This window comes from Crinia signifera, chromosome 2, assembly GCF_055691185.1.
Source record: "Crinia signifera chromosome 2, ASM5569118v1, whole genome shotgun sequence".
NCBI lineage: Eukaryota > Metazoa > Chordata > Amphibia > Anura > Myobatrachidae > Crinia > Crinia signifera.
The window spans coordinates 175,738,862-175,810,950 of NC_139218.1; the positions used below are offsets into that span (position 1 = coordinate 175,738,862).

The 72,089-nt window shown below is 41.2% G+C and overlaps 1 protein-coding gene across 1 annotated transcript; it reads left to right on the forward strand.

Annotated features, from left to right (window-relative positions):
• Positions 1-20,917: 20,917 nt before the first annotated feature.
• LOC146058461 (uncharacterized) lies at positions 20,918-30,147 on the forward strand. The gene is made up of 3 exons (XM_083170747.1): positions 20,918-22,283; positions 23,190-24,425; positions 30,086-30,147. The coding sequence occupies exons 1-3, from the start codon at positions 20,918-20,920 to the stop codon at positions 30,145-30,147; spliced, it is 2,664 nt and encodes an 887-aa protein (XP_083026873.1).
• Positions 30,148-72,089: the final 41,942 nt, after the last annotated feature.

A 72,089-nucleotide genomic window follows, 5' to 3' on the forward strand; every position in this document is an offset into this window, starting at 1 on the left:
TACATTTGTTGTATATGAGCTTCCAGTAGGTTAGAGAGGGAGAAGCACGGCGGAGACAGAGGAGGGAGATGCGCGGTACAGGATGTAGTGGTGGTGGATGAAGGAGGTGGTGGACGGGGGATGAGGATGGAAGCACTGCCCAGTATCCCCCGGTGCAGGACGTCACACCCCCTGGATGGGACAGGACAGGCGGTGGCATAAGTGATGGCCCCGCCATTTTTACTCAACCACTTCCCGATGATCCACTGGTCCAAGCAGGACCCCCGGCTGCATCACCAGGCTGCGCTACCCAGCTGAAAACAATGAGGGATCTCTGGCCTGCGGGCCATGGCTGCTGTCCTCCAGCAGACTGAGCATGCCTGCCCCCACCCGATGGTCCAGCTCTGGGCAAACCCAGCGGCGGTGGCCCCCATGGGAGCAGGTACTGCTACTGTATCGGCCCTGAGAGGGCCCAACTCTGGGCCCCAGGCCACACAGAATCTCCGCCAGCCTCATTGACTCTTCCCCCACCACCACCCACACTGGCACTCCCTCCAGTCAGGGCAACTGGCACGCTCCCCAGCCCCATCCAAGCTGACTCCTGTGGATGCTGAAGGGGAGATGGCCTGTTGATCCCCTCCACTGCTGCCTGCAAGTAGCAATGTAAAAATTATGCCACTGAATGGCTTCCTAGGATCTTTGCCACTAGCCAAAATACAGTATGTACCCCTTTTCTCCCCTGTAGTGTTCCATATTTGTACTGTTTTCTACTTCCTACCAATCTGGCTGGTGCAATCACCAAATGGAGCCCCTGAATGGCAGCCTGGGTGCTGTACAGCCCAATATTTATATGTCCCCCATGTCCATGTCTCTCATCAAAACACATTTAGTGCATACCTGTACGTGTCCTATATCTGTACTGTTTTACTTGTCTACCTATCTGGCTGGTGAAGTCACCAAGTGACACCGCTGAATGGCTGCCTGGGTGCTGCACAGCTCAGTAAATATGTTCCCAATGTCCGTGTCCCTCATCAGGATATGTTTAGTGCACATCTGTATGTGTGATATATATATGAACCGTCAGTGTTTTACTTGTCCCCACCCTGGCACAGCAATTCAAAGCGAATTCCTAGTGTACGCAAGTATACTGGCCAATAAAACTGATTCTGATTAGCAGAGTAAATCAGACTTCCATGACTGCCAGCAACCACAGGAATAAGCACTGAGGAAATAGTTAGATTAAGACACTAATGGAGACCTAAGCAAGGTACTGGATGGGGTCCCTCCATTATCTATTCATGGCAAAATGTATTCCCCATGCTTTTCCTGTTATCTTTCAACTCTACAGAATTGTACATTCCTTCAATGTTATTCATCTTGTCTACTCCTTGTATCTAGTAGTATGAAGCACATTCAGTTACAGGAATATTATCGAGCTAACTATGGGCCTTATTCTGGTTCATTCTCAGAGGCAAATTCCTTCTCAGATGGACAAAACCATGTACACTGCAGGTGGGGCAGATGTAACATGTGCATAAATAATTAGATTTGGGTGAGTTATTTTGTTTCTGTGCAGGGAAAATACAGACTGCTTTATTTCTATACTGCAATAGAGATCTCACTTTGAAGTAAAACCCCACCCAAATCTAATTCTCTCTGCACAAATTACATCTGCCCTACCTGCAGTGCACATGGTTTTGTCCATTTGAGAAAGAATTTGCCAAAAGGCGTGAACCAGAATAATCCCCTATGTATCAGCATATTAGCATATATACTGTAGCATCTGTATGGGCTGCTGTATCAGTAATTGCATCCCTTGCGCCAATTTTTGATAGCTAAAACAAATAATAAATAGCTATAATATATAAATAGATCTATTATCACATTAATAGAGCTATTTATATATTCAAAAGCTTACTAGTATTTGTATATATATTTGCTATACCTTTTATATGCTGTAACAATTCTGGCTCTGTTCATACAGTACATACCACACTGATGTAAGGTGGCTTTCCAAGCACATGTGCTAAGCAGTGATTTTGAAACATGTGAGCAAATTATTTGATATCTTATTCAACAATGGAGTAATTTAGTTGATAACTTAGGAAGAAGATATTTCGTTCTATGATTAGCCTACATAACAGAAAAAATTGCTTACCTGAATGAATTATACAAATCAGTGCAAAGATTTTGTAAGAACATGATAATAGCCAGAGAAGAGTTGTCTGCTTTAAAAAAAAAAAAAAAAATTGTATATGTAATGTTGAAAACAAGTTGGCATATATTCTATTTGCTGATAACATTGTTTGAAAAATGAGATTATAATTTCAATTAATGTTGCACTGCATTTTTAACAACTGAGTGGTTAATCTCATGGATATTTTTGTATGGAAGATATCTGTGAAGATCAGAGATAGTTACTGTATCCATTTCTTATTTTGCTTAGTATTAGAAATGTTAGTAAATTAATAAAAGATTATTGAGTGCTTCCGAGTTAGTACTATGTCTAGATAAAGTCAAAGTTAGCACTCTAGAGATTGACACCATTTGTCATCATCACTTATCTATGTGAGATTGTCATCATTTCTGCATATAAACACAGGTCAGAAACAACCTAAATGTAAGTAACTATGCACAATGGCTATATCTAAAAGCTTTCATTTGAGGATATTATTATTGCTAATCAAATTAGTTATTGAAAATATAATGTATCTTATGCGTTAAGTTCATTTTTAATATATATGTAGGTAAAAGCATTTTTATGTAGATTCATGCATTCCTGAAATAAAAACCTGAAAATACTTGCAAGGACTACAACATACAGTATGAATGGGGTACCCAAAAGAAACCAGAACCATGTTCTAGAGTGAGGGGTGCTTATAATACTAGCTTCCTGATGCTAGGTGAATGTTTTTGGAACCCTTCTAAATCAGTATTCCCCTAACATTTTTGGGAAAGGTAGCGTTTAACTCCAGTGAATTTTTCTCAGCAAAATATTTTTTTTTAAAAATTGTGGATTTTTGTGATGGCTGATTTACATGGACAACATGCTTCTTTTGATCTTTTTTCCTTTTTGGTGAAAATGCTACAGAAATAGTTGTTATACTGTACCACAAATATCTTACAAGAAAACTGCCATGAATAAAACACAAGTTTATGAATGGTTCTCCCTTTTCATACAAGGTAAAATGTCAATTGACGATCAACATCATGCTGCACATCCGACCAAACTGATGAAAATTTGACAGAAATTTGTCAAGCCATTCTGAAAGATCACTCCGAATTTGTACCCCAGGTCAAATAGTCAACCAAAGTTTTTATTTGGGCATTTTGAAAAGGTATCTTTACGATTTAAAGGAAAAAACAAACTGATTTGTGACCATCAGGTGCCTGGATCTTCCGTCATGACAATGCACCTGCCCACACAGTGCTGTGTGTTAAGCATTTTTAACCAAAAAATGACATACCTTTTCTTCACCAACCGTATTCACCTGATCTCGCCTGTGAGATTTAAAAAAACAAAAATTCTGATAAAAAAATACATTAACAGAAAATGTTTTGCTTATATTGAAGAGGTGAAATAAAAAAATAAAAATAAAATAAAAGGCAGCAATGGAAAAAACATTTTCGAAAAATGTTTTAATTGTAGATGAATTTGATAAAGACTCCCTTGTGGTGCTTCCCATAGGTTCAGCTCTAGTGACAACCAAAGGTAAACCTTTCACCAAAGATTGAAATTACATATAAAAGACAGATTTGAGTCACACTAAGCGATCCCACCAAAAACAATGAAAAGTAATAGAGATCTCTTCTTACATTAAGTACTTCTTTTAACAGAAAGAATCCAATAGATCATATATGGGTTCTAAAACAAAACTCTAAAAGAAAAGTACATGGCACAGAATGTATAAAACTTTTGACAGTTTATTGATGTACAGTATTAAACTCACATATTGGCCTTTATTCAGATCTGATCGCAGTTTGGAAAATTAGGAAAACCATGTGCACTGCAGGTGGGGCAGAGGTAACATGTGCAGAGAGAGTTAGATTTGTGTGAGTTATTTTGTTTTTGTGCAGGGTAACTAATGGCTGCATTATTTTTACACTGCAATTTAGATTTCAGTTTCAACACACCCCACCCAAATGTAACTCTCTTTGCACATGTTACATCTGCCCCACCTGCAGTGCACATGGTTTTGCCCATTTTCCAAACAAATTTGTACTGCAATCAGATCTGTATAAAGGCCATTATGTGGAGTAATTCAAGCGAAAAAATTGACACACTGGTCCTGCATGGATCGTCAAAGCAAGCACTTGGTGATAGCAGCAGAATGGTCCTAAAACTTAAAAAGTATATGATAGTGCAACAAGGTTATAAAAAACACAATTTTATTACAGGTCTGCACTCACATGAAAAGAATAAAAATAAGCATATAACACCACAGCGGGTGTAGTGATGGAATCCTGGAAGATATGAAAAACAGCCCAGAGTAATACTTGCTTTCAGCTTATAATGGGTGCCGGCTCCTCCAAAAAAGCAAAGAGATCATGGGACAGCAAACAGTATCCCAGGTTTCTCCACAGGGTCCAGTGAGGTGGTGTACTTCAAGCTTATTCTGGGCTGTTTTCCATATGTTCCAGTTCTCCATCACTACACCCACTGTGGTGTTATATGCTTATTTTTATTCTATTTATGTGAGTGCATACCAGTAATAAAAATGTGTTTTTTATAACCTTACAGTGTTGCACTATCATATACTTTTTGAGTTTTAGTACAATTCTGCTGCTATCCCCAAGTGCTTGCTTTGACGATCCATGCAGGACCAGGGTGTCCAATTTTTCGCTTCAATTACTCCACATAATGGCCTTTATTCAGATCTGATTGCAGTACAAATTTGTTTGGATAATGGGCAAAACCATATGCACTGCAGGTGGGGCAGATTTCCATTACTCTTCACAGTTTTTGGTGGGATCGCTTAGTGTGACTCTAACCTGTCTTCTGAAAGTTTTGATTGTATTGGACAATCCTTTTGAAAGTGACTCAAGTTTCAATATGTACAAATAAATATGCGTTTTTTTTTATAAATTATTTCCAATTGTTTTGGGTACCCCCTTGTATTTTGACAATAATAGGGATGATGTTCACCAGAAAGCTTAATAACCATAGGCGAATCTAGAATTATGGTAATCGGCGGTCCCAGATCTAGACATAATAGCAGGGGGACCTTTGCGCGGCATAGCTGCGCGTAAAAAATGGGGCGTGGCCTCATGGGAAGGAGGTGTGGTATTATACTTTAGACCATACACAGTAATGCCCATTACACATTTTAGCAAACTCCGTAATACCCATTACACATAAAGCCACACGCCGTAATGCCAATTACACATAAGGCCACACACCATAATGCCCATTACACATTGTGCAACACATCATGATGCCCATTACATACTATATAACAAACCATAATGCCACATAAGTGCTGCTTACCTACGTGCTCATTGCTAGGGGGTTCTTGCTTGATGGCACCATAGTACCCATTACACATGACGCCAAACACCATAGTACCCATTACACATGATGCAGAACACCATAGTACCCATTACACATGATGCCGCACACCATAGTACCCATTACACATGATGCCGCACACCATAGTACCTATTACACATGATGCCGCGCACCATAGTACCCATTACACATGGTGCTGCACACATAATGTCCCTTACACATGATGCTGCACACATAATGTCCCTTACACATGATGCTGCACACCAAAATGCCCCTTCTACATTAAGCCACACATTATGCGTAATGCCCCCACATACCACCACTTGCAGCATCCCTTAATCAATGCCCCCAAAATTGCCACTTACTGTAAATTTTTATATGAGCCTTCACTGCTGCTGCAGGGAGAGATAGAGAGCGGTGCAGCTGCTTCTATGGGGAGAGGAGCAGAGCGCAGCGCAGAGCATGCTTCCACTCCCCTCCTGGTGTCCCCTCTAGCAGAGTGAACATTTGAAATATTGTGCGCGCTGTTGTTTTGCGTGACGTCGGGGGAGCACGCCGGGCGTCGGCACCAAATGATTAAAGGGGGAGTGGGCTGAGGTGAAAGCGAGCAGAAGAATTGGAGCGGAAGCTGCAGGGGTGACAGTCATTGAGAGCTGGGCAGAGAGCAGAGCACTGCAGGTCACGGCTTTTTGAAATAATACCCCTTTCACAACAGAAAATGCAGGGATTTACCCGGGAATATGGTCCCAGGATCATGCAGGGACATTCCCAGGCTGACCCCTTATACACCAGCCTAGCCTGCATTTTCTGGTTTAAGGGGGAGAGACAACCACTCCCCTCTCCCTACCCCCTTTAACCAACCAGATATATCTTCCGAACCAACTGAACATGAGACCAGTATCATATTGAGGAACTTTTGAGTTGCCTTCGAATGATTTTGGTCCCGTGAAACTATGATCTTTGAGGGCAGATTTCTCTGGAACTAAAAAGCCCAAACAGTCATGAAATTACATTTAAGAAATGAAAAAAAAAAAAACGGTTTAACCTCAATATCCCTGGAACCAATTAACCGATATGGATCCAGCCTGGTATCAGATTGAAGGCCCAGCGATTTGGGTTCGACTGAGATCAACCTCGAGTTTCAGTGATGCCAAAGGGGTAACTGGCAGCAGTTGAACTAGGTGGGGGTCGGAATTAGCAGGTCCCATGTTATCCTATAGGGAAAACGTTTCAGGTTTCCAGGGGGCTAGAGACACAGGACTGGGCTCATTGAAAAGCCCAATCCCTCAGCTACAAAATGGGCGGCCCAGTGCACCCCCAGACCACCACCTAGATTTACCTATGCATCTGTGGCTGGTTCTGTAAGTTTTCAATTAGACTAGGGCGAGGAAGGACCTCAGCAAGTTATGGAGAGCAAATAAAGCCCTTATGCAAATTAATTTAGAATTTAGACCATCTGATTGGTTGATGCAATTGCCATTCAAAATAAGCCATTATGATTGTTTTATGTACTATCAGTTAGCAGTTTTCTATTTTAGAACCTTTGCTGGGACCATCATGCAATAGTCTTTAACCAGCAAGACAATTGGTCAAGAATGTTGTTGTTATCAACCATCTGTGGCTGGTTCTGTAGGTATTCAATTGGACTATGGTGAGGAAGGACCTCAATCAGTTATGAAAAGCAAAAATATCTCTTATGCTAATTAGTTTAGAATTGAGACCATCTGATTGGTTGATGCAATTGTCATTTAAAATAAGCCATTCTGATTGGTTTATGTACTGTCAGTCAACAGTTTTCTATTTTACAACTTTTGCTGGGACCATCATGCAATAGTATTCAACCAGCAAGACAATTGGTTAAAGATGTTCCTTTTATCAACTAGCTGTGACTGGTTCTGTAACTTTTCAATTATACTAGGGAGAAGAAGGACCTCTGAAAGTTATGGAGAGCAAATAAAGGCCTTATGCAAATTAGTTTAGAATTGAGACCATCTGATTGGTTGATGCAATTGTCATTTAAAATAAGCCATTCTGATTAGTTCAGTTAAGCACAGTCAGTTAACAGTTTTCTATTTTATAACCTTTGCTGGAACCATCATGCAATTATCTTCAACCATCTATGGCTGGTTTTGTAGGTTTTCAATTAGACTAGGGTGAAGAAGGAACTCAGTAAGTTAGGGTGACCTATTAAAGACCTAATGCAAATTAGTTTAGAATTGAGACCATCTGATTGGTTAATGCAATTGTCATTCAAAATAAGCCATTCTGTTTGGTTTATGTTCTGACAATTGCATCAACCAATCAGATGGGCTCAATTCTAAATGTATTTGCATAAGAGATATTTATGGGTACAATTGCACCCATTAACCATCAGTGGCTGTCCATGAATGTTTTCAATAGACTAGGGTGAGGAAGGACCTAAGTAAGTTATGGAAAGCAAATAAAGCCCTTATACCAATTAGTTTAGAATTGACACCGTCTGATTGGTTGATGCAATTGTCATTCAAAATAAGCCATTCTGATTAGTTTATGTACTGTCAGTCAACAGTTTTCTATTTTACAACTTTTCCTGGAACCATCACGCAATAGTCTTCAACCAGCCTGACAAATGTTCAATAAGGTTCTAGCTATTAACCATCTGTGGCTGGTTCTGTAGGTTTTCAGTTAGACTAGGGTGAGGAAGGTCCTCAGTAACTTATGCAGAGCAAATTAAGCCCTAATTTAAATTAGTTTAGAATTGTGACCATCTGATTGGTTGATGCAAATGTCATTCAAAATAAGCCATTCTGATCGGTTTATGTACTGTCATTCTACAGTTTTCTATTTAACAACTTTTGCTGGAACCATCATGCAATAGTCTTTAACCAGCAAGACAATTGATCAAGAATGATCTTGTTATCAACCATCTGTGGCTGTCTCTGTAAGTTTTCAATTAGACTATGGTGAGGAAGGACCTCTACCAATTATGGAGAGCAAAAATTTCTCTTGTGCTAAATAGTTTAGAATTGAGACCATCTGATTTGTTGATGCAATTGTCATTCAAAATAAGCTATTCTGATTGGTTTATGTACTGTCAGTCAACAGTTTTCTATTTTAGAACTTTTGCTGGGACCATCATGCAATAGTCTTCAACCAGCATGACAATTGGTCAAAAATGTTCTTGTTATCAACCATCTGTATCTGCTTCTGTAGGTTTTCAATTAGACTATGGTGAGGAAGGACCAAAATCAGTTATGGAGAGCAAAAATATCTCTTGTGCTAAATAGTTGAGCATTAAGACCATCTGATTGGTTGATGCAATTGTCATTCCAAATAAGCCATTCTGATTGGTTTATGTACAGTCAGTTAACCATTTTCTATTTTATAACATTTGCTGGAACCATCATGCAATAGTCTTCAACCAGCAAGATTATTGGTCAAGAATGTTCTTGTTATCAACCATCTGTTGCTGGTTTTGTAGGTTTTCAATTAGACCAGGATGAGGAAGGACCTCATTTAAGTTATGGAAAGCAAATAAAGCCCTTAGGCACATTAGTTTAGAATTGAGACCATCTGATTATTTGATGCGATTGTCATTCAAAATAAGCCATTCTGATTAGTTTATGTACAGTCAGTCTACAGTTTTCTGTTATACAACTTTTGTTTGGACCATCATGCAATAATCTTTAACCTGTAAGACAATTAGTCAAGAATGTTCTTGTTATCAACCATATGTGGCTGCTTCTGTAGGTTTTCAATTAGACTAGGGTGAGGAAGGACCTCATTTAAGTTATGGAGAGCAAATAAAGCCCTTATGCAAATTAATTTAGAAATGAGACCATCTGATTGGTTGATGCAATTGTCAATCAAAATAAGCCATTCTGATTAGTTTATGTACGGTCTGTCATCTGTTTTCTATTTTACAACTTTTCCTGGGACCACCATGCAATAGTCTTTCACCAGCATGACAATTGGTCAAGAATGTTCTTGTTATCAACCATCTGTGGCCAGTTCTGTAGGTTTTCAATTAGACTATGGTGAGGAAGGACCTATATCAGTAATGGAGAGCAAAAATTTCTCTTATGCAAATTAGTTTAGTATTGAGACCATCTTATTGGTTGATGCAATTGTCATTCAAAATAAGCCATTCTGTTTGGTTTATGTACTGTCAGTCAACAGTTTTCTATTTTACAACTATTGCAGGGACCATCATGCAAAAGTATTCAACCAGCAAGACAATTGGTTAAACATTTTGTTTTTATCAACTATCTGTGGCCGGTTCTGTAGGTTTTCAATTTGATTATGGTGGGGAAGGACCTCAGTAAGTTATCTAGATAAAAATATATCTTATGCACATTAGCTTAGAATTGAGACCATTTGATTGGTTGATGCATTTGTCATTCAAAATAAGCCATTCTGATTGGTTTATGTTCTATCAGTCTACTGTTTTCTATTTTATAAGTTGTGTTGGGACCATCATGCAATAGTCTTTAACCATCAAGACAATTGGTCAATAATGTTCTTGTTATCAACAATCTGTGGCTGCTTCCGTAAGTTTTCAATTAGACTAGGGTGAGGAAGGACCTCAATCAGTAATGGAGAGCAAAAAATATCTCTTATGCAAATTAGTTTAGAATTGAGACCATCTGATTGGTTGATGCATTTGTCATTCAAAATAAGCCATTCTGATTGGTTTATGTACAGTCAGTGAACAGTTTTCTATTTTACAACTTTTCCTGTAACCATCATGCAACAGTGTTCAACCAGCATTACAATTGGTCAAAATAGATCTAGCTATTAACCATATTTGGCTGGTTCTGTCGGTTTTCAATTAGACTAGGGTGAGGAAGGACCTAAGTAAGTTATGGAGAGCAAATAAAGTCCTTATGCAAATTAGTTGAGAATTGAGACCATCTGATTGGTTTATGCAATTGTCATTCAATATAAGCCATTCTGATTGGTTTATGTACAGTCAGTTAACAATTTTCTTTTTTATAACCTTTGCTGGCACCATCATGCAATTGTCTTCAACCAGCAAGACAATTTGTCAAAAAGGTTCTAGTTATTAACCATCTGTGGCTGGTTTTGAAGGTTTTTAATTTGACTATGGTGGGGAAGAACCTCAGTAAGTTATATAGGGCAATAATATATATTATGCAAATTAGATTAGAATTGAGACCATCTGATTGGTTGATGCATTGTCATTCAAAATAAGCCATTCTGATTGGTTTATGTACAGTCAGTTAACAGTTTTCTATTTTACAACTTTTGTTGGGACCATCATGCAATAGTCTTCAACCAGCAAGACAATTGGTCAAGAATGTTCTTGTTATCAACCATCTGTGGCTGGTTCTGTAGGTTTTCAATTAGACTATGGTGAGGAAGGACCTCAAACAGTATTGTAGAGCACAAATATCTCTTATGCAAATTAGTTTAGTATTGAGACCATCTGATTGGTTGATGCAATTGTCATTCAAAATAAGCCATTCTGATTGGTTTATGTACTGTCAGTCAACCGTTTTCTATTTGAAAACTTTTTCTGGGACCATCATGCAATAGTATTCAACCAGCAAGACAATTAGTTAAAAATGTTGTTTTTATCAACTATCTGTGGCTGGTTCTGTAGGTTTTCAATTTGACTATGGTGGGGAAGGTCCTCAGTAAGTTATCTAGAGCAAAAATATCTCTTATGCACATTAGCTTAGAATTGAGACCATCTGATTGGTTGATTCAATTGTCATTCAAACTAAGCCATTCTGATTGGTTTATGTACAGTCAGTTAAGAGTTTTCTATTTTACAACTTTTCCTGGGACCATCATGCAATAGTCTTTAAACAGCAAGACAATTGGTCAAGAATATTCTTGTTATCAACCATTTCTGGCTGGATCTATAGGTTTTCAATTAGACTATGGTGAGAAAGGACCTCAAACAGTAATGGAGAGCAAAAATATCTATTATGCAAATTAGTTTAGTATTGAGACCATCTGTTTGGTTGATTCAATTGTCATTCAAAATAAGCCATTCTGATTGGTTTAGGTACTGTCAGTCAACAGTTTTCTATTTTACAACTTTTCCTGGGCCAATCATGCAATAGTCTTTAACCAGCAAGACAATTGGTCAATAATATTCTTATCAACCATCTGTGACTGATTCTGTACGTTTTCAATTAGAATAGGGTGAGGAAGGACCTCATTTAAGTTATGGAGAGCAAATAAAGCCCTTATGCACATTAACTTAGTATTGAGACCATCTGATTGTTTGATGCATTTGTCATTCAAAATAAGCCATTCTGATTGGTTTATGAACTGTCAGTCTACAGCTATTCTATTTTACAACTTTTGTTGGGACCATAATGCAATAGTCTTTAACCAGCAAGACAATTGGTCAAAATTATTTTTGATATCACCCATCTGTAGCTAGTTCTGTAGGTTTTCAATTAGACTATGGTTAGGAAGGACCTCAGTAAGTTATGGAGAGCAAATAAAGCCCTTATGCAAATTCGTTTAGAATTGAGACCATCTGATTGATTGATGCAATTATCATTCAAAATAAGCCATTCTGATTGGTTTATGTACAGTCAGTTAACAATTTTCTATTTTACAAGTTTTCCTGGGCCCATTATGCAATAGTCTTTAACCAGCAAGACAATTTGTCAAGAATGTTCTTGTTATCAACAATCTGTGGCTGGTTCTGTAGGTTTTCAATTAGACTATGGTGAGGAAGGACCTCAAACAGTATTTGAGAGCACAAATATCTCTTATGCAAATTAGTTTAGTATTGAGACCATTTGATTGGTTGATGCAATTGTCATTTAAAATAAGCCATTCTGACTGGTTTATGTACTGTCAGTTAACAGTTTTCTATTTTACAACTTTTCCTGGGACCATCATGCAATAGACTTTAACCAGCAATACAATTGGTCAAAAATGTTCTTGTTATCAACCATCTATGGCTGGTTCCATGGGTTTTCAATTAGACTATGGTGAGGAAGGCCCTCAATCAGTAATGGAGAGCAAAAATATGTCTTATGCAAATTAGTTAAGTATTGAGACCATCTGATTGGTTGATGCATTTGTCATTCAAAATTAGCCATTCTGATTGGTTTATGAACTGTCAGTCTACAGCTTTTCTATTTTACAACTTTAGTTGGGACCATCATGCAATAGTCTTTAACCAGCAAGACAATTGGTCAAAATTATTCTTGATATCAACCATCTGTAGCTAGTTCTGTTGGTTTTCAATTAGACTAGTGTTAGGAAGGACCTCAGTAAGTTATGGAGAGCAAATAAAGCGCTTATGCAAATTAGTTTTGTATTGAGACTATCTGATTGGTTGATGCAATTGTCATTCAAAATAAGCCATTTTGATTGGTTTATGTGCTGTCAGTCAACAGTTTTATATTTTACAAATTTTGTTTGGACCATCATACAATAGTCTTTAACCATCAAGACAATTGGTCACAAATGTTCTTGTCATAAACCATCTGTGGCAGGTTCTGTAAGTTTTCAATTAGACTAGGGTGAGGAAGGACCTCAGTAAGTTATGGAGAGCAAATAAAGCCCTTATGCAAATTCATTTAGAATTGAGACCATCTGATTGGTTGACGCAATTGTCATTCAATATATGCCATTCTGATTGGTTTATGTACAGTCAGTTAACAGTTTTCTATTTTACAACTTTTCCTGGGACCATCATGTAATAGTCTTTAAACAGCAAGACCATTGATCAAGAATTTCTTGTTATCAACCATCTATTGCTGGTACTGTAGGTTTTTAATTAGACTATGGTGAGGAAGGACCTCAAACAGTAATGGAGAGCAAAAATATCTATTATACAAATTAGTTAAGTATTAAGACCATCTGATTGGTTGATGCAATTGTTACTCAAAATAAGCCATTCTGATTGGTTTATGTACAGTCAGTTAACAGTTTTCTATTTTACAACTTTTCCTGGGACAACCATGCAATAGTCTTTAACCAGCAAGACAATTGGTCAATAATATTCTTATCAACCATCTGTGACTGGTTCTGTTGGTTTTCAATTAGAATAGGATGAGGAAGGACCTCATTTAAGTTATGGAGAGCAAATAAAGCCCTTATGCACATTAACTTAGAATTGAGACCATCTGATTGGTTGATGCATTTGTCATTCAAAATAAGCCATTCTGATTGGTTTATGTACTGTCAGTCTACAGCTTTTCTATTTTCCAACTTTTGTTGGGACCATCATGCAATAGTCTTTAACCAGCAAGACAATTGATCAAAAATATTCTTATCAACCATCTGTGACTGGTTCTGTAGGTTTTAAATTTGAATAGGGTGAGGAAGGACCTAATTTAACATATGGAGAGCAAATAAAGCCCTTATGCACATTAACTTAGAATTGAGACCATCTGATTGGTTGATGCATTGGTCATTCAAAATAAGCCATTCTGATTGGTTTATGAACTGTCAGTCTACAGCTTTTCTATTTTACAACTTTTGTTGGGACCATCATGCAAGTCTTTAACCAGCAAGACAATCGGTCAAAATTATTCTTGATATCAACCATCTGTAGCTAGTTCTGTAGGTTTTCAATTAGACTTGGGTTAGGAAGGACCTCAGTAAGTTATGGAGAGCAAATAAAGCCCTTATGCAAATTTGTTTAGAATTGAGACCATCTGATTGGTTGATGCAATTGTCATTCAAAATAATCCATTCTGATTGGTTTATGTACTGTCAGTTAACAGTTTTCTATTTTACAACTTTTGTTGGGATCATCATGCAATAGTCTTCAACCAGCAAGACAATTGGTCAAAAAGGTTCTAGTTATTAACCATCTGTGGCTGGTTCTGAAGGTTTTTAATTTGACTATGGTGGGGAAGAACCTTAGTAAGTTATCTAGAGCAAAAATATCTCTTATGCTAATTAGTTTAGAATTGAGACCATCTGATTGGTTGATGCAAATGTCACTCAAAATCAGCCATTCCGATTGGTTTATGTACAGTCAGTTAAAAGTTTTCTATTTTACAACTTTTCCTGGGACCATCATGCAATAGTCTTTAAACAGCAAGACAATTGGTCAAGAATGTTCTTGTTATCAATCATCTATAACTGGTTCCGTAGGTTTTCAATTAGACTATGGTAAGGAAGGACCTCAAACAGTAATGGAGCTTTTGTTGGGATCATCATGCAATAGTCTTCAACCAGCAAGACAATTGGTCAAGAATGTGCTTGCTTTCAACCTTCTGTGGCTGGTTCTGTAGGTTTTCAATTTGAATATGGTGGGGAAGAACCTGAGTTTGTTATCTAGAGCAAAAATATCTCTTATGCAAATTAGTTTAGAATTGAGACCATCTGATTGGTTGATGCAATTGTCACTCACAATAAGCCATTCTGATTGGTTTATGTACAGTCATTTAACATTTTTCTATTTTTCAACTTTTCCTGGGGCCATCATACAATAGTCTTTCACCAGCAAGACAATTGGTCAAGAATGTTCTTGTTATCAACCATCTGTTGCTGGTACTGTAGGTTTTTAATTAGACTATGGTGAGGAAGGACGTCAAACAGTAATGGAGAGCAAAAATATCTCTTATGCAAATTAGTTTAGAATAGAGACCATTTGATTAGTTGATGCAATTGTCATTCAAAATAAGCCATTCTGATTGGTTTATGTACTGTTAGTCAACAGTTTTCTATGTTACAACTTTTCCTGGGACAATCATGCAATAGTCTTTAACCAGCACAACAATTGGTAAATAATATTCTTATCAACCATCTGTGACTGGTTCTATAGGTTTTCAATTAGAATAGGGTGAGGAAGGACCTCATTTAAGTTATGGAGAGCAAATAAAGCCCTTATGCACATTAACTTAGAATTGAGACCATCTGATTGGTTGATGCATTTGTCATTCAAAATTAGCCATTCTGATTGGTTTATGAACTGTCAGTCTACAGCTTTTCTATTTTCCAACTTTTGTTGGGACCATCATGCAATAGTCTTTAACCAGCAAGACAATTGGTCAAAATTATTCTTGATATCAACGATCTGTAGCTAGCTCTGTAAGTTTTCAATTAGACTGGGGTTAGGAAGGACCTCAGTAAGTTATTGAGAGCAAATAAAGCCCTTATGCAAATTCGTTTAGAATTGAGACCATCTGATTGGTTGATGCAATTGTCATTCAAAATAAGCCATTCTGATTGGTTTATGAACTGTCAGTCTACAGCTTTTCTATTTACAACTTTTGTTGGGACCATCATGCAACAGTCTATAACCAGCAAGACAATTGGTCAAAAATATTCTTATCAACCATCTGTGACTGGTTCTGTAGGTTTTCAATTAGAATAGGGTGAGGAAGGACCTCAAACAGTATTGGAGAGCAAAAATGTCTCTTATGCAAATTAGTTTAGTATTGAGACCATTTGATTGGTTGATACAATTGTCATTCAAAATAAGCCATTCTGATTGGTTTATGTACTGTCAGTTAACAGTTTTCTATTTTACAACTTTTGTTGGGACCATCATGCAATAGTCTTCAACCAGCAAGACAATTCATCAAAAAGGTTCTAGTTATTAACCATCTGTGGCTGGTTATGAAGGTTTTTAATTTGACTATGGTGGGTAAAAACCTCAGTTTGTTATCTAGAACAAAAATATCTCTTATGCAAATTAGTTTAGAATTGAGACCATTTGATTGGTTGATGCAATTGTCACTCACAATAAGCCATTCTGATTGGTTTATGTACAGTCAGTTAACATTTTTCTATTTTACAACTTTTCCTGGGACCATCATGCCATAGTCTTTAACCATCAAGACAATTGGTCAAAAATGTTCTTGGTATCAACAATCTGTGACTGCTTCTGTAAGTTTTCAATTAAACTAGGGTAAGGAAGGACCTCAGTAAGCTATTGAGAGCAAATAAATTCCTTATGCAAATTAGTTTAGTATTGAGACCATCTGATTGGTTGATGCAATTGTCATTCAAAATAAGCCATTCTGATTGGTTTATGTACTGTCAGTCAACAGTTTTCTATTTTACAACTCTTCCTGGGACCATCATGCAATATTCTTTAAACAACAAGACAATTGGTCACAAATGTTCTTGTTATAAATTATCTGTGGCTGGTTCTGTAAGTTTTCAATTAGACTAGGGGGAGGAAGGACCTCATTTACGTTATAGAGAGCAAATACAGCCCTTATGCACATTAACTTAGAATTGAGACCATCTGATTGGTTGATGCAATAGTCATTCAAAATAAGCCATTCTTATTGGTTTATGAACTGTCAGTCTACAGCTTTTCTATTTTACAACTTTTGTTGGGACCATCATGCAATAGTCTTTAAACAGCAAGACAATTGGTCAAGAATGTTCTTGTTATCAACCATCTGTGGCTGGTTCTGTGGGTTTATAATTAGACTATGGTGAGGTAGGACTTCAAACAGTATTGGAGAGCACAAATATCTCTTATGCAATTTAGTTTAGTATTGAGACCATCTGATTGGTTGATGCAATTGTCATTCAAAATAAACCATTCTGATTGGTTTATGTAATGTCAGTTAACAGTTTTCTATTTTACAACTTTTGTTGGGACCATCATGCATCACCAGCAAGACAATTGGTCAAAAAGGTTCTAGTTATTAACCATCTGTGGCTGGTTCTGAAGGTTTTTAATTTGACTATGGTGGGGAAGAACCTCAGTTCGTTATCTAGAGCAAAAAATATCTCTTATGCAAATTAGTTTAGTATTGAGACCATTTGATTGGTTGATGCAATTGTCATTCAAAATAAGCCATTGTGATTGGTTTATGTACTGTCAGTTAACAGTTTTCTATTTTACAACTTTTTCTGGGGCCATCATACAATAGTCTTTCACCAGCAAGACAATTGGTCAAGAATGTTCTTGTTATCAACCATCTGTGGCTGGTTCTGTAGGTTTTCAATTAGACTATGGTGAGGAAGGACCTCAAACGGTATTGAAGAGCAAAAATATATATTATGCAAATTAGTTTAGTATTGAGACCATCTGATTGGTTGATGCAATTGTCATTCAAAATAAGCCATTCTGATTGGTTTAGGTACTGTCAGTCAACAGTTTTCTATTTTAGAACTTTTTGGGGGAACATCATGCAATAGTTTTTAACCAGCAAGACAATTGGTCAATAATATTCTTATCAACCATCTGTGACTGGTTCTGTAGGTTTTCAATTAGAATAGGGTGAGGAAGGACCTCATTTAAGTTATGGAGAGCAAATAAAGTCCTTATGCACGTTAACTTAGAATTGAGACCATCTGATTGTTTGGTGCATTTGTCATTCAAAATAAGCCATTCTGATTGGTTTATGTACTGTCAGTTAACAGTTATCTATTTTACAACTTTTGTTCGGACCATCATGCCATAGTCTTTAACCATCAAGACAATTGGTCAAAAATGTTCTTGGTGTCAACAATCTGTGACTGCTTCTGTAAGTTTTCAATTAAACTAGGGTAAGGAAGGACCTCAGTAAGCTATTGAGAGCAAATAAATTCCTTATGCAAATTAGTTTAGTATTGAGACCATCTGATTGTTTGATGCATTTGTCATTCTCAATAAGCCATTCTGATTGGTTTATGTACTGTCAGTCAACAGTTTTCTATTTTACAACTCTTCCTGGGACCATCATGCAATATTCTTTAAACAACAAGACAATTGGTCACAAATGTTCTTGTTATAAATTATCTGTGGCTGGTTCTGTAAGTTTTCAATTAGACTAGGGGGAGGAAGGACCTCCTTTACGTTATAGAGAGCAAATACAGCCCTTATGCACATTAACTAAGAATTGAGACCATCTGATTGGTTGATGCATTTGTCATTCAAAATAAGCCATTCTTATTGGTTTATGAACTGTCATTCTACAGCTTTTCTATTTTACAATTTTGTTGGGACCATCATGCAATAGTCTTTAACCAGCAAGACAATTGTTCAAAATTATTCTTGATATCAACCATCTGTAGCTAATTCTGTAGGTTTTCAATTAGACTAGGGTTAGGAAGGACCTCAGTAAGTTATTGAGAGCAAATAAAGCCCTTATGCAAATTAGTTTAGAATTGAGACCATCTGATTGGTTGATGCAATTGTCATTCAAAATAAGCCATTCTGGTTGGTTTATGTACAGTCAGTTAACAGTTTTCTATTTTATAACCTTTGCTGGCACCATCATGCAATAGTCTTTAAACAGCAAGACAATTGGTCAAGAATGTTCTTGTTATCAACCATCTGTGGCTGGTTCTGTGGGTTTATAATTAGACTATGGTGAGGAAGGACTTCAAACAGTATTGGAGAGCACAAATATCTCTTATGCAAATTAGTTTAGTATTGAGACCATCTGATTGGTTGATGCAATTGTCATTCAAAATAAACCATTCTGATTGGTTTATGTAATGTCAGTTAACAGTTTTCTATTTTACAACTTTTGTTGGGACCATCATGCATCACCAGCAAGACAATTGGTCAAAAAGTGTCACGATCCGAGCTGTCAGACAGACTTTCTTACCGGCTAAGTGCCTCCGCAGGTTCAGCTTGCGGTCCAGACGTCACCTCTGCCGGCGTCCTGTCTGCCGTGCGCCATCATCGCTGCCATCCTCCAGTCTGCTCAGCGCTGCTGAGTCCGCGGCTGCGCGGTGCACCGCTCTCCTTGTCCCCAGTGACAGTGCCCAATGCACGCCGGTCCACCTGTCCGCCGCCATTGCTCCCAGTATCCAGCATGGCGTGCACAAACATACTTTCCCGCCATAGCCTGACATGGGGGCTGCCATGTTTTCCCAGTCACATGTCATTCCCATTCAATCCTGTGTGATCTGATCTCCCAGTCATACCTGCCCGGCCAATCCTGGCCACCCAGTGGGTATAAGTATGCTGGGAGCTCTCAGATCAATGCTAGTGCTTCAGTTGTCTCCTGTATATGGTCAGCTGTCCTTGTCTCCGTGCAAGTGTATTTCTCCGCTGGTGTTGTCTCCCATTCTGCAGAGCGTTCCAGGTTATTCCATCTCCTGTCGACATCCAGGTTATTCCATCACCTGTGAGCCTGCCTCGTCAGCCCAGCGATCCAGCCTAGTTTCAGGACTCTGGTCCTCCGATGCTCCTGCATCATCCATCTCCGATGTTCCACCATCGATAGTCCGATACTCCGGACCCACAGTCAAGCTTCCGTCCGTCATTCCGGACCCACAGTCAAGCTTCTTCTTCCGTCCGTCATTCCGGACCCACAGTCTCCATCTCCGATATCCATCCGATGTTCCACCATCGATTCCACAATTCATCATCCCTGTAAAGTATTGCAATCTGCATGAACTGTCATTACTCCTGCATACTTTACTGTCTGTATCATTACAACCTTCTGCATAATAAACCTGGTTGTATTTTTACCTCTGACTACTCATTGGCTCTGGGTGCACTGTCGCGCAGTTCATGCGCAGGGGTCCTCTCCAACCTCCCCGGTTCAGGTACCGGTCCAGGTCCCCACCAGAGGTCTCAGTCTTGTCGACTGAGTCCCCTGGTGTGACAGTAAGCACTAGCCAAATGGATCCAGCCGCAAACCAAGCTTCTCCACCCAGCCCTGTACAGCAACTGGCTGTTCGCTTGGATCAGCAAGAGGCTGCGCAGAGCCAAGTGATTCATTGCCTGCAAGATCTGTCTTCCCGGCTGGATAAGTTACAGACCACTCTCAGTGGCCCTGAGCCTGTCAGAGAACTTCCAAGTCCCGTTCATCCTCCTGTAATGGCTGCTGCACCTCGCCTTCATCTGTCTGTCCCCACCAAGTATGATGGGAACCCCAAGACCTGTCGAGGCTTTCTCAATCAGTGTGAGATTCATTTCGAGCTGCAACCCAGTAACTTCCCTACTGAAAGGGTTAAGATCGCCTACATCATCTCCCTCCTGTGTGGAGCGGCACTAGAGTGGGCGTCTCCCTTATGGGAAAGATCTGATGCCATCCTGTCCAATTACAAGGACTTCGTGTCAACATTCCGGCGTATCTTCGATGAGCCTGGGCGATCAGCATCCGCCTCCACTGAACTCCTCCGTCTCAGACAGGGATCCCGCTCCGTCGGGCAATATCTGGTCCAGTTCCAGATTCTGGCGTCTGAACTCTCCTGGTGTGATGGGGCCTTATACGCAGCTTTCTGGCATGGCCTATCCGATCGTATCAAGGATGAACTTGCTACAAGAGACTTACCCTCAGGTCTAAGTGACCTTATTTCATTGTGTGTTAAAGTAGACCTACGCTTCCGAGAAAGGGCTATAGAACGTCACAAGAGCGCTCCAGTTAAAGTGCCAACTCCTCAGCCTTCTTTACCCACTGCTCCAGCGGTCCATTCCAAAGAAGAACCAATGGAGATAAACCGCTTCCGTTTGTCTTCAGGAGAACGTCGACGTCGACGGTTGGCACAGCTCTGCCTGTATTGTGCCGATCCTGCACATCAAATTTCTGCATGCCCAAAGCGTCAGGAAAACTCCTCCTCCTAGCCCGTCAAGGAGAGGGTAGGCTAGGAGTAATTAAGTCCTCTCCATCAGCAACCGATTGTGTCCTTCCAGTTTCTCTACAAGTTGGTCAGCATTTCAAGACTGTCTCCGCGCTTCTTGATTCCGGTGCCGCTGGCAACTTTGTTACTGCAGAACTGGTCCGCAAGTGGGGGTTGCCCACTGAAAGTCTTTCCAAGACTGTCTTCCTTACTGCTGTGGATGGCAGTAGGATTCCTGATGCGACAGTCTCCCGCAGAACTTTGCCACTTACAGTCAAAGTGGGAGTCCTGCACACTGAACTTTTGTCCTTCCTGGTGTTACCCCGAGCCACTCATGCTCTGGTTCTGGGTTTACCCTGGCTCCGTCTTCACAATCCTCGTCTTGATTGGAAGACATCTGAAATCCTTTCCTGGGATCCTTCCTGCTCCGGTACCTGTCTCCAAAAGGTACTCCCAGCTCGTCATTCTTCAGCCGATGCAGCAGACCTTCCGCCTCTTCCCTACCAAGAGTACTCAGATGTATTCAGCAAGTCTGGCGCTGATGTCCTACCTCCTCACAGACCGTGGGATTGCCCTATCGAACTTATCCCAGGCAAAGAACCACCCAGAGGTAGAACTTATCCTCTCTCTCTTCCAGAGACTCAAGCCATGACCAGTTACATCAAGGAAAATCTGGCAAAGGGATTCATCCGTCCTTCGACTTCTCCTGCTGGCGCAGGATTCTTCTTCGTCAAAAAGAAGGATGGAGGCTTACGTCCCTGCATTGATTATCGCGGCCTCAATGACATTACAGTAAAGAACCGATATCCGCTGCCTCTCATCACCGAGCTGTTTGACCGTGTCAGCGGTGCAACCATCTTTACAAAACTCGATCTGAGAGGTGCATATAATCTCATCCGCATACGAGAGGGCGACGAGTGGAAGACGGCGTTTAATACCAGAGACGGCCACTATGAGTACCTCGTCATGCCCTTTGGGCTCAGTAATGCCCCAGCCGTGTTCCAGCACTATGTCAATGAGATCTTTCGGGACATTCTTTACAGTCATGTAGTTGTATATCTCGATGACATTTTAATCTACGCCAATAACATCACAGAACATCATTATTGGGTCAAAGAGGTTCTGTCCCGGCTGCGAGCTAATCATCTCTACTGTAAACTGGAGAAATGTGTCTTCGAGGTGAAGTCTATACCCTTCCTAGGGTACATTGTCTCCGGTTCCGGTCTTCAAATGGATCCAGGAAAACTGCAGGCCATCCAAGATTGGCCAATTCCCTCTTCGCTGAAAGGTATTCAACGTTTCCTGGGTTTTGCCAATTATTACAGAAAATTCATTCGTAACTTCTCTTCTATTGTGGCTCCCATCACTGCCTTGACTAAAAAGGGGTCTAATCCAGTGAAGTGGCCGGCAGAAGCCATCGAAGCCTTCCATCTGTTGAAACAGAGGTTCACTTCCGCTCCTGTTTTAAGACAACCTGATACTACCTTGCCCTTTATTCTCGAGGTTGATGCCTCCTCAGTGGGTGTCGGGGCAGTCCTCTCGCAGAAAGCGCCCGATGGTCGTCTTCATCCCTGTGGGTTTTACTCCCGTAAATTCCTGCCTGCAGAGCGTAACTATGCCATCGGTGACCAAGAGCTTCTCGCCATCAAGTTGGCATTAGAAGAGTGGAGATATCTTCTAGAGGGCGCTGTTCATGAGATCACAATTATCACAGACCACAAGAATCTTCTGTATCTCAAGTCTGCTCAATGTTTAAATCCCCGTCAAGCCAGATGGACACTTTTCTTTTCCAGGTTCCGGTTCAAGCTGTCGTTCTGTCCAGGGACACAAAACCGAAAAGCTGATGCCCTTTCCCGCTCATGGGAGCAAGAAAGTGAGTCTAAGTCCACACATCAACACTTCATTATTGATCCAGTGGCATTCTCCGCAACGAGAGTTTCAAATCTCACGCCCCCTACAGGGAAAAGATATGTAAAGCCAGCTCTAAGAAAGAAGTTGCTCTGTTGGGCGCATTCTTCAAAATTCGCTGGCCATGCAGGCATTCAGAAAACTTACGAGTTTATCACCAGGTCCTACTGGTGGCCGTCCCTCAAACAGGATGTACAGGACTTTGTTTCCGCTTGTGCTAAATGTGCTCAGCACAAGACCAGTCGTCAGTCTCCTCCTGGGCAATTGATGCCACTGTCAGTGCCACATCGTCCTTGGACGCATATTTCTATGGACTTTGTAACTGATCTTCCAGAGTCTGACAAGTTCACCACCATCTGGGTGATTGTTGATCGGTTCACCAAGATGGCTCACTTCGTTCCCCTCACCGGTCTTCCGTCAGCTTCCAAGCTGTCCCAGCTCTTCATCAAAGAGATATTCAAGCTTCATGGACTGCCTCTCGAAATTATCTCCGATAGAGGAGTCCAATTCGTAGCCAAATTCTGGCGAAGCCTGTGCTCCCTGCTTCAAATCAAACTAAAGTTTTCCACAGCCTACCACCCTCAAACCAATGGCCAAACGGAGAGGGTGAATCAGGACCTTGAAGCATTTCTCCGCACATATGTCTCTTCTTCCCAAGATGACTGGGCTCAACTTCTTCCATGGGCAGAGTTCTGCCATAATAACCAATATCATTCTTCATCTAATGTCACTCCATTCCTTGCCAATTATGGGTTTCATCCTCGAGTTCCTGACTTCACTCTGCAACCTGTGTCCTCTGTTCCAGCGGTCGACACGACCATCCGGCAATTCGTCAAATCCTGGAAGCTCATTCGTTCTTCACTTCTGAAGGCTTCAAGCAGGTACAAAAAATTTGCCGACAGGAAACGCAGAGCTGTGCCAGCCCTCCGTCCAGGAGATCGTGTCTGGTTGTCAACCAAGAATCTTCGATTGAGAGTGCCATCGATGAAGTTTGCTCCCCGATATATTGGTCCTTTCCCAGTTGAGCGAGTCGTCAATCCTGTAGCTTACAAGCTCAAGTTGCCGCCCTATTTGAAAGTGCCAGCTACATTCCACATTTCGCTGCTCAAGCCGCTGGTTCTGAATCGCTTTCATTCCAAGCTCCCCAAGGCTCCCAAGGTTTGCACCCAGCGTGGAACAGAATATGAGGTCAGTAAGATCTTGGACTCTCGCATCCGATATGGTCGTCTGCAATATCTGATCGATTGGAAGGGCTACGGCCCCGAAGAACGATCATGGACCAATGCCATCGATGTCCATGCTCCCAGACTCATCCGGGCGTTCCACTCCAAGTTTCCCCGCAAGCCTAAAAGGTGTCCTGGGGCCACCCTTAAAGGGGGGGGTGCTGTCACGATCCGAGCTGTCAGACAGACTTTCTTACCGGCTAAGTGCCTCCGCAGGTTCAGCTTGCGGTCCAGACGTCACCTCTGCCGGCGTCCTGTCTGCCGTGCGCCATCATCGCTGCCATCCTCCAGTCTGCTCAGCGCTGCTGAGTCCGCGGCTGCGCGGTGCACCGCTCTCCTTGTCCCCAGTGACAGTGCCCAATGCACGCCGGTCCACCTGTCCGCCGCCATTGCTCCCAGTATCCAGCATGGCGTGCACAAACATACTTTCCCGCCATAGCCTGACATGGGGGCTGCCATGTTTTCCCAGTCACATGTCATTCCCATCCAATCCTGTGTGATCTGATCTCCCAGTCATACCTGCCCGGCCAATCCTGGCCACCCAGTGGGTATAAGTATGCTGGGAGCTCTCAGATCAATGCTAGTGCTTCAGTTGTCTCCTGTATATGGTCAGCTGTCCTTGTCTCCGTGCAAGTGTATTTCTCCGCTGGTGTTGTCTCCCATTCTGCAGAGCGTTCCAGGTTATTCCATCTCCTGTCGACATCCAGGTTATTCCATCACCTGTGAGCCTGCCTCGTCAGCCCAGCGATCCAGCCTAGTTTCAGGACTCTGGTCCTCCGATGCTCCTGCATCATCCATCTCCGATGTTCCACCATCGATAGTCCGATACTCCGGACCCACAGTCAAGCTTCCGTCCGTCATTCCGGACCCACAGTCAAGCTTCTTCTTCCGTCCGTCATTCCGGACCCACAGTCTCCATCTCCGATATCCATCCGATGTTCCACCATCGATTCCACAATTCATCATCCCTGTAAAGTATTGCAATCTGCATGAACTGTCATTACTCCTGCATACTTTACTGTCTGTATCATTACAACCTTCTGCATAATAAACCTGGTTGTATTTTTACCTCTGACTACTCATTGGCTCTGGGTGCACTGTCGCGCAGTTCATGCGCAGGGGTCCTCTCCAACCTCCCCGGTTCAGGTACCGGTCCAGGTCCCCACCAGAGGTCTCAGTCTTGTCGACTGAGTCCCCTGGTGTGACAAAAAGGTTCTAGTTATTAACCATCTGTGGCTGGTTCTGAAGGTTTTTAATTTGACTATGGTGGGGAAGAACCTCAGTTCGTTATCTAGAGCAAAAATATCTCTTATGCAAATTAGTTTAGTATTGAGACCATCTGATTGGTTGATGCAATTGTCATTCAAAATAAGCCATTGTGATTGGTTTATGTACTGTCAGTTAACAGTTTTCTATTTTACAACTTTTCCTGGGGCCATCATACAATAGTCTTTCACCAGCAAGACAATTGGTCAAGAATGTTCTTGTTATCAACCATCTGTGGCTGGTTCTGTAGGTTTTCATTTAGACTATGGTGAGGAAGGACCTCAAACGGTATTGTAGAGCAAAAATATATATTATGCAAATTAGTTTAGTATTGAGACCATCTGATTGGTTGATGCAATTGTCATTCAAAATAAGCCATTCTGATTGGTTTAGGTACTGTCAGTCAACAGTTTTCTATTTTAGAACTTTTTGGGGGAACATCATGCAATAGTCTTTAACCAGCAAGACAATTGGTCAATAATATTCTCATCAACCATCTGTGACTGTTTCTGTAGGTTTTCAATTAGAATAGGGTGAGGAAGGACCTCATTTAAGTTATGGAGAGCAAATAAAGTCCTTATGCACGTTAACTTAGAATTGAGACCATCTGATTGTTTGATGCATTTGTCATTCAAAATAAGCCATTCTGATTGGTTTATGAACTGTCAATCTACAGCTATTCTATTATACAACTTTTGTTGGGACCATAATGCAATGGTCTTTAACCAGCAAGACAATTGGTCAAAATTATTTTTGATATCAACCATCTGTAGCTAGTTCTGTAGGTTTTCAATTAGACTATGGTTAGGAAGGACCTCAGTAAGTTATGGAGAGCAAATAAAGCCCTTATGCAAATTCATTTAGAATTGAGACCATCTGATTGGTTGATGCAATTATCATTCAAAATAAGCCATTCTGATTGGTTTATGTACAGTCAGTTAACAATTTTCTATTTTACAAGTTTTCCTGGGACCATTATGCAATAGTCTTCAACCAGCAAGACAATTTGTCAAGAATGTTCTTGTTATCAACAATCTGTGGCTGGTTCTGTAGGTTTTCAATTAGACTATGGTGAGGAAGGACCTCAAACAGTATTGGGGAGCACACATATCTCTTATGCAAATTAGTTTAGAATTGAGACCATCTAATTGGTTGATGCAATTGTCATTCAAAATAAGCCATTCTGATTGGTTTATGTACAGTCAGTTAACAGTTTTCTGTTTTACAACTTTTGTTGGGACCATCATGCAATAGTCTTCAACTAGCAAGACAATTGGTCAAAAAGGTTCTAGTTATTAACCATCTGTGGCTGGTTCTGAAGGTTTTTAATTTGACTATGGTGGGGACGAACCTCAGTAAGTTATCTAGAGCAAAAATATCTCTTATCCAAATTAGTTTAGAATTAAGACCATCTGATTGGTTGATGCAATTGTCACTCAAAATCAGCCATTCTGATTGGTTTATGTACAGTCAGTTAACAGTTTTCTATTTTACAACTTTTTTTGGGACCATCATGCAATAGTCTTTAAACAGCAAGCCAATTGGTCAATAATATTCTTATCAACCATCTGTGACTGGTTCTGAGGGTTTTCAAATAGAACAGGGTGAGGAAGGACCTCATTTAAGTTATGGAGAGCAAATAAAGCCCTTATGCACATTAACTTAGAATTGACACCATCTGATTGGTTGATGCATTTGTCATTCAAAATAAGCCATTCTGATTAGTTTATGAACTGTCGTTCTACAGCTTTTCTATTTTACAACTTTTGTTATGACCATCATGTAATAGTCTTTGACCAGCAAGACAATTGGTCAAAATTATTCTTGATATCAACCATCTGTAGTTTTTCAATTAGACTAGGGTTAGGAAGGACCTAAGTAAGTTATTGAGAGCAAATAAAGCCCTTATGCAAATTCGTTTAGAATTGAGACCATTTGATTGGTTGATGCAATTGTCATTCAAAATAAGCCATTCTGATTGGTTTATGTACAGTCAGTTAACAGTTTTTTATTTTACAACTCTTCCTGGGACCATCATGCAATAGTCTTTAAACAGCAAGACAATTAGTCCCAAATGTTCTAGTTATAAACCATCTGTGGCTGGTTCTGTAAGTTTTCAATTAGACTAGGGTGAGGAAGAACCTACGTAAGTTATGAGAACAAATAAAGCCCTTATGCAAATTAGTTTAGAATTGAGACCATCTGATTGGTTGATGCAATTGTCATTCAAAATAAGCCATTCTGATTGGTTTATGTACTGTCAGTTAACAGTTTTCTATTATATAACCTTTGCTGGCACCATCATGCAATAGTCTTCAACCAGCAAAATTGGTCAAAAACGTTCTAGTTATTAACCATCTGTGACTGGTTCTGAAGGTGTTTAATTTGACTATGGTGGGGAAGAACCTCAGTAAGTTATCTAGAGCAAAAATATATCTTATGCAAATTAGTTTAGAATTGAGACCATCTGATTGGTTGATGCAATTGTCATTCAAAATAAGCCATTCTGAATGGTTTATGTGCTGTCAGTCAACAGTTTTCTATTTTACAACTTTTTCTGGGACCATTATGCAATAGTCTATAAACAGCAAGAATTTTGGTCAAGAATGCTCTTGTTATCAACCATCTGTTGCTGGTTTCGTAAGTTTTCAATTGGACTATGGTGAGGAAGGACCTAAGTAAGTTATCTAGAGCAAAAATATCTCTTATGCAAATTAGTTTAGAATTGAAACCATCTTATTGGTTGATGCAATTGTCACTCAAAAAAAGTCATTCTGATTATGTAAATTCAGTTAACAGTTTTCTGTTTTACAACTTTTCTTGGAACCATCATGCAATAGTCTTCAACCAGCATGACAATTGGTCAAGAATGTTCTTGTTATCAACCATCTGTGGCTGGTTCCGTATATTTTCAATTAGACTAGGGTGAGGAAGGACTTCAGTAAGTAATAGAGAGCAAATTATGCCCTTATTCAAATTCGTTTAGAATTGAGACCATCTGATTGGTTGATGCAATTGTCATTCAAAAATAAGCTATTCCGATTGGTTTATGTTCAGTCACTTAACAGTTTTCTAGTTTAGAAACTTTGCTGGAACCATCATGCCATAGTCTTTAACCAGCAACACAATTCGTAAAGAATGTTCTTATCAACCATCTGCAGCTAGTTCTGTAGGTTTTCAATTAGATTAGGGTGAGGAAGGACCTCAGTAAGTAATGGAGAGCAAATAAAGCCCGTATGCATAATCGTTTAGAATTGAAACCATCTTATTGGTTGATGCAATTGTCATTCAAAATAAGCCATTCTGGATGGTTTATGTACTGTCAGTCAACAGTTTTCTATTTTACAACTTTTTCTGGAACCATCATGCAATAGTTTTCAACCAGCAAGACAATTGGTCAAGAATGTGCTTGTTATCAACCATCTGTGGCTGGTTATGTAAGTTTTCAAGTAGACTAGAGTGAGGAAGGACCTCTTTTAAGTTATGGAGAGTAAAATAAAGCTCTTATGCACATTAGTTTAGAATTGAGACCATCTGATTATAAGATGCAATTGTCATTCAAAATAAGTCATTCTGTTTGGTTAATGTATTGTCAGTCAACAATTTTATTTTTTACAACCTTTGCTGGAACCATCATGCAGCAAGACAATTTGTCAAAAAGGTTCTAGTTATTAACCATCTGTGGCTGGTTCTGTAGGTTTTCAGTTAGACTAGGGTGAGGAAGGAACTCAGTAAGTTATGGAGAGCATATAAAGCCCTGAATTGATTTAGTTTAGAATTGATACCATCTGATTGGTTGATGCAATTGTCATTCAAAATAAGCCATGCTGATCGGTTTTTGTACAGTCATTCTACAGTTTTCTATTTTCCAACTTTTGCTGGGACCATCATGCAATAGTCTTCAAAGAGCAATACAATTCGTCAAAAACTTTCTAGTTATTAACCATCTCTGGCTGTCTCTGAATGTTTTCAATAGACTAGGGTGAGGAAGGACCTAAGAAAGTTATGGAGAGCAAAAAAAGCCCTTATGCAAATTAGTTTAGAATTAAGACCATCTGATTCGTTGATGAAATTGTCATTTAAAATAAGCCATTCTGATTAGTTTATGTATTGTCAGTCAACAGTTTTCTGTTTTACAACTTTTCTTGGAACCGTATTTAACCAGCACAACAATTGGTCAAGAATGTTCTTGTTATCAACAATCTGTGGCTGGTTTTTTAGGTTTTCAATTAGACTAGGGTGAGGAAGTACCTCATTTAAGTTATGGAGAGCAAATAATGACCTTATGCACATTAGTTTAGAATTGAGACCATCTGATTAGTTGATGAAATTGTCATTCAAAATAAGCCATTCTGATTGGTTTATGTATTGTCAGTGTACAGTTTTCTATTTTACAACCTTTGCTGGAACCACCATGCAAAAGTCTTCAACCAGCAAGACAATTGGTCAAAAAGTTTCTAGTTATAAACCATCTGTGGCTGGTTCTGTAGGTTTCCAATTAGCCTAGGATGAGGAAGGAACTTAGTAAGTCATGGAGAGCAAAAATATCTCTTTTGCAAATTAGTTTAGAATTGAGACCATATGATTGGTTGATGCAATTGTCATTCAAAATAAGCCATTCTGATTGGTTTATGTACTGTCAGTCAACAGTTTTCTATTTTACAACTTTTCCTGGAACCATCATGCAATAGTCTTCAACTAGCATGACAATTTTTTTTTTTTTTTTTTTTTAAACCATCAGGTTTAGAGATAACATGCATTGTTCCCAAAGGAACTAATCCTTCAATCATGCTCAACCTGTAGCATTTATCTCCAACTCATCATTCTGGTCTTTAATTTTTCATAATTTTTAACTTATAGAGACTAGCATAATTTGCATAAGCACACCTCCTTTCCAGTGCACCTCCCCAAACGATCACGCCCCAACACTAAGCCTGGGGGCCATTTTAAACAATACTAAACAAAAAACACACTAACCAAATTTAAACATAATGGTCCACATAATTCACTTCTTCACGAAAAACAGGAACCCACTCTTTGGCAGGTTTAAACCCTTCTGGGACCACCCAAAAATCTGTGTCCGACTTCCAGGTTACAAACCCCAGTTTCTCCAGCATTTCTGTCTTCACTGCCTTAAGCACATTCTTTAAGATAACTGCAACCTTTTTTTCCCCACACCGTTTCCCAGCCTTAACTGATTCCTCTGAAGTACTTGAGTCTTCGCTTTCGGACCAGTTCTTAACCTTCTTCTCCTTGCCCACCTTTCTAGGCCGTACAGTTAAGTCCTCAGCCATGCACATCTCCTCCTCCACACATTCCTCCTTCTCAGCAGATTCTACTCTCTCATTCACCACCTTTGCTTCCTTTTGTGCACCTTTCCCTTTTTCCTGTGGTTCTGGCATATTCTCCTCTTTATTCATTCCCTGCTGATTTTTATAAGCAGGACAGTCCCTTGCCCTATGCTTTGTATCACCACAAATATCGCACTTTGTAGCTTCTGGGCATTTTGCAGCTTCATGCCAAGCTTTCTTACAATTCCTGCATTTTCTCTCTTCTGGACACTCACTTTGGACATGACCATAACAAAAACATTTCCTACAATATGTAGGCTGTCCAGGATAGTAAAGAAAGCCACGCTTCCCTCCAATGTTAAAGTTAGCTGGTGGTTGTTTAACCCCTCCAATCCCACTTGGGTCAGCCTTAAATTTCACAAAAAATTTAATTTTGCCATTGAAGATACCATGCGTATTAACCATACGTTCTTCACCTTTCACCTCCGTGCAATATTGCAGTAAAAAGGACTTCACCAAATGTATATCTGTATAAGGGTCATACAGGTGTACATACAATGGTCTTTGTGGTGCAAAGAACAACTCAGTGAGTTTAAAGCCATTCATAATAGCCTCAGTCCCCTTTAAACAGTCCTTCAGCTTCCCACAAGCATCATAACAGCGACTCATTTCATATAGAGTAATGTCGTACATACCACTCTTTTGAAAGTCCTGTAAACAGAAAATTTCCTCTTTCCTCACTCCAGCCACTTCCATCAAGATTTTCTCCACGATGTAATCCAAATCGACATCCTTTCGAATAACCAAATCGACCTCAAGTCGGAAAGTATTTCGCACCATCTTGGACAGACTCCAATTCCACTCCTTCGACTCGCCTTCCCGTTCTCAGGGGACCTCCAGCATGAAGAACCCCCAAACAGACAGTTGGTCAAGAATGTTCTTGTTATCAACCATCTATGGCTGGTTTTGTAGATTTTCAATTAGACTAGGGTAAGGAAGGACATCATTTAAGTTATGGAGAGCAATAGTCTTCAACCAGCAAGACAATTGGTTAAAAATCTTGTTTTTATCAACTATCTGTGGCTGGTTATGTAGGTTTTCAATTTGACTGTGGTGGGGAAGGACCTTAGTAAGTTATCTAGAGCAAAAATATCTCTTAAGCCCCCATACACGGTCCGTTCATCCGATCCGTTCTGTACTTAAACAGCACACATTGTATCGGATCGCATCCCTTGTGCATGGTTTGTGCATGCACTGCGATCCGATACGATGTTTACCTAGTACAAAAAGTATGTGCAGCACATACTTTTTGTACCATACAATGTGATGCGCGGGATCGCGCATCGCATAGAACAGAACGGACCGTGTATGGGCTCCTTTATGCAAATTAGTTTAGAATGGAGACTATCTGATTGGTTGATGCAATTGTCATTCAAAATAAGCCACTCTGATTGGTTTATGTACTGTCAGTCAACAGTTTTCTATTTTACAACTTTTCCTGGAACCATCATGCAATAGTCTTCAACCAGCAAGACAATTGGTCAAAAAGTTTCTAGTTATTAACCATCTGTGGCTGGTTCTGTAGGTTTCCAATTAGCCTAGCGTGAGGAAGGAACTTAGTAAGTTGAGAAGAGCAAAAATATCTCTTTTGCAAATTAGTTTAGAATTGAGACCATATGATTGGTTGATGCAATTGTCATTCAAAATAAGCCATTCTGATTGGTTTATGTACTGTCAGTCAACATTTTTCTATTTTACAACTTTTCCTGGAACCATCATGCAATAGTCTTCAACTAGCATGACAATTGGTCAAGAATGTTCTTGTTATCAACCATCTGTGGCTGGTTTTGTAGATTTTCAATTAGACTAGGGTAAGGAAGGACATCATTTAAGTTATGGAGAGCAATAGTCTTTAACCAGCAAGACAATTGGTTAAAAATCTTGTTTTTCTCAACTATCTGTGGCTGGTTTTGTAGATTTTCAATTAGACTAGGGCAATGTTCCCTCTAATTTTACGAAGGCTGTGTGCGGCAAAAGATTTTGGCTGTGCAACTTTGGAAGGAAATTAAAATTTTTGTGCGTCACTTATATAGAACTGTAAAATGACGTTCAGCATTTGTGTTAACTTTACTTCAAAATGATATTAAGCATTCAAAACACAGCACACAATGTAGTTAATGGGTGAAACACACATTAATTTAGTCCACAACTGCAAAAAGGGACCACTGCTGCTTTGTGCGCTCTGTTGTAATGTCTGTGCGCACAGTCGCCGAGTTGTGTGCACGCGCACAGCTTAGAGGGAACACTGGACTAGGGTGAGGAAGGACATCATTTAAGTTATGGAGAGCAAATAAAGCCCTTCTGCAAATTCGTTTAGACATGAGACCATCTGATTGGTTGATGCAATTGTCATTCAAAACAAGCCATTCTGATTGGTTTATGTACTGTCAGTCAACAGTTTTCTATTTTACAACTTTTGCTGGACCATCATGCAATAGTCTTCAACAAGTAAGACAATTAGTTAAAAATCTTGTTTTTATCAACTATCTGTGGCTGGTTCTCTAGGTTTTCAATTTGACTGTGGTGTTGAAGGACCTTAGAAAGTTATCTAGAGCAAAAATATCTCTTAAGCCCCCATACACAGTCCGTTCATCGGATCCGTTCTGTACTTAAACAGCACACATCGTATTGGATTGCATCCCTTCTGCATGGTTTGTGCATGCACTGCGATCCGATACGATGTTTACCTAGTACAAAAAGTATGTGCAGCACATACTTTTTGTACCGTACAATGTGATGCGCAGGATCGCGCATCGCATAGTACAGAACAGACCGTGTATGGGCTCCTTTATGCAAATTAGTTTAGAATTGAGCCTGATTGGTTTATGCAATTGTCATTCAAAATAAGCCACTCTGATTGGTTTATGTACTGTCAGTCAACAGTTTTCTATATTATAACCTTTACTGGAACCATCATGCAATAGTCTTCCACCAGCAAGACAATTGGTCAAAAGGTTTCTAGTTATTAACCATCTGTGGCTGGTTCTGTAGGTTTCCAATTAGCCTAGGGTGAGGAAGGAACTAAGTAAGTTATGGAGAGCAAAAATATCTCTTATGCAAATTAGTTTAGTATTGAGACCATCTGATTGGTTGATGCAATTGTAATTCAAAATAAGCCATTGTTATTGGTTTATGTACAGTCAGTTAACAGTTTTCTATTTTAGAACTTTTGCTGGGACCATCATGCAATTGACTTCAACCACGAAGACAATTGGTTTAACATGTTATTTTTATAAACTATCTGTGGCTGGTTCTGTAGGTTTTCAATTAGACTAGGGTGAGGAAGGACCTCAGTAAGTTATGGAGAGCAAATAATGCCATTATGCTAATTAGTTTAGCATTGAGACCATCTGATTGGTTGATGCAATTGTCATTCAAAATAAGCCATTCTGATTGGTTTATGTACTGACAATTGCACTTACCAATCAGATGGTCTCAATTCTAAACTTATTTGCATAAGAGATATTTATGGGTACCATTGCACCAAATAACCATCTGTGGCTGTCTCTGAACGTTTTCAATAGACTAGGGTGAGGAAGGACCTAAGTAAGTTATGGTCAGCAAATAAAGCCCTTATGCAAATTAGTTTAGAATTGAGACCATCTGATTGGCTGGTGCAATTGTCATTCAAGATAAGCCATTCTGATTAGTTTATTTACTGTCAGTCAACAGTTTTCTATTTTTCAACTTTTTCTGGAACCATTATGCAATAGTCTTCAACCAGCATAACAATCTTTAAAAAGGTTCTAGCTATTATCCATCTGTGGCTGGTTCTGTAGGTTTTCAATTAGACTAGGGTAAGGAAGGTCCTCAGTAAGTTATGGAGAGCAAATAAAGCCCTCATGCTAATTAGTTTAGAATTGAGACCATCTGATTGGTTGATGCAATTGTCATTCAAAATAAGCCATTCTTATTGGTTTATGTACAATCAGTCTACAGTTTTCTATTTTACAACTTTTGCTGGGACCATCATGCAATAGTCTTTAACCAGCAAGACAATTGGTCAAGAATGTTATTTTTATCAAACATCTGTGCATTGGCGAATCTAGAATTATGGTAATGAGCGGTCCCAGATCTAGACATAACAGCAGGGGATCTTTGCGCGGCAAAGCCGCGGGTAAAAAAGGGGGCGTGGTCTCATGGGAAGGAGGCATAGCATCACAAAAGGGGTGTGGTATTACACTTTAAACCATACACACTAATGCCCATTACACATTTTAGCAAACTCCGTAATACTTATTACACATAAAGCCACACGCCGTAATGCCAATTACACATAAGGCCACACACCATGATGCCCATTACATACTATATAACAAACCGTAATGCCCATTACATATTTGTCACATAAGTGCTGCTTACCTACATGCTCATTGCTAGGGGGTTCTTGCTTGATGGTACCATAGTACCCATTATACATGATGCTGCACACCATAGTATTCATTACACATGATGCCGCACACGATAGTACCCATTACACATGATGACGCACACGATAGTACCCATTACACATGATGCCGCACACCATTGTACATATTACACATGATGCCGCGCACCATAGTACCCATTACACATGATGCTGCACACATAATGTCCCTTACACATGATGCTGCACACATAATGCCCCTTACACATGATGCTGCACACATAAAGCCCCTTACACATGATGCTGCACACCGAAATGCCCCTTACACATTAAGCCAGACATTATGCGTAATGCCCCCACATACCGCCACTTGTAGCGTCCCTTAAGCAATGCCCCCAAAAGTGGCACTTACTGTAAATTTTTATATGAGCCTTCACTGCTGCTGCAGGGAGAGATGGAGAGTGGTGCAGCTGCTACTGAGGGGAGAGGAGCAGAGCGCAGCGCAGAGCACGCTCCCACTTCCCTCCTGGTGTCCCCTCTAGCAGAGAAATATTGTGCGCGCTGTTGTTGTGGGTGACGTCGGGGAGCACGCCGGGCGCCGGCACCAAATGATTAAAGGGGGGGGCGGGCTGAGGTGAAAGCGGGCAGAAGAAATGGAGCAGAAGCTGCAGGGGTGACAGTCATTGACAGCTGGGCAGAGAGCAGGGGGCTGCCCGGCTGTATTCAGAGCACTGCAGGTCACAGGTGTTTGAAATAATATCCCTGTGAATATGGTCCCAGGATCATGCAGGGACATTCCCAGGCATTTTCTGGTGTGAGGGGGAGAGACAACCACTCCCCTCTCCCTACCCCCATTTAACCAACCAGCTATATCTTCGGATCCAACTGACCCATTTACATGAGACCAGTATCATATTGAAGATCTTTTGAGTTGCCTTTTAATGATTTTGGTCCCGTGAATTTGGGCTGTTAGGTTCCAGAGAAATCTGCCCTCAAAGAACATAAACAGTCATGAAATTACATTTTAGAAATGAAAAAAAAAAAAAACGGTTTAACCTCAATATCCCTGGAACCAATTAACCCATATGGATCCAGCCTGGTATCAGATTGAAGGCCCAGCAATTTGGGTTCGACTGAGATCAACCTCGAGCTTCAGTGATGCCGAAGGGGGAACTGGCAGCCGTTGAACTGGGTGGGGGTCGGAATTAGCGGGTCCCATGGTATCCTATAGGGAAAATGTTCCAGCTTTGCTTGGCAGTATCTCCGGTTCCCAGGGGGCTAGAGACCCGGGGCTGGGCTCATTGGAAAGCCCCAACCTTCAGCTAAAAAATGGGCGCACCCCTGGACCACCCCCTAGATTCACCTATGTTAATAACCACTATTGTCAATCAGAAATTTTGGAAGCAAGTAGCAATAAAAAATGCAGGTCCAATTAACCTTATGCCCATCCTTTCCTATGTCTCAAACAAACATGGGTTAAAGACACGCACTCTGATACAGACTCACATATAAGATAGAAAGAGAATAGGATTCAATCTGCAGGAATAGGACTCTATGAGTGTATTATATGTAGAATGCCACGCTTATGGTACATATTATGATTACCCGGCAAACTTCATAACCAACTTAAAATCTTAGGTACTCTTTACCTAGAACGGCGCCAGCATTTGAAATCGCGGTCGTCGTGGGTAAAAATCGCGGTCATCGCGGTAATCGCGGGCATCGCGGGTAAATCGGGATGGCCGCGATGACCGCGATGACCGCGATTTTCCCATAGGGAACAATGTTAAAAAGCCTGATTGACCGCGATTTTACACTTAAATGCCTCAATGGACCCGATTTGGGCATAGAAATCAATGTAAAATGGGCCACTTAACCGTTAAATGTCCCCCCCAATTTTTAATGCCACCCCACGATCCACGCCAACCCGAAGCGTGGCGAGCGCAGCGAGCCCGCGAGGGGCGGCGGTACGCGTCCTCCGACCTTTTCATGCCCTACTATCCACTAGGGCGTGGTGTGAGAATATAATAGTGTGGCGAGCGCAGCGAGCCACCGAGCCCGAAGCGTGGCGAGCGCAGCGAGCCCCGCGAGGGGACGCGGATACCTTCACAGGTAGACGCGTCCCCTCGCGGGCTTCACAGGTGTCCGCGTCGCCACGGACACCTGTGAAGCCCGCGAGGGGACGCGCATATCTGTGAAGGTATCCGCGTCCGCTCGCCACGCTTCGGGCTCGGTGGCTCGCTGCGCTCGCCACACTATTATATTCTCACACCACGCCCTAGTGGATAGTAGGGCATGAAAAGGTCGGAGGACGCGTACCGCCGCCCCTCGCGGGCTCGCTGCGCTCGCCACGCTTCGGGTTGGCGTGGATCGTGGGGTGGTGTTAAAAATTTGGGGGGACATTTAAGGGTTAATGGGCTCTGTGGCCCATTTAACATTGATTCCTATGGCCAAATCGGGTGGATTGAGGCATTTAACAGTAAAATCGGGTCCATCGCGCCTTTTAACATTGATTCCTATGTGAAATCGTGAGCATCGCGTCGCGGGCATCGCGGGTACATTTATGGCCGGCATAAATGTACCCGCGATCACCACGACGGGCGCCGTTCTAGGTAAAGAGTACCAAATCTTATAATTAGGACTGGGGGGTTTTATATGGATCCCCAGCACTGAGGTGGTCAAAATACTGACAAGCATCCAGACAGTGAGAATCCAAACAGTTCCTCAGAAGATATGCCAAATCCTCACCCTCTCCTTAAACAACAACCTAGCCCTCCCTACATGCACCTAAACCTAGCCCTCTAATCCCATAGCCCAATCCGAATTCTGGTGTCAGCATCTTGAAAGTGAACATCGCAACAGTTCTGTCACGCTCTTAGAAGCACCAGCTGGAGAGTGACGGAGGCTGGGTGCTTAACGTATGGTGGTTGCATCCACGACAGAAGGGAGTGAAACAAGGAGGATAAAATATAATGAATTTAATGAAGATATTGCAGACAGTGATAATGATGATAAAAATGGTATATGGTAAGTATGCAAATATAAAGTATTATAATAGATGATGAAGCTTGGTCCTTGAAGAATATTGCAATATAATTGAAGAATGGAATAGAATATAAACCGGAGTAGTAATTAAGGGTTGCAGAAGGAATTGAGGATTGGATGACTTGAAGAACGAATGAAGATTGAATTGCAGATTGGAAGATTGGATGATTGGATGAAGGTTGGAAGATTGGATGAAGGTTAGAAGATTGGATGATTGGGTTATGTGGATGATGATTTTAAGATTGGATGATTGGTTGCGGATTGGAGGATTGGATGAGGATTTGAAGATTGGATGAAGGTTAGTAGATTGGATGATTTGGTGATGTGGATGATGATTTGAAGATAATAAATGAAGATAACTGGAGAAGAGGAATCCTTGCAGTTTATGGTCGTGGCTGCTGCCAGAGGTAACCTTTGGAAGGGACCGTCGGGAGTATAGCAAGGTGAGACCCCTTTGAGGATCTGACCTCGCTGTTCACATAGGTGGTAAGCAGAGTCCGGTGGTACTTGATGCAGTAAACGGCCAGCAGGATCTTCTCCAGGGGAAGCTCAGGATTGTAGTGGGAACTACAGAGCCAGGTGAGAGCGGAAGCTCAGGATTGTAGTGAGTACTACCGAGCCAGGTAGGAGCAATTATGCTACGGGGTCGACATCATTGTACTGACTGCTGGACTAGCCTGACAGTACTTACCAGGTGAGCTGTGCTGGGATTGGTCAGGCAATCAGAGAGGGAGGCGGAGCTGTGCAGGAGAGGCTGGTAAGCCCTGATTGTATGCAGCTGCACAAGCACCGGCCTTTACTCAGACACAGACCAGGCACAAACACACATGGCGATATGCTACTCATGTCCTGCATGGAGCTGGAGCACAATACACCAGTGTCACCACGCGATGACAACACGGCCACATGTACCCCAGTGGAGCCAGAGACATAACAGAGGTGAGCGCCATGGTTTTAGTGCACCTAGAGTGTCCAGGACTGGGCACAGTACAGGGGTCTTTAGGCAAGCGCCATGGTGGATGTGACAAGTTCCCTTTAAGTAAGGTCAGAACATCGCTCCCCAAAGCCTTACCATAACCCTCCCCCCTGTAGCATAACCATAACTCTACCATCCAAAAGTGGGGTGGGGGTGGGGGTAGGATTACTACCCCCCCACCCCCACCCCCACCCACAGTCTATCCCTAATATCCCTCTGATACTTATTTATTTATTCACAGTTTCTTATATAGCGCAGAAGATTCCATTGCGCTTTACAATGGTAGACAGTGATAAAACAAACTGGGTAACAACAGACAGACTTGGAGGTAGGAGGGCCCTGCAAGCTTACAATCTATAGGGACATAGGAGGGAAACACAAGAACAGGCACCAGTAATAGCATTTCAGTACCACCAAGTTACAAGTCCAGGAGGGAAGCTAGATAATACATACAGTAAGTGCCTCAGAGAGTTATGCGTGTAGAACTTAAATACAGTATGATAGGCTTGCCTGAAGAGGTGAGTTTTCAGGGAACACTTGAAAGTTTGGAAAGGCATTCCATAGGATGGGAGCAGCCCGATGAAAGTCCTGTAATAATGAGTGGGAGCTAGTGATCCGTGCAGCAGAGAGATGCAGATCATGTGCAGAGCAGATTGGTCAAGATGGGAGATATTTTGTGATAAGTAAAGAGATATAAGCTGGTGCATTATGGTTAATAGTTTTATATGCGAGTAGAAGTGTTTTATATTGAATAAGGTAAGATACAGGCAACCAATGAAGGGACTGGCAGAGCGGATCAGCAGACGATGAGCATCTTGCAAGGAAGATCAGCCTAACAGCAGCATTTAAAATAGATTGCAGTGGCGAGAGTCTGTTCTTGGGAAGATCAGGTAGGAGACTATTGCAATAATCAATGTGGGCTATAATGAGTGCATGGATAAGATATTTGGTAGTGTCTTGTTTGAGATAGGGTAGTATTTTGGATATGTTTTTTAGATCCATGTAACATGATTTGGAGACAGATTGAATGTGGGGAAGAAAGGACAGTTCAGAGTCGAGGATGAACTCTAAGCAACGAGCTTGTGGGGTAGGGTGGATTGTCGAGTTGTCAACAGCAATGGAGATATCAGGATGGTAACTGTTCTTATTTGATGGGAATATAAGTAATTCTGTTTTGGAAATATTGAGTTTGAGATGGCAGAGAGACATTCAGAGACTCGGCCCAAAACCACTGGTGACAACTCTGGGGTTGATAGATAGATTTGAGTATCATCCGCATATAAGTGATACTGAAATACGAAAGAGCTGATTAGTTTGCCAAGAGAGGAATATAGATTGAGAAAAGCAGAGGACCTAAGACTGAGCCTTGTGACTGACAGTAGTAGTGAAGAGGAAGTAGAGTCAGAGAAGTGAACACTGAAAGAGCGTTCAGATAGGTAAGATGTGAACCAGGAAAGGGCTGTATCATTAAGACCTAGGGAGTGTGAGACTTCTGGTTCCAGCTTGATGGAGTAGGGAGCTCTGTCCCTCAGCTCCGTTCCCCCCCTCACATTCGGGCACATTTAGTCGGCTCCTGGAGCCTCTTTGCCGCTACTCACCCTCCCCGCATCACCCTGCACGCCCTCTGAGTCGATGTATCACAGACATTGCTCCCTGAACTCCCGCATTCAAGACTCCGGAATTATACTTCTGAGCCCAAGACCACCACAGCCCCTCTACTGGCGACATTACAGTTAACTGATTTGTTAGACAAGAACTTGCCCCATTTAGATGGCAGCTGTATTACAACATACCCTGAGAGAACCAAGTTTACATTGCTCACTTTAAGTTCATAACCCATGACGGATATGCTCTGGACTTGGCATCATAAAACGGACTGGGGACTTGCACTTCTTATATTACCACGTAAAGTATTTACAGGTCCTCTACATTCCTCCTGGGCTGGGGATGATGTCTTACCCCACCCCTCCCTTCCCCCTCCCCCCTCCCCTCTAAATGTGGGGCAGGCGGATGGATGGAGCGAGATGCCGGTCACTAGTTCCATTCTGCTTTCACACAGCTCAATAGCACACAGAAGTTCTGCCCTAGAGCATTCGCCCTCAGGGCACACTGTAATTGTTTAAAATGTTGATATATGGCTACATGTTTTGTTTGTCTTTTGTCTTCTTTTCTTCCTCTTTTCTACCCCACCCCCTCTTCCCTCCCCCCAACCACATGCAGATGTTATATATTTTATGCAAGGTTTATGCTGTGCTGAATGGGTTCTTCAGACTTGTTTCATTACTCATATATTATGGCTGTGTTGGATGGGGTCTGGGGCCACCAATCACACTATGAGCCATGCCTGACCTGACCACATGTACGTGGAACGTGGGAGGCATTAACTCTCCCATGAAACGGAGGAAGATTTTACTCTATTTAAATAAGAATAATATAGATCTAGCTTTCTTGCAGGAAACACATCTCACTCTGCCCGAGACCTTGAAGCTGCAGATGCTGGGCTGGGTCGTGGTCGCATTCTCCCCCTTCACTTCGAAAGCTCGTGGCATGGTGATTCTGACAAAATGCTCACTCCCATTGGAGATAATTTTCGACTAAGACAGACGTCAACGGGAGGTATGTGGTGGCATCTGTCTGCATTGCCGGCAAAAAATACACTCTAGTCAACATATATGCACCAACACCATATTCAAAACAATTTATCAGATCAATCTTAGCCCTTCTAGCCCCTTACGTAAATGAAAACCTACTTATAGGTGGAGATTTCAACATGGTCCTCTACCCGACACTAGATAGATACGCAGGTAAAAACTCCCCCAGAAATGCGCCCAAGGTAGGCCTATCATTACTACAGGACTCCTTGCAGGTAGTTGACGTGTGGAGAGCACATCATCCCATAGACAAAGATTATACATGCTTATCAGCTGCACATGGGTCCCTATCCCGCATCGATTATATATTTTTATCGCACACTATTTTCCCATTCTCTACTAACTCTAATATTGCACCCATAGTTCTCTCGGACCATGCCATGGTTTCGACACACATCCAATTGCCCGATGAATCAGGTTCTAATAGATTATGGAGATTCCCCTCTAGATTTAACAAATCCTCAAAATTCAGAGACCTTTTAGAGCTAGCAGTCCAAAACTATTGCTCTGACAACAAAGAAGTGGCAGAATCCAACCCTACTTTATTCTGGATGGCCCTAAAACCGGTGGTAAGAGGATCGGTGGTTTCCTTCACTGCAGCTGCAAATAGGAATTATTCCAAAAAATATATTACACTACAGGCCGAATTAACAACTGCATTTCAAACTTTCAAAACCTCCTCCACTCCCGAACATAAACAGGCTTATCTCTTGGCAAAAACGCACTTTGATGAGTATTTGGCGGATATGGGTGACAGATATCTTTTTGCGGTAAATTATAAGTTTCATCGCTTTGGGAACAAAGTAGGAACACTGCTGTCCAATCTATTAAAAGGCTCTTACAAACCTGCGATAGTCCATCCACTTCGCAGATCTGATGGGTCTATGACCAATTAAAAAACCCAGATTGCCGAAACTATGCAGCAATTCTACAAAGATTGATACACTTCTTCCATCCCAAAAAGCCCTACCCCTTCTCCACATGAAGTTTTAGAACCACACCCTCCATCTGCTGCCCCGGAATGGGACTCTCTACAATACCCCAATCTTACACCTGAAATGTCTAACTTATTCATTTCTGAAATCACCGAGGCCGAAGTTGCAGCCGCAATTAAAAGCTTAAAACCGAACAAAGCCCCGGGCAGGGACGGTTATAGCGGTGAATTGTATAAACTATTAGCCCCCACTATAGTACCCATACTCACCAAGACTTTTAATGATATGATTGCCAAACACACCTCTCCGATGCATTTTAACTCTGCTACACTTAAAATTCTCCACAAACCTCCCAGGATCATATAGCCCAATATCATTATTGAACTTGGACTACAAGTTATTAGCCAAAATTGTAGCAAACAGATTAAAAGTTATAATGCTGCAGATAATCCACCTTGACCAGACGGGGTTTATAACAGGGAGACACTCTGTGGTCAATGTTAGGAAGGTATTAGCAGCCCTGTCAGCCTCTCAGAATTCCCCCCTCATATTCACAACACAATTCATTCCCTAGACACCGAGAAGGTCTTTGATCTTATAGAATGGTCTCACCTCTATAACACACTAACTAAATGTAACTTTCCCGAAGGCTTCATTAATATTATTAAGATGCTTTATTATAACCCTCAGACTCAAGTGGCATGTAATGGGTTTCTATCCGACCCCTTCATAATAGAAAAGGGTACAAACAGGGGTGTCCTCTCTCACCTTTACTCTTCGCTATAGCGTTAGAGCCTTTAGCAATGATGTTGAGGGCATCGAACAAATACAAAGGCATGAAAGTGGGAGAAGAAGAGATAAAAATAGCATTGTTCGCCGACGATATGCTCCTGTTCATATCAGACCCCAAAAACACCATCCCAGAAATCCTACGCCTCATTACCCTGTATGGTAATAGAGCAGGGAATAAGATAAATATCACCAAATGAGAACTATTACCCCTCAACATACCACAAGAAGAAATACATGAACTAACTATGACCACACAACTAAAAATCACCCAATCTCATTTTAAATATCTTGGAATATTGATCCCCAAATCACCTTCCGATATTTATCAGCTGAATTTTACAAAAATCATATCCACCATTCTCACTAAATTGGATGGATGGCATGATCTCCCGATCTCACTTATGGGACGAATAGCAGTAGTAAAAACTATCATTTTCCCAAAAATATTCTACATCATGCAATTACTACCCTTCATTATAACTAAAGAAGACAATCAAAAATTAAGAAAAGCCATTGTACGCTTTATATGGCAAGGAAAAAAAATGAAAATTGCATTTTCCAAACTAGCCATGACTAGAGAGGAGGGGAGATTGGGAATCCCGGATTTATATTCCTATTCTCTAGCTGTCCTCATGAGCTATGCTGCAGAATGGATCTTAGAGCAGAGTAACTACACTAAATAGCATTGGACAGATGTGCTTTTCACCCATATTCGCCAAATGCACTACTACACACTAAGAGGAAACTTATCCCTCCTGAAATTATGAAGCACCCACTCTTCCATGACACCTACACAGGTTGGATACTGCTCAACAGGAAACTTAAAGGACACCACAATGCCACACCATTTATAAATTTATGGGGTAATCCAGCTTTCCTGCCTTTGCTACATAATTCTGCTTTCCTGAGTTGGAGCGAGAAAGGCCTGACTTCAGCAAATCAAATATTTGATCCGGGAGGTGTGCTAGTCCCAATTAGTGATCTGAGAAAACGGTTCTTATTGCCCAATTCCAATTTTTATATGTACCTGCAAGTTCGACACTACATACAGTCTCTACAACTCGTACACTCCCAATCACAACCGGTAGATGGAATCCTCAAAATATTGAAAAAATGGGAAACCCAGGCATACAAATTGAAACATGTATATACTCATATAGTTAATATACCATCCAAAACATACATGACCAAGCTGGCAGACAGATGGCACCAAGATATAGAGGTAATCCAATCAGAAAAATACCTGATGGGGGGATATGTGGCCACGATGAAAACCCTGCATTCGGCATATCTGCAAGAAGTCCACCTTAAAAACTTACATAGAGCCTATATGTCCCTTAATATTAGAGCTCACTTTGTCCCAGATGAAGAAGGGCGTTGCCCGAAATGTGGAGTTTAGGCGGCTTCCCTTTTCCACTGCTTCTGGGATTGCTCCAAGATCAGAAGGTATTGGAACAAATTATTTATGTTTATAAATTCTCAGCTCCATATTGCGGTCACGCCGAATCCTAAGGCATACCTATGTATTAACTTTGATGGCTGGTTGGACATGGCTCTGCGCAGAGAGGTGACTCCATTGCTTGTGATCATGTTTACAATTTCTAAAAAGCCGATACTTAAGCATTGGATTGCCAAGACTCGTCCGAGATAAGCCGACCTACATAGGATGACGCTGCAGCAAATGTATTATGATCGTAAATACTTACCTGATATGTCTTCCACTGGAGATTCTCGCTTCCATAGAAAATGGGAGAGATACATACTAACTCTTGACACAGAGACTCAATCCAAGATCACCTTATATGTTGAGCACCAGTCCTGGACCCTCGCGAAACAGGGTTCTTGTCAGAAGGGTTATAATAATTGAGGTAGGCAAGATGTGACAATCACCACCCACCAGGCTCTGCTCCCACATGCCACTTTGCCTTGAGACAGTGATACTTGAGGGGTTCAGTCCTCTCTTTCCATTCTGTTTTCAAGGACAGGCGTGTTGCAGCCCTAAAGGCCTCACAGACAGAACGTGACTTAATAGAACCTGTGAGCATTGTAACACTTACCCCCTCCCCATACTTACCTTCCCCATACCCTACCCCCCCTCTCTTCTTCACTTTCTTTTTCTTTCTACTGTCTATAACAATATAAGAATTGTGACAATGTTTCTTGGGCTGGATGGGACCGATTATTTCAATATATTCCTTAGACCTACAGACTAGGATTTTAGGACGACTCAACTGTGTCATATATAGGATACTATGCTTAAGGTTAAGCTCCATTCACTTGTTGTGTTTAACATAATGGATCATTTGTCCCACAGGACGGTTTTGCATAATGAAAATGTAATGCATGGTGTCTGATTTATTGTCATTCTGATGTATATTGGTCCCAATACCCAATTGTGCACCTTTTGATGTTATTCAATGTTATTTTCTTGCACTGAAAATAAAAAAAAATGTTTATTCAAAAAAGACCTAGGGAGTTTTTTTTTTTTAATACTTTTTATTGAAATTTGTACACAATAACAAACAAGACATACTTTCAAAAGTGGGTATGAAGTGTTCTATGAGCATATCTATGTTACATGACCATTATTTATATGACTCTTCGTACAATTCTTATACATGCCTGTAAATGTTTTCCTTTGGATGAAACAATAATAAATTTTCATGTAATTCAAACTGGTTTGTTATTCTTATGGTCTCTATTTCTAAATTAAGAAGATATCTTCTATAACCATTCTAATACTGTTTCTATTCTACCATATACATGAGTATTGTGTTACACTATCTATACCCTATATTAGAGTTCTCTAATAATAAAGAAATATATCTAAAGTTCTTAAAAACATCTGTAAAGACTTACACATACATATATAGACAAGGAGGAGGGGTGGAGTGTGGGAAAAGAGGGGGGGGGTTAGAGTGCTGCACTTTGAGTTACGCTACCATTCAATTTTGATTCTATGCAAGACATAGTATACCCAATAGTCAAGACCTCTCAGTTTATATTAGTCAGGGCTGAGTTCTCAAATATGGATATTATGTGAGCCTTCACAGTTATTTCTAAAATATTGATATATAACGACCACTTATTATAAAATGATTTGTATCCATTAACCAGGTCTAGACGTGCATAATATCTTTCAAAATATAACATTTGTAGTAGCTTTCGCTTGACCATATAAATCTGTGGAGCTGCCCTCTTTGTCCATTGGATCAATATGCACTTCCTCGCCACCGAGAGGACAGTCAGAAGTAAAGGGACAGAGCGACTATCAATCTCATCCATTGGCCAGTCCTGGAAGTGTATCACCATAATAGCTGGGATGCTCATCGTAAAAGTTATGTCAAAGATACATTGAAGAAAATTCAAAAGCTTATACCAGAATTGTTTCAACTTGAAGCAGTCCCACATACAATGTTGGTAGTCCGCTATCGCTTTTCCACATTTGAGGCAGCTTCCATCTTCATCCATGACCATGTATTTCCTTCTGTGAGCAGTAATATAGGCATGTGTAAAGTTCTAATATATAACTCTTGGCGATAGGTAGATTTCAAATAGGAAAAAGACTCTGAATGTAAAAGCAATAAGTCTTCCTTGGTGGCGAGGGAAGGTACATCCATCTTCCATTTATTCACCAGTAAATTCCACTGCGGAGTATTAGCATATGGTGTTTTCATTATTACAGTGTATAATAGTTTTATCTTATATGGTTTTACAAGTAAGTAGTTCAACAATGTATCAATATTTAAGATCTGAGATACCAGACTACCTTAGTTTCTGGTGGGGGGGCCTTAATAACTTGCAGATAGTGTCTCACTTGAAAAAACATATATAGATGAGATTTTGGTAAATTATATTGATTTGACAAAATTTCAAATGTTGTAATATTGCCGCCTGGTTCGAACACTTTATTGGACATATCTATGCCCTTGCTTCTCCAATTTAAAAATTTTGGGTTGTTTAAAGATGGGGAAAAAGATGGGTTTCCCCATAATGGAATAAACTGGGAAGCAAAGGATTTCTATTACAAATCTTGTTCAGAGACAGCCAGCTTTCATACGTATCCTTGAACAGTACATGGAGTCTTATCTTCAAAGGTATATCCGATGCCTTTGTTTGGATCAGAGCGCCAGGTGCATATGGTGCAAAAACAGCCTCTTCTAGTTCTTTATCTGTGTATATGGCTTTGTTTAGAATCCACTCACTTATATATCTAAAAAATACTGCTAGAGAGTATGCCTTAAGGTCTGGATACCAATGTTCCCTCTAATTTTACGAAGGCTGTGTGCGGCAAAAGATTTTGGCTGTGCAACTTTGGAAGGAAATTAAAATTTTTGTGCGTCACTTATATAGAACTGTAAAATGACGTTCAGCATTTGTGTTAACTTTACTTCAAAATGATATTAAGCATTCAAAACACAGCACACAATGTAGTTAATGGGTGAAACACACATTAATTTAGTCCACAACTGCAAAAAGGGACCACTGCTGCTTTGTGCGCTCTGTTGTAATGTCTGTGCGCACAGTCGCCGAGTTGTGTGCGCGCGCACACGCGCACAGCTTAGAGGGAACACTGCTGGATACCCAAGACCACCTTCCGATTTGAGAGATTTTAATTTGGTTCTGGCAATTCTGGGTCTCTTATTTTGCCAGATGAATTTGGAAAAGATTTTATCCAATCTAATTATGTCTGATTTTGTTATGGCCAATGGAACCATCTGCATGGCATAAAACAATTTTGGGAAGATTATAGCTCTGATAATCGCTATTCGACCCAGTAAAGATACAGGTAATTCCTTCCAGGCTTCCAACTTCGTGACAAAATGTGAGATGATCGGAGAAAAATTTAGATTATATACAGTAGTTGAGTTAGATTGGCCGGTATTTGAATACCTAAATATTTAAAATGTGTCTTATTGACCTTAAATGGTATTTCTGTCAACTAATTCTGAATCCGGTTTGCTCAACATCAATATTTCAGACTTATCCGTGTTAACCTTAAATCCTGAGAGGGCTCCAAAGGACTCGATGAGACGCAACAGGGGGGGGGGGGGGAATAGTTCTAGTGGGATTTGAGAGAAAAATCAATGGGGCAGATGTATTAAGCCTTAACAAGAGATAAATGCAAGGGTGATAAGGAGAGATAAATGTTCAGCCAATCACCTGCCAACTGCCATGTCACAGGCTGGGTTTGAAAAAAGTCAGTAAGGAGCTGATTGGCTGGACGTTTATCTCTCCTTATCACCCTTACATTTATCTCTTGTTAAGGCTTAATACATCTGCCCCAATGTGTCGTCTGCAAACATTGACACCTTTAACTCTTCTGAGTTTATTGGGATGCCTTTCATTTCAGAGGAGTTACGAATTGCAATCGCAAAGTGTTCAATAGCTATAATAAACAAAAGAGGGGAGAGGGGACAACCCTGTCTTGTACCCCTCTCAAGTCTAAAAGGTGGTGAAAGTACTCCGTTACAGGATACTGAGGAGATAGGTTGGGAATATAGTGTTTTAATAACTTTAATAAATGGGGGGGAAGCCAAATCTGTCTAAAGTATTAAAAGATGTGACCAGAGGAACATATCAAAGGCCTTCTCCGTGTCGAGTGCCAAGACCACATTTGGCTCCCGAGCCGACGCGGACAAGGCCCCAGTCCCCTGAACCGCTGCCAGGACTCTGCGCACGTTTGCCACGGAATGACGTCCTGTGACAAAACCTGTTTGTTTTTTGTGTATAATATTGGGCATCATAGGTTTCATTCTTTCTGCAATTTCTTTAGTAAATAATTTATAATCCGCGTTAAGCAGAGAAATCGGTCTATACGACCCTGGCAAATTTAAATCTCGTCCCGGCTTCAGTATAACCTTAATAATTGCATCTGAAAAATGGTCAGGCAAAACTCCTTTATCTACTATCTCATTAAAACAAGCTGTTAAAGGTTCGACTACCTGGTCTATCATAGATTTAAAAAATTAATTGGTATAACCATCTGGTCCCGGCGCTTTAGCTAGTTTCATTTGTTTGATGGCCCATTCAACTTCTTCATTGGTTATTGGGGTTAACAATTTAGTGCTATCAGCATCCGATATTTTGGGAAATTTCATAGATTGCCAATAATCGTGATTATGCGGAATTATGGGGGGGAGAGAAGGTTCAAGGGGTAATTCATTCTGATCGTCCATCGAGTCCGATGGAGCATCCCCAGGGTGTGCGTAAAGCTTTTCATAAAAGTTTTTTAAAATGCCAGCAGTCTGTAAATTAGACTCAGAGAGGGAGCCGTCAGGTTTTTTCAGAGGTCTAACTGTGTTTTGTGTCCTAGACTCTTGCAACAGGTTGGTAAGGAGCTTGCCCACTCTATTTCCAAACTTGTAAAACTTTGCATTGATGTTAAATAAATAGCTATCACCCTGTAGTTTCAAATATTCATTATAATTAGTTTTGGTTACCTGGTAGGTATTTCTATTTTCGGGAGTAGGGTGTATTCTAAATTCCTGAAACGCATTTGTTAGTTGTACCTGGAGTTCTTTATACCTATTCATCTGACCCTTCTTCACTCTCGAGACATACGCGATCAACTCTCCTCACAGGACAGCTTTTGCTGTTTGCCAAAAAAGAGTAGGTTTCTCCACTCGGCATTGAGCATTCTCAGTGACATACTGAGACCAAACCTTTCGAAGTGCGTCACCCATGCCTCGAGACTGTGAAAGGTGAGAGGGGAATCTCCATTGTTTCCGTATTCTATCCTCCTTCTGCAAAACAATGTTAACAGAGATTAGTCCATGATCAGACAGTAGAGGTGGACAGATATTAGATGATTTAAGCATAGGAAGGAAAGATTCTGCTATAAGGATATAATCTATCCTGGTCCAAGTTTTGTGTGTCATTGACAAACAAGTGAAGTATCTTTCTAATGGATTTAAGGATCTCCAACTATCAACCAGATTAAGAGACTGTAGAATATAGGGTACTCCTATTTTCGGAAGTGGTCTTGGGTGTTTCTGAGGGGGGGAGCGATCCATGTAAGCAGAAGTAATAAGATTAAGATCTCCACATATTATTAATGAGTTCGGATCATACGTATGCAGCTTGGCTAACAACTGAACAAAAAAAGATTTTTTATATTGTGTGGGCGCATATACTGAGCAAATAGTCAAAGCCTTGTTCTCTATTTCGACCTGTATAATAACAAAACGGCCTTCAGGATCAGCACTCGTTGAGATGACTTGTATATTGAGGTGAGCTTTGGCTAAAATGGCCACTCCACAAGATTTTGAATTTAGGGATGCTGACCCCAGCACTATCCAGTTTAACATTCTCAATTTCTTCACCTCATCTCTCAACAAGTGCGTCTCCTGGAGGCAGATCAAATCAATTTTTTGTTTATCCAAGTACATTAGGAGCCTACGTCTCTTGCAAGGGGTATGTATTCCCCTAATATTAAGTGATCCTATAGAAATCGCCATGCATATAATCCAGGAAATTATATAACGACCTATCTAAAAGGGGGGATGGGGAGACACATAAGGGGACACTGAACATACCGAGACATCAACAAATTACAATCTAATTCTAAACAGGCATCAATCTTAACTCTACATGTTGACTTCCGTTTATAAAACAATGCGCATGTCACCAGTACATTACGCATATTAATAAACTAAACCAGTGTAAATAAAGGACCAGCTTTGCTCCTGAATCCCGACTGGGGCATCTGTTTCAAACAAGTAATTTTAAGAAACTAAGAGCTGTCTGCTCTTCTGTGGAGGTAGTCCATATTTAGTCTCTTGTAGTATGAAAATAATGAAATTATTCTCTATACTGTCAACCTTGGATTGCGGATCTGGTATATTTATGCAGAAAGCATACTTTTCCAGGATAGGTTCAAATTATGAAGTAATACTCTTTGACATAACATGACTTAGTTGCTTGGGTCGTCTGCAATGCTTTCTGACTCCTGTATTGTTAGGTCTTTTTTAATGTAGGATTCTGCTTATTTTGCAGAAAGAAAGTCTTTAAATCCTGTAGCTGAAAAAATATGTAATTGTGCAGGAAACATCATATGGAATCTTCTTTTAGCTTTGACAAGCATTGTACAAGCTGTGTTAAAAGTGCGTCGGGTTTTTGCCAACTCTGGGGAGTAATCCTGATATACACACAAAATGTTACCTTCCCATGTTATGGGGTTTGCTTTTCTGGAAGCTGACCAAATTAGGCTCTTGTGTAGATAGTTCAACACCTTTACTATCACTACCCTTGCCGCATATCTGAATTTGTTTGAAGGGCACCAATTCTATGCACTCTTTCTATCACAATGTCCTTACATGCAGTTTCAATTTGCAATATCTTAGGGAGAGTGTCATGAACAAAATGCTCTAACTGTGAGCCATTTATTTTTTCCGGCAAACCTGCTATGCGAATATTTTTGCAACGAGAGCGGTTCTCAATATTTTCCACTGAGTCCATCAGTCGCTTATTGTCTAATTTGAGGTGTTTAACTTCCCTCTGTAAAGCTTGTATCTGGTCAGTATTTTCCCCTATCTGGGTTTCCGCTGTTGTTAAGCGGTCAGAAAGGCCTTGTATCTGGGTAGTTATGTCCGTCACTGCTTTCTGGAGCAAAGGTGTCATAGTCTCCTTAATCGCAGCTATTAAGTCAGCATAAGATATATTTGTGTTACTTGCCGTACTTAAGTTGTATTCAGCGTCAGGTTCGTGGTCAGTGATCGGCTTTTTGGCCGCCGGAGTGCCTTGGGCGTTGTCTGTCTCCGGCGCCATACTATGTTCACCATGGAGTTTCTCCTGGCGCTGCGGTAATGGTGTCTGAGGCGTCTTCGGAGAGATTTTCGCCGGTGCTGGAGGTACCAGAAACTTGTCCATGTTTGGAGGACAGTTCCGGGAGGATCTTGAGCGAGTTCTGCGTTCTGCAGTTTGCAGGTATACAGAGACCCAGCGGGTATCGGAGCAGTGCGGAGGAGCTGCTCACTCCAGGATGCCGGAAGCGGAAGAAGCTAAGACCTAGGAAGTTTAGTGTTTGTAAGAGAACACTTACATGATGATACTTACATTTGAGATGTCAACTATCAAGATTCTGGCATTGGGATTTAGATTGATGCTGGGCTTTTGGCACCAGTCTTCTGTCAGCCTGAGCATGACAACTACCTCCCAACTGGAGATGGTTAAGCAGGGTGTGCAGTCATTTTACCTTTAATCATCAATTCTTAAAATAATGTTTGCCTGTTATAAATCTGTTGGAACATACACATGGTCTACATGGCAAAGGCCCTTATTCTGGTTGAAGCGGTAACGGCCGCTTGCGGCCGTTCCGCCGATGTTTTCGGTCTGCGCATGTGCAGAGGGCACTCTGCGCATGTGCAGCCGAAATCGCCGTACACGTATTTTGTCCGCCGCAAAGGGGGTGGATAGGGGCGTGAGGGGCTACGAAGCCTCATTTGCATATGCATATGCCCCGCGTTTCATGGGCGTTCCCATGCAAACGCGGGGCGTACGCATGCTAATGAGGCTATGACGCGTGGGTACAGGGCGGGCATCTGACATCGCCGGATGTCAGCTGCCCGCCCCCATACAAGATTTCACACGGACAAGTGTCCGTGTGGTCTTGTGTTGCGGGACCTGGTGGAGCGTGCGGCCCTGCATTCGATGTTCGGCGACCATCGAATGCAGGGGCTGCTCCCACCATGGAGGAGGCGTATCCCCGTCCACAATCATGCGGATCGCCACATGGCCGCGTACGGACGGCCGTGGCGATCCGTATGGAAGGCGGGGATTCGTCTGGTGCGGTCGGAGCCGCATATGCGGCTCCGGCCGCACCGATCAGAATAAGGGCCCAAGTTGTCTATTCTGTGTCGGTATAAATGTTACATTTGGCGCCTAGTAGAATGTTATATTGTGCTTGAAAATATTACTTAGTCATATATATCTACAGTCTCTATATTTTGTATACTGTATATGTATCATTAATTTATTGTGGACATGCCCCTTTAAAAAAAAAAATTTTTTCAAGACAAAATAAATAATTGAAACTATGATAAGGACATGTACAAATATATTTTCTTTGTTTTGCACATTTTCTACAGGCAAGCTTTGGGAAGGAAGCAATCAATACAAAGTCAATGTTGGTCACTTCAGTATAAGCTTTCTTTATATTTATTGTCAGCCTTTGAAGTAAATAGGTCTTAAGCTTGTGGCATGCCATTATAACTTTTTCAAAATAATGATGCTGCCCTTAGTCTTTTTTTTAGCTATAATTTATGCTCAGTGCTCTAGTCCTAGTCACACAATACTGTAGAGTCTGCAGAGGTGGAGATAGCCCTTAATGAGAAGAGGTTTCGCCTTTATCTCTTTTATACTTCAACCATTATCTTCCCCTGTCTATAAGCATGCGGTTACCACTGACAATAATGCTCACAGGCAACAAATGCTGATGAGTTTTCTATGCAGTCCTCACAATAAGTCTATCAAAACAACCTCGAAAAATTATGAACCACAGTGACAGACAAATAGAACCAGCTCCAGCATGAATTTACAGCCCAAATGCAATGTCCCTTTTAATTCTTCAGGCTTTTCTTATCTCTGCTGTTGCTCTTCTGGCTAGGAGATAACAGTAATTCTTGTGTGTGCTATTTTTTTCCTACTGAGTAAGATGTTCCTTGTGTCTTTCTGCTTGCTAAAGATAAAGGGTTAAAGACCAACTTGTGTTGGTCGCTTTGTGTTGAGAAAAAAAAAAAGTAATCAGTATTCAAGAGATTGTTATCAGTGGTACAGCACAGAACAGTCATTTTGCCTGCTTCAGTTACTTTTTTTTTTATGAATGCACATAATGCCTGGAGTGTTGGGGCCAGATAAAAGAATTAGTGTTAGCAGAGGAGGACGGAGGCACAAAGTACAGCAGAGAATTAGAATGTCTATCTTTGTCTCTTGCAGCTCATCCAGCCAGCCAGGGTTCTGAGCTCGTAAACAATTTAATCTTTTTGCTACAGTTAAAACATAAAGACAGCAACCTTCTTTCCAAATGGAGCCTGCAAAGGAGGGGAACAGGAACAGGAGAGCTGATGATAACTTTTGCAATTGATTTAACCCTTTGTCATGGAATCAAATACTGGTCATTTACAATGAGATTATGTTTTATAGAATGTATTTAAATAGATTAATATTTATGAGGTGTGTTTATTTATTTATAGCCATGTTTTTTCTTAAGCATTGAATATTAAAAAATAATATCTTGCTATTGGATAGAGCATTTCCTTTGCAATAAGTTATGTGATCACTCTTTCCCAGATGAATCAATAGGAATTATGAGAAACCAAATATTGATTGCTGCCCCAGAAGAATACATGGGACATGAAAAGGTGAGTGCACTTGCTTATCATAAAACTATTATATAATGGTGAATTGAATATAATCAAGCATGTGCAGTTATATAGTTGGGGGAAATTAAACACCCCTTTCTATTGTCCAAGATCAATTAACATAACACATCACAAACATCAGATCACGTCTGCCATGTAACCTACTTAAATTAAATATTAAATAAACTGAACTTTTGCAGGGCTATTTATAAAAATAATCTGTACAGTTGTTCGGATTGGTGCCCATCCTGTCACATAGTGAATAGGAAACAAATCAGAATTAGCTTTATTGGCCATGTATACTTGCATTTACTAGGAATTTGTTTTCATTTTGCTGTGCAGAAGTCAGGTGGGTAACAAATAAACAGCATACAGTATAAACAATATAAACAGGTGGGGGAACATGTACAGTTATATAGAAAGTTATTCCAAGGGGACACAATGTTAGATTATGTGCAAAGCGTTATGGCACGACTAGACAGTGAGGTGTTCATGAGTTCACATGTCAACAGGTGAACCGTTTGAGAAAATAAATTTTTTAGGCTTCTACTTTCACTAACATCTTACTACCAGGTATGGGGCTAAGCTTCAGAAAGTGTTAAAATAGAGAGTGATAAATCACAGCCAATCAGCTCATAACTGCCATGTCACAGGCTGGGTTTGAAAGTCAGGCAGGAGCTGATTGGTTGGTTGTTTATCATTTTCCATTGTATCACTTTTTGAAGCTTAGTGCTTCAAAACTACCTTTTGTGTATGCTGAAAATCCCTGAATCCCTGAAATTGTTGACTCTGAGCTACAGTGGCTACAGCCACAGAAGGTATTGAAAGCTATTGCAGCCAAGCTCCAAAAAGAGCTTGGTGAGTTACTGGAATTTACCACCTCCATAGAAGATTATGGAGATGGTGGTATTGAGTGTAAAGTTGCATACAAGTTTTTTTACCAACTTTTTTGACCAATTTCATTAATTTTGGCCATGAACGAAATTGGTCAAAATATCTTCAGTGCGTTTGCGACGAACGACAAATGATGATGTGCATACCCACCAGTTGTTCATCAAGGTTGCTAATCAACTTTGCATGCAGCTCAATTTGGATATTTTTCAAAAAGAGCCTATAAACTGTAGCTAGATATTTCATCTTTCATCTGTCGTCAATATCTTTCATCAACATCTTTCGTCCAGGACACTGGGTTCAAGGGAAATGTCTTTCAACGAAATTGGTCAAAAAATTGTACAGTGTGTATGCACCTTTAGTTGTTTAAGGTAACTTCTAATGTAAATGCATCTTCTTGGAGAAATAGCACTATAGAGATAAAACTATTATTATTATTATTATTATTATTATTATAATTATTAAAATTTTAAATGACCCTGATACTATTCTCCTTGATAAAATATCTCCTACCAAATCATTATTTATAAAAACAAATGGTATATGCTTTAAATCAATTAATAATTGGTCTTCAAAAATATGTCATGCTACTACATACAAAACTCCTCATATATTTACCCAATCCTTTCATAGTACCTTTAACAGAATAATCTATTTCAATCTCGGTCAAAACAAATATACATTTTTTTCTTCCAGTGATATTTCTTGAACTGTAACACCTAGGGCAATACTTACTTTTAGAAACTGAACTCTGATATTTTTAATGCTGCAAAAGAGCTAACACAAATGTCAGTTGAAACAATGGGTCTTATTCTGCTTGGTGCAGTCCGTTCCGAATTCTTTCGGAGAGAGCTTTTTAGCCGTCTGCACATGCGTAGGCAACACAATGCGCATGTGCAACGTAGTGTCTCTGCACTCGTTCTCGCCAATACCGTCCAGAAATGTGCACCGAAGTGGCTCGGGAAATATGGGCGTAACATGGGCCTCATGTGGGTGTACACAAGGGCGCGGTTTCAAAGTGGGCAAAACTGGGTGTAAATCTGGGCGTACACGTGGGAGTGCAAAAACTGTGGTAGGCGTACATTCGGACAGGACACCGACTGCAAGTAAACCAACACGCATGAAATATGCGGTGTCCATAAGCAAGTTTCAGTTTGCGGAGAGCACTTTTTCATGGGCTAGGCATTCGGTGACTCCAATTAGTACGCCCGCACTCTCAGCTGACCACAATACAAACCACTCCTCTATTCATTAGTGATTAATTACACTCTTTTCACAGGTTCAATTGGAACCACTAAGACAGGTAAAGGGGCAACAATGAAGTAATACCACTTAACATGATGTAAGGGTTAATCTAAAGTGCTAGTAATGTGTTTAAGTATCAATTAGGAATTAATTGATTACATTTAAAAATAAAAAATTTGTTATGAAGTTGGATAATTGCATAAGTGTGTCATGTTGCAGAAGCATGAGTTCCGAATAGAGTAGTGAGGTTTGCGGAAATACACCAACTCGGTGCGTACGGCGTGCTTCCCGTCCGTTCGGACGCTGTAAGACCGTGCAGAATCTTTGTGTTCCCACCGCACATGCACGTTTGGATGTAGTCCGAAGACACTCCCTCTTCTTAGAGAGTCCATCCGACGGGATGCGGATGACCTGTGGGCGTGTATTCTTAGAATGTCAGCATGGCGTGGCGTTCGGTCATTTCTGAAAGAATTCGGAGCGGACCGCAATAACCAGAATAAGGCCCAATATGACTTCTTCCTCTGAAAAATCTACTTCTTATTTATTGGGGTACATTCTAGACGATAATAGATAGTATATGATAGGTTTCCATAACAACATCCCATCTGAAATAGAACTCCCATCTTAGTAAATTTCCCCCTTGTATTCCCATCCTCTTTAATAAAATATAACTTTTTAACTACTGCACATCTATTTATTCTGAAATATTCCCATTACAAATTTTAACATCAATATTTAATATATTATCACTTATTAACAACATATATGTAATCATAATTGAATAAAAGATATATAGTTGTATTAATGTTAAATTATATAATATTTACAAAATATATGAGACTGGGTGGCCGTGCAAAAATTTTGCATGCAAATGAAATAAGATTAATTTTAAAGCGGGTTTGGTGGTTGAAAGAAGAACTGGTTAATTTGTAGCTATTTCAAATAGCCGAGCAAAACTGATCAGTATTGACACATCCAAAAAAAGAACTCTAGTGCCAAAAGTCAATTTTTAACCGGGATTTTTAAACAAAAAATATACAATGATTTTTACACAAATAAATTAACAACTAGGTGATTCATTGCGCCCTACTGGCGCTCTTCACACCGTCGTAAGGGTTTGAAGGGTTGGTACTTGTTTCCTAGCACGGCCACCCCGATTTCCATCGAGGTGGTCGTGTCGGAAAAATTGCGTCGATTTTTTATTGAATCAAATGTGAATAGGGTCCCTGGGACCCGATTTTACATTGGATTCAATGTAAAATATTCCCTAGACCCCCAAATTTACTGCGTAAACCCCACCCCACGATTGACGTAAACCCGAAGTGTGGTGAGCGCAGCCAGCCCACGAGGGGCGGCGGTGCGTGTCCTCCGACCTTTTCATTCCCCTACTATCCACGTCGGCGTGGAGTTGAAAATATATAGTGTGGCGAGCGCAGCGAGCCACCGAGCCACCGTGCCCGAAGCATGGCGAGCGTAGCGAGCCCCGCGAGGGGATGCGTATAACTTCACAGGTATACGCGTCCGCTCGCCACACTATATATTCTCAACTCCACGCCGACGTGGATAGTAGGGGAATGAAAAGGTCGGAGGACACGCACCGCCGCCCCTCGCGGGCTCGCTGCGCTCGCGGGCTCGCTGCGCTCGCCACGCTTCGGGTTCACGTCAATAGTGGGGTGACGACGGGGCCATATCTAATGTGAAATGAGTCATATTGGCATATTTCACATTTTTTCAAATGTAAGATGGACTTTATCAAGTCCATCTCATCTTGTACCATTATAATGGCACAAAACCGACGCGATGCTCTCGATTTCAATGTTAAAAAATATTTTAACAATGAAGCCTATGGCAAAATCGGGGGCATCGCATCGGTCGCGTCGGGCCAATGTTAATGGTCCCGACCGACGCGATGCCCCCGATTTTCCCTTTGCTGGCTAAATGGACCTGATTTCAAAGGAAATCGGGTCCATCGCGGCCATCGTGTATCTTAACTTAAAGGTACACGATGGCTGCGATTGTGGCCGTTCTAGAAAACAAGTACCAAAGGGTTTGAAGTAATTTGTGAACATTTGTATATGAGAAATATGGTTAGAATTGTATGCCCTGTATTGCAACTTGAGTTACAGGTGAAATGAATTGCGGGTTGGTTGGGGGGGGAGTTGGGGCATCCACGAATCGTGGGAGAGGGGGTCGCGGGGGGTGCAGCAAATTGCGGGAGGGGGGGTCACGGTGGGTGGGAGGGTGTTTGTCACGAATCGCGGGAGGGGGGGCGCTGTGGTTTGCAGCGAATCGCGGGAGGGGGGGTCGCGGGGGCGGGGGGTTTGCCGCGAAACGTTGGAGGGGGGTCACAGGGGAGGGGGTTCCGCGAATCGTGGGAGGGGGGAACGCGGGGGGTGCTAAGAATCGCGATAGGGGGGTCACGGGGTGGGGGTTTCACAAATCATGGGAGGGGCGCGAATCATGGGAGGGGGGGTCGCGGGGGGTGTGTGCTGCGAATCAAGGAGATGCCTAACATCTCACAGCGGGACCCCTGTGGCGTTTGCAGCCACTTGCCCGCTCACTACGGAACCGGACCAAATCATCTGTCACGCAGTCCAGAGGTCGGGAGGTTGAACACCCTGCAGAGGTTGCTCCCTGCGTTGACTCTCAGCACAACGGAGTCACGCCACTGGTAGTGACTCATCATCTGTTAATTTGACGGAATTTTCTCCCAACGCCGGCTCTCATCACAACAGAGCTACGCCGGTGGTAGCGACCCAGACGTGCTGCCTGCTACAAACCTTCCTCCTGTCTGATCCAAGTGACCGGTCCTCCTATCTGCCATCTACCATCGTTCTCCATATTGTGGTGCTATCTGACTTCCAACTGGGATATTGGACACTTGCTACAATTGTTGCCACACAATTCCAATCACTTAACCATTTGGAAACCAATAAAGTTCATTGGGCATACCTGGATCCGGGACCTAATTGATAATAACAATTCCATTGTGACAACAATCTGCCAGAGACTCCCAACACTATAACCCAATATATACGACTCAAGTGGGTAAGAACATTGGGGGATATATATGATGATATTATGTATCTGATACTACAGTAATTTAGACAGGTATGATATCTGGTATTAATTTGTACTGTGTAATTCCCATTTAATTTTAATTGTGCTTTTTATCTTTAATAAATATATATAGACATATATAGTGCGCTCTCATTTATACCGTATTTAATTTAGTTTGATTCATTTTAGACATACCTCAGGAGGATCCCTTCACCTCTTAAGAGAGGGCTGGGTCTCTTAGTGACCTGTCTGCAGAGACAGGGAAGGGCCCTACAAATGTATCAGACCTTTTTTAAAGTCAGTCAAGGTAAAAGAGGAGGAACAGCAAGGAAGCCATTATGGCAAAGCCAGATGTTAAGTCAGCTTTCTGCCTTTTGACATTACAATTGCAGAGTTCCAAGCACCACATTTTAGAACTAATGTCTAATACCCAGTTAAGTATGATTTATGTCAATCAAACACCTTTCCAGATTTTTTGGATTTCTGATTTTCACACTTGAGTGTCCTGACTAAGCTTCACTTTTTATTTGCAAAGGTCTTATTTGCTTTAGACTAATCAACAAAACACTTAGTTATATTACAATAACATGATTTTCTGAAGGAAGACAGCATCAATAAAATAACATGTATTATTTAACACTCTAATTACTTTTTTTTACTAGGGCCCCGTAGTAGAGCTGATTCTGTATGGCAGTGCACTATTTTTACGATAATTTTAAAGGCAAAGTAGGCAGCAAGGTAAAGCTGTTGGTTAAAAGTAGTTGGTGAAGATTTGCCTAGAATGGACTAAATGTAAAGAGTTGCTTTTCCACTACACAGGTTTTCTTAAGCACTGACCCGCTCACAATGTGAAATGCCAATGCACTGCTGTTAACTTGGGGTAAACAGCTGGGGACTATAATCACCCTCAACCTGAAGATACCAGTAGGTACCCCCCACTATTCTATCTCTTATGCATGGCATGGGTGGAATTAGTACCATAAAAGTATATAAAACCCCAAATACTTATTTATTTTATTTATTATTTATTAACAGTTTCTTATATAGCTCAGCATATTCCGTTGTACTTTACACATTTGAAATGTGGGAGAGTTTTATTGTGACCATCCTCACTGACATTCCCACCCAAATGTGAGACTGCAACATTTTACTTACGCAATGAGATTGGTACAGGCTTGAATGCAAACTGCCAGTGGATAACTTAATAAAATTTGAAGAGCTAGTTGGCAATGGATAAGGTCAGGGGCGGATCCAGGATAAAATGACAGGGGGGGCACCATGATAAAAGAGGGTTTAGGTGGGGGTGGGCCAGTGTTAGTGGTGCCAGTGTACATGCTAAGAAAGCTGCAGAGAGAGGGTGGGAATGGGATTAAAAATAGGCCCTGGCATTTAAAGTACGCAGGCCTACCATGGCAACAAAAGTGAAGGATGTAGTTGTGCGCGCCGAAGGCGCGCTCTGGAAAAGGGGGTGTGGCCACTCAACAGAGGGCATGTCCTTGAGTGTAGTGTACAACACCATATAGAACTTCTACACATTATGCAACAAAATACTAGACCCCATTATACTTGCCCCTTACACATGATGCCAAATGGAATGAGCCAAAATTCACATAATGCCACAAGGATTGTGTCAAAATTCACATAATAACACACGGATTGAGCCAAAATTCACATAATGCCAAATGGATTGAGCCAAAATTCACATAATACCAAATGGATTGAGCCAAAATTCACATAATGCCAAATGGATTGTGTCAAAATTCACATAATGCCACATGGATTGTGTCAAAATTCACATAATGCCAAATGGATTGAGCCAAAATTCACATAATGCCTCACGGATTGATCCAAATTCATAAGATGCCATATGGATTGAGCCAAAATTCACATAATGCCAAATGGATTGAGCCAAAATTCACATAATGCCACATGGATTGTGTCAAAATTCACATAATGCCACATGGATTGTGTCAAAATTCACATAATGCCACACGGATTGAGCCAAAATTCACATAATGCCAAATCGATTGAGCCAAAATTCACATAATGCCAAATGGATTGTGTCAAAATTCACATAATGCCACATGGATTGTGTCAAAATTCACATAATGCCACATGGATTGAGCCAAAATTCACATAATGCCTCACGGATTGAGCCAAATTCATAAGATGCCATATGGATTGAGCCAAAATTCACATAATGCCACATGGATTGAGCCAAATTCATAAAATGCCATATGGATTGAGCCAAAATTCACATAATGCCACACAGATTGAGCCAAATTCATAAAATGCCATATGGATTGAGCCAAAATTCACATAATGCCACACAGATTGAGCCAAAATTCACATAATGCCACACGTATTGATACAAAATTCACATAATGCCACACGGATTGAGCCAGAATTCACATAATGCAACACAGATTAAGACAAAATTCACAATACGCTTCATAAACAGGGAAATTGTCCACCAAAGGCGCGCATTAAACATTTACACCATAATGTCCATTGCACGTTAAGTTACACGGCATGATGTCCATTATGTATTATGCCAAACACCATAATGCCTATTAAAAATGATGCTACATACAGTAAGTGCTACTTATCTACATGCTCATTGCCAAGGGTTCCATGCTCATTGCCAGAGGTTCCATGCTCGTTGCCACCAGGCAGAAGTGATAGCCACTGACAGTGGCAGAGACTGGCTGTATTCCGAGCACTGCAGGTCCCAGCTATTTGAAATAATACCCATTTCACACCAGAAAATGCATTCCCAGGTTGGCCCCTTTTACACCAGCCTAGTCCCTGCATTTTCTGGTGTGAGGGGGAGAGAAAACCACCCCTCCCCCCCTTTAACCAGTTATCTCATTTAACAGGCTATATCTTCGGAACTAACTGACCCATGTACATGAGACAAGTATCATATTGAAGAACTTTTGAGTGGGCTTTGAATGATTTTGGTCCAGTAAAACTGGAACGTTTGGTTCCAGAGTAATCTGCCCTCAAAGAAAATGAACAGCCATGAAATTACATTTCCAAAAAAAAAAAAAAAATCGATTTACACGCTATATCTCTGGAAACGATTGACCGATATGGACCATCCTGGTATCATATTGAAGGACCAGCGATTGGGTATGGGTAAAATCCGGAATCGGATAAGACACCGGAATGCCGGACTGGACATCAAACTCTGCATTCCGGAGCTTGTAGTATCCGGTCCGGGGGTGTCCTGTCCGGGGGTGCTCCATCTGATGAGGCTGCTCTCGCACCTGTCACCTGGGAGAGGAGAGGGGGGAGAATACAGTCCGGGGTGTAATAAAAACTGGAACGGTCCAGACCACACGGGGAGCCTGTAATCTCCCCTTCCCCATGTCCCTGGTGTGAGCAATCACAGGCATCCCCCCGGACAAGACACCCCCCGCATGGGACACCCCTCGAGCCAGACACTATAAGCTCCGGAATGTAGAGTTTGATGTCTGGTCCGGCGTTCCGGTGTCTTATCCGGGTCCGGTTTTTACTTAGTCCCCCAGCGATTTGGAATTAAATAACATCAATCACAAGCTCCTGTGATGCCAGGGGGGTAAATGGCAGCTGTCGGAACCGGGTGTGGGTTGGAATTGACGGGTCCCATATTATCCTATGGGGAAAAAATGTTACAGCTTTGCCAGGCGATATCTCCGGTTCCCGGGGGGCTAGAGACATGGGGCTGGGCTCGTTGGAAAGCTCTGGTCCTCATCTACAAAATGAATGACAGGGGGGGCACGTGCCCAGGTGCCCCCCCCCTGAATCCGCCACTGGATAAGGTCATATTAATACAAGCTTAATACCTGCTTGAGTCATAAATTGTAAAATGCTATTTAATTCATATGTGACTGATCCATAACAGGCACATATCAAATACCAAAATAATAATTATGGGTGCAAGCTTCCCATTGCAGAGGCCGGGAAATCTCTGTGCAATTATGGAGATCCCTGGCCTCTTCCCTCCACTTAAAACATGGCAACACACCTTCCCACCCTTAAACAGTATCAGGCTGACAATCACAGGACCCATTTACACACACACACACACACAGAATAGGTCCTCCAAAGAGCTGTATTAAACTCTGTTGAGGCCCAAGTCAAAATCTTGCCACCTCACAAATTATCTCCTAATACGTTTTTAAGTTTACCAACCAACAATCTATAATCTGGAATTTTTCTTAACACTCCCACTAAACAGCCAGATACCACCTCCAGATACCTCCTTTCTGTCAATCACCTTGTGGATGGCCAGCAATCAAAAAAGTAGCAGGAGTTCATCTGGCAGCATGTACAGTGTAATGGTTAGCTTTACTGCCTCACAACACTGCAGTTATGTGTTCAATTCCCACCATGACCCTGTGCAGAGTTGTGTGGGTTTCCTCTGGGTGCTCCAGTATCCTCCCACAGTCCAAAAAATATACTGGTAGGTTAATTGGCTCCCAACAAAATTAACCATAGAATGAGTGTGTGTGTGTGTGTGTGTACATGTGGTAGGGAATATGTTCACATATTCTATGTAAAGCGTTGCAGAATATGTGTGCGCGATATAAATAACTGGTAAAAAATAAATAATCATTGCCGGTGACGGGCAGGCGCATTGTGGCATAGATGCCTGCATAGTCGATAATCATGCACTGTGAAAAGTTGCAGCCGTTTGATCGGGTCTAAATTTCCCCCAAAGCTTCATAGATGTGCCATGGGTTTGTACCGCTGCTCTGTCTCTTAGTTATCGGACAGTTCACTGCAGCCTTTGGCCAATATTTGTGAAAACAAAATTGGGAGCTACAGGTATGAGGTGGTCAAATTTGACTGGAGATGACTGAAAATGAATGTTATTAAGGGTAATAAATCTTTAGAAATAAAAACAGGCCCAAATTACTGTGCATTATTTCAGCAGTGTTTAGCATAAACAAATACAGATTAAAAAACATGAGGGTATTTTTAAAAATTAGAACCAGCACTAAAACACAAAATTTATACAGATGCACTCCTTGGTAATGTAATTCTAAAAAAAATAATACAAATAATTATAAAATCTCCTTGATGAACTGCACTCCACAGAAGAGGAGTAACCCAGCCCTGTGTCAACTTTGCTCAGCCTCAGCAGCCACTATAATTAGAGGTCCAGAATACTATGCCTTTTGTATTTTGTAGACATGGATGCCCTGCAAGGCTTGAGGTGGAGAAGCCAAGACCAGGGGTATAGAGTTTATGGGGACATATGGAGGTAATAGGCTACTACATAAGAAAACGCAAAAAGGGTATGGGGTAGGTAGAAAAAATGACATCAGGTATCCTACAGTTAGGAAAAACAAACAGAGGTTTAAGGACCAACCTCTGCAGGGGGTATATAGCAGTGGAGCTTTGGCTCTAAAGGAGCAGGAGATTACAGAGAGAATGTCATGATGTATGAACTGGCAGTATTATTGAGAATATTTTAGACATTTATATCAGTCCTTGTGGAGATTACGGTCTATGGGTTGGATTCAGTTGTTATTTTGCCCAATCTCCCATCTAAAGTGACAGGAAAGCCTAGGGAGATATTTAATTAATCTATTTTTTTGCAAATATCACACTTATTATGGTCAGGTTTAGCCATGAATCTGCGCATTTCAGCTCCCTACCACCAGGCATAGCAAGCTGAAATGCTGATGCTATATTTCCTGTCATATACACATTAGGGTTTATTTTTCTCTCATAAGCCAAGTAAACTACCAATACGTCTTTGGAATGTGGGAGGAGACTGGAGGCCCCAAGTAAGATTAAACAAACTCGACACATACAGACAATAAGTCAGAATCAAACACATGACCCCAGCACTGGTAAAGCAATTGGCTTTTGCAAAAGCTGCTATTTGGTGTAAGCAATAATTTGTAAAAATTTGCAAAAAAAGATAAAAAAACAAGCATAATATATTTGCTAACTGATTGTTATATAACCACAACAATATGTCCACAATTATATAATAATCCACTTCCTACCAATAGTTCCAGATGGTAGATGTGCTGTATGAATTTGGAGCAAGTAGTATTGTGCACATAGCACAGGATGCACAGTACTGTATTTTTATGTTTTCCCTGGGTTTTGTAAACAATCCTGCAGCAAAGCTTCAGAGAACATTGAGCTGCATTCAAGAGTTCTGTGAAAGCCAGAAAATATTGTCATGCTTTAAGTAGTGTTTCATTTGGGTTGTTTTCCAAAAACCTGTGTGTAAAAAGACTCAAGTCTACTCAAACAATCATAATGCTTGGAATTAGAACATGCACATTTGGTGAGTCAAACCAATCTATATTGACTAAATTTTGGCAGGTAAGATTAAACTAATTATTAGAGACAGGATTATATGCAACATAAAAAGCTTCAAATATGCATGCAAATATGCATGAAAAATACTTAAAATATGCATGAAAAGTGTTAAAATATGCTACATTAAATAATAAAAAACTTAATTTTTAACTTATTTATTTAAAAATCAGCATACAATTAGTTGCAAATAAACCTCAAAAATAGGCCACAGCATCTGCAGATGTCTAGTGCTGTACACAGGATTTTTTTTCTTTCTGGCTGCTACAGCAGACTACAGCGTCCAAACCTCTTCTTGCATCAACTACACGGACCCTCATCTCCAGCGCCGATGGATCAAATGTCAGCATAGCGTGTGAGGGCGCGCAGTGGAAGGCTTCCTCCCTGCGCCGCATACTCACTGTGACACAGCATTTCCTCCGCGCTGCGTGATGTCACAACCCTTCTGCCCGCCTCCTCTGCTGCAGAAGTCTCTCTCTTGGTGTAAAGTCCCAGGCCAGGGGCAGGCAAAGGTTCAGGAGCTTGGTAATGGCATCTGCCCCGACTGACTTTTATCAACATGGATTGGCAGCCTAGAGCAGTGTCAGACATATCGTACATCCAAAGTTCCCAATCACTGCACACATATTGCCCCAGCCTGCACACTCTACCACTACCTGGCCAGCAGCAGCAGGGCAAAGCACTGCTGTGACTCGCGGGTCGGAAGGGGACAGGGCCTAAAATATGCACCAGTACTAGATTTTAGGTAAAATATGCAATAACCAGTGAGAATGGGCAAAATATGCAAATGCATATGTAAATATGCAAATGCATAAAATCCTGTCTCTACTAATTATGTTGCTTGCAGTTATATATAAAAGCCAGTAACAAAACCATAAAAATAAATAAAAATTAAAAAATAAGGGAACACGACTATACAAATATGGCTTCAGATAGTGAGGTACCAAACTGATGAAAATTAAGCTCATTGAACAATATTAAACAAGGCAAATCACAGTCTTTATTGGAAGTAATTACTGTATGTAGTCAACAGTAATATTTCTCATATGGAGTGGAGTGGAGACTATACCATAGATGTGCAAAGCACCCCATGGTTTGGTGTTTAGTTTAGAATCAAGTGTTCGATTAAGATTCAGTTTTTAGTTAGATTAAAAGTTGATGATCATTGATAAAAAGTAATTTTGCATTAAAAAATCACTGAAACTTGAAAATCCATATTCTCAGCAGCGGGGAAATCCAAACCAGGACTCTGTTCGGAGCTACTCGGGAGATCTGGACCGAGTTTTAGTTTGGTTCTGATCCTGGAAATTCAGGTTGATTTAGATTTCTGAAGAACGGACTGCAATAGACAAAATGTATTCAATATCAGACTCTTTCAATATCTCTGAGAACTTTGAGTTATGTTAACATATTGCCACATCATATAATCACTAGCCTGTAATGTATAATAATTTATAATTATTAATTCAGCCAAATAAAAGTTTATATAACAAAGCCATGTGGTTAAAGTAAGCTTATACCATAATTGACTACATGGTTGGACTGGTCTATAGGGGCATAGTGGAAACCCCCCATTGGAACCCACTACATGAAGGCCTACCCTAAGAATCATGTTTTAGACTGTAAACTTGAATTATACATTATACATAATTACTACAGTGCATTGCTATTATTAATCTACTACATTATCATGCATGTCCTAGCAGCACGTACTATATTTATGTTTATTAATATTGTATTTCTCTTTTCTGAAAGTCTGAATATAAATTCTACAGCCAGAGTGCGTCTCTCTATCTCTGTCTCTCTAGATCAGGGGTCACCAACCCGTCACTCGCGAGCTACTGGTAGCTCGCTGCAGCAATCAGGGTGGCTCAACCACTCTGCCACCGCCGCCCCTCCATTATCTGCTGCTGCCCGCTGTCCATCCCTCTATTATCCGCCGCTGTCCGCTGTCCGCCCCTCCGCTTCCCTTTTCCCTGAGAGGAGAGTGCGTTGCGTGTCTCTCCTACCCCTCACTGTGCGTCCCTGTGACTTTAGCGTCCGCCAATCAGATCTTGTGGGCCAGTAGTAAATCAGGAGCTGGCCCATGAGCTTTGATTGGCGGACAGCGCAGTCACAAGGAAGTGAGGGGAAGAAGAGACGCACAGTGTGCTGTGCTCTTCTCCCCTTAAAAGGGAAGCAGCGGTGCCAAACCCGGACACAGGACACCGCCAGACAGCGACAGCAGCACTACAGGGGTGACCGGTTGACTGAACCGTTCTCTCACCAGCAGCAGCAACAATGGTGAGTGTGCTGCTGCTGGGAAACACCTGGCACTGTGGGGGCATACTTATTGCTGGCACTGTGGGGGCATACTTATTGTTGGCACTGTGGAGGCATTGTTGGCACATCAATGTCTTCTGATAGAGTTATGTCCTGATTATCCATTTCCACATGATTGCACAGCCCTAGGAATAGGGTTATACATCATAGAGAGTTTAAGTACCGGTATGGCAATATAAGATAAATCATGCTCAAATACCTGTACATATTGCGTCACATTCTCCATTATTAAATATCTAAATAATATGATATTATGTTGATAACACATAAGTAAGTTTTTTTGGCTGATAGTATGGGGATAGATATCTTAACCAATAATACCTACAGTACATTTAATTAATTAATCAATTTATTCAAGTCTGTTCCTTTAATTAATCACTATACCCCCAGGCATCTATCTTTGCCACTAATAATTTGCATATTCTTTATTATTTGCACATATCGATATATTTTAGAATATATTTTAATATTTTCAGATATTAACACATTAATAATATAGTCACTAATCCTGTCATCTTCAATTATGTCTTCACTTAATTTCTTTATTATTCCAGTATCGCACATTTGTATCACACAAGTTAGCCATTATGAGTTATGCACAGTTTTATGAGTTTCATCACTATATAACTTTTTTCAGCGCATCCCGGCTTCAGTACACGAACATGTCACGATGACACGTACCAGACCTCCTCCAGGAAGGGGGGGGGGGGGGTGGCTGAATGACTCGGTGGCCGGAAGTTCGGGTGTCTGTGACTGGAGACAGTCTGCACGCTGCCTCCCTGCACACATAAATACCTTTTGCTGTAGGTAAGCAATTATTGATTTTGCACTATGTTTTACATCATAAATTGGACCTGATGAAAAGACCACCACTGGTCTTGAAACGTTGTCCTGTGGAGCTGTAAAGTTTTAACCATTATGCACCAAATCTAAAATTTATTCAAGACAAGTCCGTGGAGTGCCGCCTGTTGATCTCTAAATGCTTTGAACAGCATCTGTGAGTGCTATGTATGTATATTGATTTGTGGAAGGCACCACGGCCAAACAAACACAAAGGCTTTATCCAGAGTGCCAATCACTCCAGTATTGATATATATACAGTATATATATATATATATATATATATATATATATATAAGAGAGAGAGAGAGAGAGAGAGATACTGTATATATATATATATATATATATATATATATTCTGTGCTGGCTCCGGCACTCTGCTGTCCCCCTGGACTCACTTGCTCTGGTGCCTTCAGGTGTGGCCGCTTGGGTCCACTAGCATACAACAAAGATATTGCGAGCGGCACTCAGAGACTGGATACACGAAGTAACACTGCAAATACGTGTTTAATGCAAACTTCAACGTTTCGGGGCGCTGGTCCCCTTCGTCAGGATAAACACAAGGTGTCACACACAAGAAATTTATAGAAAAGACTTACCCCCCTTCTAATCACTGCTGCCCCTCCCGCTGCTCTGGGACACCTGGCAGTGCAGCACGATGTCCATTCCCCCGTACTGCAGTTTCCTGTTTCCGGAGGAAACGTGTCATCCTCTCCCTGCAGGTCACCTGGCAGTGCAACACGATGTCCATTCCCCCGTACTGCAGTTTCCTGTTTCCGGAGGAAACGTGTCATCCTCTCCCTGCCGGTTCCCATGGCAACGTTCGGGTTAACAATCTGAAATAACCACATAATAAACATTAAAACCGCAATTATATGCTGTTTATTCATTGTTTACAAAGTGCTTAATGTAAGTGATTTGTTGCATCAGTGCTCATGTTTTTACAAAAAGAGGCTGTACTGCTTAAGCCTGGACGACGGCTAAAGTAGCCGATATTGTGCTGAAACAAAACTATCGGTTAGTGCATACATATATATGAAGTTACATTTTGCTTCCCTCATGGTTCCCCTGTTTGGGCTATTCAGTCCCAAATTGGAATATGGTGGGGCCCATCCCACCCGCAACTATTGTGCTGGAGGCATGGTCGACATGCTGTGTCACCACTCCCCTCCTACACTTGGTGGTTTTATTTTGTCTACCCCGATTATTTTAAGGGACACACTGTTTATGGTCACTGGTGACCAGCTGGCATTTACAAGTGGGGGGACCTGTCAGGGTGGGCATAGAAAGATGGTAATTAGATGAAATTAATCAACCCCAAGTGCTCATTAAGTCCCTTGGGGCGCATGGTACCCAATCTGTAAATCCATTGGGTTTCCAAACGCAATAGGGCTTTTCCCCTGTCACCCCTTCTCAGGCTTGGGGGGACATGGTCAATTATCTTGTATTTTAACATGGCCATGCTATGTTTGGCCACCACAAAGTGCTTGGCTACTGGTTGCTCACCAGCGCCAGCACTGAGTGCTGCCCTAATTGCTTGTCTATGCTGTGCCATGCGGACCTTAAATTGGCATTCCGTTTTGCCAACGTAGTAAAGTCCGCATGGACACAAAATAACATAGACCACAAAGCGACTGGTGCATGTGAGGGGCCAGTTAATTTTAAACCTTTTCCCCGTGTAGGGGTGTCTGATAGAATCCCCAGTCTCCATGTAACTGCAAGTCGTGCAGTTGATACACTTGAAGCATCCATTGCCCCTTTGCAAAAAATGGGTGGGTTTGGGTTTCTTGAATTTAGATAAGACTGTTTTGACCACTAGATCCCGTATATTTTTGCTCCTGGAATAACTGGGCATTAGGCGTTTACTGGCTAGCTCCTTTAAATCCCTGTCTGTGGTGATGATTGGCCATAGTTCTTTGGCCCTTTTAGATGTGTGTCTGCTGTTAATATTAAATTGGTTCACCCATGGATAAGGAGGCTCTAATTTCTCAATTTTTTTGGGAATTAGTAATTCTGCTCGTGGTCTTGCACTGGCCCGCTGCCATGCTTTTACAAGCTCCCCGGGGGGGTATCCCCTCTGTTGGAATTTCAGGGTCATGGCATCCAGTTGGTGTTCCCTTTCTGATGCCTCACTGTTGGTCCGACACACCCGTATAAACTGAGACATGGGTAACCCCTTCACTGTTGCCCTGGGGTGGAAACTCTCATGCCTAAGCATGGTGTTTCGGTCAGTTGGCTTAGTGTATAAGCTAGTGGCCAATTCTTTCTCTTTTTTTGTGATCTTGATATCGAGAAAGCAGATCTCGTTTTGGTCATGCAGCATGGTGAGTTTAATGTGACTGGCTGATCTATTGTGGGCCTCGACTGTGCTAACCAGGCTTTCTACTGGGCCCTGCCACAAAATCAAAATATCGCTGATGAAACGAAAATATAACCATACATGCTGGACCGTTTCCTGGAGGACAAAGAACAGGTCGCGCTCGGTCTCCCACATGTAGGTGTTCGCAAACGTGGGAGCCACCGAAGACCCCATCGCACAACCTGTCCTCTGCCTCCAGAACATGCTGTCAAATAAAAAATAA

What these genes read in the sequence shown, in the direction of transcription:
- LOC146058461 (XM_083170747.1), top strand. Translation starts at nt 20,918, where the DNA reads ATGCCCAAAGCGTCAGGAAAACTCCTCCTCCTAGCCCGTCAAGGAGAG. An exon ending in TTATTACAGAAAATTCATTC is followed by an intron (nt 22,284 to 23,189) that starts GTAACTTCTCTT and finishes CTGATCTTCCAG; the next exon opens with AGTCTGACAAGTTCACCACC. An exon ending in CACCGCTCTCCTTGTCCCCA is followed by an intron (nt 24,426 to 30,085) that starts GTGACAGTGCCC and finishes TTAAACCATCAG; the next exon opens with GTTTAGAGATAACATGCATT.